Consider the following 64,251-nt stretch of genomic DNA (forward strand, 5'->3'; position numbering starts at 1 on the left):
GCCTCTGGTGTGCCCTACTGGGGGCCTGGCCCGCAACCCAGACATGTGCCCTGACTAGGAATTGAACCCACAGCCCTTTGGGTTGCAGTCTGGCACTCAATCCACAGAGGCACACCAGCCAGGGCAAGACATCCAATTTTTAAATTTTATTTTTAACAGCTTTTTAAAGGTAAACCTGACATACAGTAAAACTGCACGTTTAAAGTGTACAATTTAATAAGTTTTGACATAGGTATACATCCATGAAACAGTCAACGCAATAAATAATAAACATATTTATCAACTCAAAAAACTTTCCTTGTATTCTTTTTTCCCCCTTTTTTCTGGGAGAGGGTGAACATGGTCTCCTACTACCACAAATTATGCAGTCAATTTTCCCACATTTGGAAAAATCACAGGGGTCGGCGCACCTGAAATGCAATGTATAAGCCTCACTCTAGGAAAAACCACCTTGGTGATCACGGTATGTCCCCCGCCAAGTAAGTATCCTTGTATCCTTTTTTGTTCATGTTTTATCAGAATTACTCTGAGCTGCTGTGTTGAGAATAGACTAAAGAGGGGGCAACGGTGGAAGCAAGAAAAGCAGGCAAAAAAAACCACTACTCATTCAGGGGATAGATGATGGCATCTTGGACCAGGGAGGTAAGCAGTGGCTGTAGTAAGTAGTTGATTAAAAAATCACCACTGCCATAACTTCTTGTCGCTTATCCACTTCAATTCATTCTGATGATAAATGAACAAAAATGTTTCTTTCATAGGGTAACGCCCTCTCTTCAATAGTCAGCGAGTTCTCTATGGCTCACGGGCTGAAAGTCCCAACTCTGTAAAGTCCCTGCTTCTCCTACCACTACTCTCAAACGCACAACTTAGCCTCCTTCCTAGCCCTCTCCAGTCACTCCCCTCAGCCTTCCTTTTCTATTTCCACCACATTTCTTCCCCCTCTCCCTCGTCGCCCCCAACTCTAAATTGTCCCCACACGAAGTCCCACTTCCTTCAGACAGCCTTTTGGGGTCTCCATTGGAATTCCTCCCTCCTTCAATCTCCAACTGCATTCGGTGTTAAAACATCACAGTAAACTTATCCTTGTTTTTTAATCCCGCCGTTAAGTACCTAAGGACAGCAGTGTGCCAGCTTTCGGGGCCCCTGCGTCGTATCCAAATACGGGGCTGCGCTTACGCTACTGCAGGGGCTCGCTGCCTCAGCTTGTCCGTGTCCGTGTCCTAGTCGTCCTCCCCTCCTCCTTGGGCATCTGCTCTGCATTAGTCTGTCCCAGGCCTCCGCAGGCGCCTATGATTGAATCATCATCATTAACGAGGGCCTGCCCCCACCCCGTCCCCGGCGGCAGGGGAAGGATGGGGGCGGGGGTGTGTAAGATCACTACCAAGTCCCTAGGGGTCCCTCCGCCCCGCCACCCTTTCCGAGGCTCTGCAAAGCCCCGAGAAACTCCCGCTCGGGAGCCAGGGGAAGGCCCTCCATCGTGATGAAGCTCCGTAATGTCAAGACGTCAGCCGATGAGGGCGACACTACCAAGAGAGGGCTCCAGAGGGGCTTTAACAGGGTGGTTGTCACAGGAGCTGGACGACCCTGCGCGGAGGCGGGTGGAGACCACCGGGCCTTTTGGTGTACGAGGGGGCAGTCTTTTGCAGGCTCCAAAAGTTAGTCCCGAGGTCCGGTAGGGTCTATTATGATGATTACTACAAAAGGTCAATGAAAAAGGACCCCTCCTCACGCCGCCCCCCTTCCTAATTACGGAGGGGAGAGGGGGAGGGGCCACTGGGGCTCAGGTGAGCACACGGGGAAAAAGGACATGGGCGGGGACTTACAGAGAGTCAGCGAATCCAGAAAGACCTAAGCCCTCGTTGCTGGGTGACAAGTCCCGCCCTGCAGGCGGCACCGGAAGTGGCAGGCCGGGATCAGCCTTTAAGATGGCGTCTCCTCAGGGGGGCCAGATTGCGATCGCGATGAGGCTTCGGAACCAGCTCCAGTCAGTGTACAAGATGGACCCGCTACGGAACGAGGTGCAGGGGCTGCAGGGTTACTTCTGTGGTCGGCTAGCGGTGCGAACTGGGGCCGACTAGAGGACAGGCCGTGGCTGGCCTGGCGCCCAGTGCGCCTGCGCAGAGACAGGGGTTTCAATGCGCCTGCGCGATTGCGGTCGCGTTGCCAAACTCCGGGCTACAACGCCTGCGTATTGTGCCGCCCACGTCTTGTACTCTCCCCTAGGAAAGGAAGGTCGGGCGAATCCACGTGAAGGGAGTTCCCGCTGTGCGCGGAGCCCTCTCCTGAGCAGAGGGGTAGTGTCAGCTCCGGGGAGTTAATTCCCTGCTGACCGCGCAAGGTGCGGGGCTTGGCCGCTGGGAAGGCGCAAGGGTTGGGGCTGGGAAGGGTGATCGGTGACGGAGGTTGTGCCTGCAGGAGGAGGTCCGAGTAAAGATCAAAGATTTGAATGAGCACATCGTCTGCTGCCTCTGCGCGGGCTACTTTGTGGATGCCACCACCATCACAGAGTGTCTTCATACTTGTGAGTTTTCTGGACCTCGACTGGTTTTTCCAGGCCCTAATTCCCACCAAGCTGGCTGTCAGCCTCTGTATTATCTGCCCCAACCACCCAGGCACCCTATCCAGTCCATGAACATGATTCCCAGAGGACCTGAGAGTCTGCTTTTCTTTTCCTGCAGTCTGCAAGAGTTGTATTGTGAAGTACCTCCAAACCAGCAAGTACTGCCCCATGTGCAACATTAAGATCCACGAGACACAGCCACTGCTCAACCTCAAACTGGACCGGGTCATGCAGGACATCGTGTACAAGCTAGTGCCTGGCTTGCAAGACAGTGAGTGACCAACCTGACTCTGAGGGGCTTCTAGAGGACTGATGCTGGGTAGCAGCTAAAGGTGATAATGGCTTTGGTAGGAACCATGTAGGTAAAGAGGTTTCTCTGTCCGGTGTAGCTCAATAGGTTGGGCATCAGCAGGGCAAAGGAAAATATTGCCACTTCGACCCTCAGGTCAGGGCACATGCTGGGGTTGCGGGCAGTCCCGGTAGTGGCACCTACAAGAAGCAACCAATTGATGTTTCTCTCCCTCTCTTTCTCCCTCCCCCCATCTCTAAAAATCAATAAATAAAATCTTTTAAAATAAAGAGGTTGACAGCCAGATGGATAGACTGAGGGAGAGTTAATACTTTACTCCCCATACTCCACTGCCTTCTAGGTGAAGAGAAACGAATTCGAGAATTCTACCAGTCTCGAGGCTTGGACCGAGTCACCCAGCCCAGTGGGGAAGGTATGTCTCTTGACTGCAGGAGGGTAAGGTAAAGCCCCCTGAGCATTCCTCCTGCCCAGTTTTGCTCTCTGGGGAAAAAGGAGTATGGAACCTGTGCTGCTACTCTGTATTTCTCAGAGCCAGCCCTGAGCAACCTCGGCCTCCCCTTCAGTAGCTTCGACCACTCTAAAGCCCACTACTATCGCTATGATGAGCAGCTGAGCCTATGCCTGGAGCGGCTGAGGTGAGGAGCAGGTCCTGGGCTGTCTGAAGTGATAGTATCAATGACCCAGAGCCAGGAAAGGGCTCAGGGAGAGGGCTCGCAGCAAGGGAGTGCCTATTCCCTTGAAGAGAGTATATCACAGCTCTGGATGGGCATAGAGGGAAGTTAGAGCTCCCTAACCTGTGTCTGTTTCCCCCCAGTTCTGGCAAAGACAAGAATAAAAGCATCCTGCAGGTGAGAGGGGCTGAGGGAGGGCGTCTCTAAGGAAACTCACCTCCCCAGGCCCCTTCCCTCACACACCTTGTGTTCTTCCTTACCTTCCCCACCCTCAGAACAAATATGTCCGATGTTCTGTTAGAGCTGAAGTTCGCCATCTCCGGAGGGTCCTATGCCATCAGTTGATGCTAAATCCCCAGCATGTGAGTATTCCCACAGTAGGTTCTTTTGGGAGGGAAAGGGGCTACAAAGGGAGGGAGGGAGTTTAAAGTGGACCAGGTTAATTCTTGACAGTGTGAGAGGACATTTTTAGAACTGTGCTCCCATCTCCCTGCTAGGTGCAGCTTCTTTTTGACAATGAAGTGCTCCCCGATCACATGACCATGAAGCAGATATGGCTCTCCCGCTGGTTCGGCAAGGTGAGCCAGGTCCAAGGCAGCACCAGGAGAGGGGTGGGCTGAGGGCGCCTTTTAGGTAAGGACTGTCCCACTGACTACTTCTTCCTCTTGCTCTCCCCTTAGCCGTCCCCCTTGCTTTTACAGTACAGTGTGAAAGAGAAGAGGAGGTAGGGGCCAAGCCCCTACCCCATCCCTCTCCCCTTCCCTCCCCAGATATTTATGTGAAATTAATTGTGGCTTTATTTTTTTGAAATAAAAACTTTATAAAAGCACCTCTCTTCCTTCTTTTCCTACTGTACACTCATGCTTTGTCCTATATCCTGCTTCCCTCAGAAATCCTCTGAGTGTCATCAAGAAGGATGTCCCTCAGTGAATGACCAGAGAAGGAGGGTAGAGGACCCTATACATGTAAAACTCAGAAAATGAGCTAAGTGAAGCCAGGCCACCCACACCGGCTATTTTTGGCGAAGGGAAGTTTTTCTGGAGGAGAGCTTTCATTGTCCTTAGGTGTTGCAACATTTGATGCAGGCCTGAGTAGAGGTACCCTAATTCAAGGGTGGTGAGAGTAGGGCTTGGATTGGACAGTGGCCACTGCAGAACTGAAGAAGAGTGATATTTTAAAGAAAAATCCAAAGATTTGGACTATGTGAGGAGTCTAAAAAATCCCAGGGGGCTCGGGGCACATACAAGGATAGAGTTGGAGACCTGGCTGTGTATACAAGATGCAGTGGGCCTTCGGGTACCTGGGCTGGGCGAAGCCAGGTTGTAGAGAGGGAGCTGGTGCCCAGGAGAGCAGAGGGAACGCCAAGGCACTCTACTGATAATTCAGCAAACATTCCTCGTCTGTATGAACCTGGCCATAAGCACTGAGCTCTGGAAATAAACCCAGCTAGCTTCCTGTTCTCCAGGCCTCTTACAGGAATAGCCAGAAACTTGCCTGTCTGGGATAGTAACAGAGGGAGGCTCAAGGCCTAATTAAGAAAAAAGATAAGCTGGGACAAGCGGGATGGAGCAGGCAGCATAAATGTTACCAGAACCCAAGTTTAAAACTTAAGTCACCTGGCTGAGATCTGATCTCCAAGATTCTGACAACTTCCCATATGTCAGGCCTCATGCCCTGGCATGCCTTCCCACGCTACCTGCCATACTCAGCTGTCCTTGAAGACCTGTGTCACCTCCTCCAGGAAACCCTCAGCCAGAATCAGGGCTGCTTCCACAGCCTTCGGGCCTGTCTCTACACCAGCATATGAGGTCTGTCCGGTAAAAGTCCAACCATTGTTAATACTATGAGAATGATTTGCATGACATCAATGTAACTGAGCAGCCAAGGAGAATTGCCTGAAAGGCACATGTGTGAACAAGGACAATGTCACTCTACTAGTCTGTGGGGGCGGTAGATGCCATTGAGTGAGCATTGCGTGGCTGGTACACTCAAAACAACTGAGTGAGCAGGGGTATCCAACCTGCGGCCCACGGGCAGCATGCTGCTCAGGTTGGCTATGGATTGTAACCCAAAATTGTAAATTAAAACATGGGATGTTTTTGTGATTTCGAGTCACAATGTATTTAACATGTGGCCCAAGACAACTCCTTCTTCCAGTGTGGCCCAGAGATGTCAAAAAGTTAAGACACCCCTGGAGGAGAGGAACAAATCTGCATCAAATTTTGTGTTACGCTTGAACATTCCTCCATGGAAACTATTCAGATGATTCAGAAGACCACAGCTATGGACAGCTGGTGATTGGCAGCTTCATCATGGCATTGCGCCCACTCATGCATCAGGTCTCTTGGAGAGTTTCTGGCAAAACATCAAATCACCCAGGTGATTCAGCCCCCCTTATACCCCAGATTTGACACCACGTGACGTCTGACTTTTCCCAAAACTAAAATCACTTGAAAAGGAAGAGATTTCAGACTGTTGATGAGATTTAGACTGTTAAATAAAACAGGGCAGTTGGAGATTTGGAGAACTGTGTGAGGCCTCAGAGTGCCTACTTTGAAGGGGACTGAGGCATCATTGTCCTGTGTACAATGTTTCTTGTATCTTTTTCAATAAATGTCTCTTTCATGGTATGTGGCTGGATACTTTTTGGACAGGCCTTGTATATCAATATTTTGGGTTAATTCTGTCTATTCCAGGGTTCCCCACTCTCTTCTGGAATTTAAGCTCCAGGAGAGCACTCTGCATTCAGGCTCTTCCCAAGGCAGTTCATGTGTGAAAGGGTATTTTTGAGGAGTGACTCTGGAGGGAGACGTGTGGGCTGAGGGAAAGAGAATAGAGACACCCCTGGGGACTTTCCTTGGCCCAAGCAGCTGCAGAAATTGGGGAGTAGTCTGGTTGGAGTTTGGCTTGGGTCAAGAATGCTGAGCTAGAAGATAAAGCCTGCCCAGGCCCCCATGCCTGAAGACCAAGCCTGGGGATGAGGCCTTTGACGACAGACACATGGCTTCTGGCCAAGGAGCAGCCAAAGGCACTCAGGCCTGGGTCTGAGGTGGGGTGAGGTGGAGCAGCTGTCCCACCTCACCCCACCTTAACGCAGCCTTATTTTTGTCTGTCAGCGACTGTGGTGGCAGCAGCTGCGGTGCATTTCCCCAGGCTGCTGATCCAGGCCATCTGCGGGCTGTGCGTCTCTCCCTCACCTATGCGCATTAACGCCCTTTCTGGTCGGTCTGCTCCACGCAGACCGTATCTCCTGGGGTCACTCGGTTCTCGGCCGGCGCCAGGGCGGGCGAATCAAGCCCACAGGTTCTCTTGGGCTCCGTGACACAGCACGCGGGCACTGACCCTCTCCCCGGGGCCCTTGGCCGCGCAGTACTTCCGGCTGTAGGCTTTAGTCCTCACCTGCAGGGCCCCTGCTCCTCTTCCACCCCCGCCGGGGCCTCTGCTCCCCTTTCCGCCTGGGGGAGAGGGCGCCGAGGTTTGCCCCGCCTTTGGCACCGAAGGGAACCCGTCCCCCTCAGCCTAGCCAGCCTCTCCCAGGACTCGAAGCAGGGGTGAGGACAATGGACTTCCCTGGGACAATATGTCTCAGGGTGTATGTAAGTTTGTGTAGGGGCGGGATGTGTCTTGAGTATCCCCCCCATTCCAGCCCGCACACCCTTGCACACCTTCGCGCACCCTCCGCCGGCAGCGGTTACGCAGAGCTTTTTGTGAATTGGTTTAAAAGGCCAGAAAGAACTCACAAACCCGAGTCCCTAGAAGTGTCCAAACTAAAATGTCGGTGTCTAAATCAGTTCGCTCTGCAGTAACATTTTCTAAACGAAAAAACCATCCCAGAAGTGTGTGAGACGGATGGATGCCCCACCCAAGCTCCTCCGCTTTGAGTTTCTTCCCTAAACTCCCACTTAGCTCACGTGCTAAGGATTGGGGGCTGGGGAAGTGGCAAGCACATCTCTGAGACTGTCCTCTGCACCGCCCCGGGGCCGAGGGTCGGGGGGGGGGGGGCGGTGGTTATTCTGAGGATCCCCGTATCCACCGCCCCCCCCCAACGCCCCGCCCTCCCCCACCCCCGCCACACACACACCCTGGTTTGAAAAATCCACAGACTAGAGGTGGTTTATTGAACAGATCTCTGTACCAATAAGAAGGGGCAATCTGGAGCAGGCCGGGTAGAGGAACTCGCTAGATGAGAGGCTGAGAAGGGCAGGGCCGGTGAGAGGTGTGGTGTCGGGATGAGAGATAAAATGGGGATGATGAAGAAAGGGAAATCTGAAAGGGGTGATGAGGGGGTGTGAGAAAGCTTCATTAAAAGGGAACTGAGCCCAGACTGGTGTGGCTCAGTTGGTTGGGCGTTTTACCAAAAAGCAGAAGGTCTCCTCCAGTCTGGGCACATGCCTAGGGTGTGGGTTCAATCCACAATCCTTGGACTGGGCGCATCCGAACAGGGGGTGTAGGAGGGGCAACCAATCAATGTTTCTCTCCCTCTCTTTGTCCCTTCCCCTGTCACTACAAATAAATAATTTACAAATTTTAAGGGAATTGAGACACCTTCCCAAGGGAGTGAAAATCCTAATGTGGAGACCTCTACAGGGGAGAGGGCCCAAGACCCCTGAAGTGTCTGAAAAGAACAATGAGGGGAAGCTGAGAGAGACTTGAGGAATTGCTTGAGAACACTGGGAGAGGAAAATCACTGGAGGGCAGTGGGGAATGATTATGTCTGTGGATCGCCCTGGGAAGGACCCAAGGCAGGGAGGGTTGGACCATGGTTGGGGGAGGAAGAGGCACACATCGGGGAACACTAGAGCCCTTCGGGCTGGGCTCCCAAACTGGGGTGGGGGAAGCCTATTAGACAACTGAGCTCCCCCCAAAACCAGAACCCAGGTTTAATCTCTTAATCTTCCTCATTAATCACTCACCCTCCTCCTACCCACTCCAAGGATCCGGTTTCTCCCCAGCTCAGATTCCAGATGCTTCGCTGGGAAAAGTCCCCTCCTGTGGCCCCACAATCGTCTGGACACATCACTAGCCGCTGGGAAGACTTTTAGTTGGGCTCTGCTGTCAGCAGCCTCCTCTCATTACTAGTCTCTCTTTCACTCTCCTCCCCCAAACTCACATCTGGGGATTGCCTAACCCCGTTGTCCAACCCTGTTACCTGAGCCCAGTTGCAGGGCAAAGAAGGTAGGCAGGAGAGATGGCAAAGGCCCTTCTGGAGAGCTCCACACTCCCCACAGACACACACTAGTAATTGAGAGCAGAAGGGATGACAAAGGCTACATAGAGGATGCATGAGTGGAAGTTGTAGTGTCTAGTGACAGGTCTGGGACATGAGCTAGCCAGTTCCTGCAACCTCGTGGGACCCTCTTTAATTTCAGATTAAGTGAAACCACCAGGACAGTTCAAAGGGTTAAGGCCTTCAGCTAGGAGGATCTCTCCTGGCCCTTCTCTGCTCCCCACCATTAATAACCTATTAACAAGGTCCTAAGGCATCTCAGCTTTCTGCTGTGGCCTAACTGTGCTCTCTGACCCATTGGGCTGAGCTGCTCAGGCTGCCACAAGGGCATTTTGTGAGTGTCTGTGTGTGTATGGGGGATGGGGTGGTCATTGGAAGGAGCTTTACTAATACCCTGTGTTTCTCCACCTTTGTTGGGTGGGCTAGGTCAGTGCCTCAATGTGAAGTTCCCTAACCACCGTGTCTTCCTGCCTCTGTCAAGGAATCTTTGGCCTGAGTGTCTCAGATCTCCCAAGCTCTGTTCGGGACATCCCAACTATAGCCTCTACTTGCTCCAGGGAATAAACAGATGGACTCAGAAGATCACTGCACAAATGGTGGGAGGTGCCGAGGTTTACGGAGACCAGGTGACAGGATGGACACTCCAGGACCAGCCTGCCTTCTTATGGCACTGTTTGAAAAAACCTAGAAGAAACCCATAGCAGAGAGTTCCTTCAGTGTGAGTTCTTCAGGAGTGGTGCAGCTTCTTTGTCTCTGGGCTGTGACTCCACTAGCTGTTTGAGGTGTGATTTACAAACAAAAGCCTTGCCTTGTTGGGCCTCCGCTGGTAGAGCAGCAATGTCCCAGAACTGTCTTATTCCTATAAAGGAAGGCTGTGGAGGTGCTTGCCCTGATGTGAGCCCCGCACTACATTAGCTGTGGGACAGAAGAGAGAATGACACACAGGACACTGGTAAAATAGAAATGACTCTCCCAGGCCTTAAGAGTTTGGCTTGGCAGGGGTTCCTGTCTCAGAATCTGGTTGGGTATATGAAGTCTGCTTCAAGTCACTCTTCTTTAGGGCAGCGGCCTCTCCCACCACTGCTCCTGCTTGGCTGTTTCTGGGTCTCCCCAGGCTAGGGAACCCTTACTGGGACAACAGGAGCTTAATTAAGGAGAAAAAGATATCCACCGATAGACTGATGTGTAACCAGAAGGCCCTCTGTGGAGACCCGTCTTCACTGGCCAAGACCCCTCCTGGCAGTAGCGCTAGCTCTGGGTTTGCTGTGTCTTCTCTCCTGAGGGCCAGGTCTCCGGCCCTTCTCCAGATGCTTTGACTTTCTCAAGGTATCTGATCTGTGCTGGTACAGGCTTGGGTCCAGTCGCAGAGCCGGCTGAAGTCCACTCACCTGCGGGTGCTTGCGCGTCGCATCGCTGTTATTTCCCATTGCAGTCGCCCTGCCTGGCTAAGTCCTTCCAAGTCTTGAGTCCCCCCAGCCACCCCCCAGCCACCCCCCCTTCCGCGCTAATAACTTCCAGCCGCTAGGACCTCTTTAAGAGTTTTCAGCAGAGGTGGGGCACGGACTGAGGGGGCCAGGTCAGAAGACTGAGGTCCTTCCTAGGTGAGATCGGGGATATTAGCACAGTCTCGGCTAGAGAAAGCAATTTTATTGCCGACGAGTTTATGAGCCGGAGCGGTGGCTAGGCAGGGGAACTGTGGCATGCAGCATCTGGGGGCAGCCCAGGAAAGGGTCCAGCCCGAGTGAGTACGGGGCCGCGCCCGGCAACGTGGAGCAGGAGCAGCTGTGGGCGGGTGGAGGGGGGGAGCGGATCTGGCGGGTTGTTCAACCGGCTTCTTCCACCGGCTTCTCTGCTGCGCCTCCATAGCCTGTAGAAATACCGCTGTCGGGACGTTTACCAGCTCCAGACCCACCGCAGCCCGGGGCTGGGGAGTGGGGGCGCAGGAGGAGGGGCACACGGGGCTCGGGCCCAGCGTGGGGGGCGGGTCCGAGGCGGGGGGCCCAGATTGGGAGCCGCCCGCTGGGGCCCAGGCAGCTGCAGAGCCAAGCGCAGCGGGAGGCAGGACCGCCACAGCCCGGCCAGCCATGAGCTCGGGACCCGAGCCCCAGACAGCGCGGACACCCTTCAGCATCGCAGACATCCTAGGCCCGCGCAGGGTTCCCCGAGGACCGTCTGCGTCGCAGCTTCCAGACTTGAGCCCAGGTCCTACGTCGCCGCTGTGCGCGCTGGAGGAGCTGACTAGTAAAGCTTTTCGTGGACTTGACGGGCACGCCCTGCAGCCCTCTGAAGGTACAGCGCCGGTCAGGTCGCGCCCTGCGACTTGGCCTTCTCCCCATCTCTCTCTTCCAAGTTCCCTGTCTCCACTTTCGTTTGCCCCGGCCACCACCCTCATCTGCCCCCTGCCCTCCGCCCACGTGCCGGGACTTGCATCTCCTGCTCCTCGCCTCCCCTCCGTTCGTTCCCAGGCTCGGCGGCTGCTCCCGGAGGCCGCCAGCGCTGAGAGGAAGGGCCGGGCTGTTGGGAACTCAGCGACCCGTGGGTCCTTTCGCTGTAGGCGGGGCAATCGCGACAGAGATAGGCCAGAGAGAAGGAGACAAAAGGCCTGAGCCGGAGGCTGTAAACAAGTGAGCCAGAGCAAGGGCGGCCCAGAAAGTGACGGGAGGCGAAGCTCGGGCCTCTTCGGGTAAACCCGCTCCGCTTCAAACCCCCTCTCTTCTCGAGAGGGCGCAAAGAGCAGAAGAACCTTGGAGCGGCAAGGGCCCCAGGACGCCGGACTCTGCCTTTCCTTGCCCTTTGTACCGCTACTACCTACCTTTTGCGCTTGGGGAGGGTGGGAGCGACACACTAAAAGAGAGTAAGCCGAGAGGGCCCGACACGACCCACAAATCTAAAGAAGGTCCGGGTTCCGATCCTATTACACTCACCGTGCCGGGTCAGCTGTCGCTACTCTGACCGTGGTTGGCCCTCTCCTCGGTGGCCGGCTCCGACCTGGGAGCTGGCTCTGTCAGGGGCTGCGGAAGGCCTCAAAGGCCCCGCCCCAGGAGGCCAGAACCTGCGCCAGGCCTCCTTTGGCCTGTCCCGCCCTCCTCCCCCGCCCCTCGTAAGATGCCCTCAGCCCGCTGCCTCCCGTTCCCCAGGGGCTGGTTCCACTTTGTGTCCCCACGCCCTTCTTTTGGCCTGACCTTCCCGCAGTTCGCAAAGGGACCACGATCTAGCTCCCGTCCCCTCACCCCCACCCCTGGCCTGACCTGATCCCCAGCTTTTTCTCCGCGCCGAAGCCCGATTCCCGCAGGCTGGAGACTGACCTCCGCCCTATCCCCGCAGGCCGAGCGGCCCCGGGTGCTCTGGGCCCGGGTCCGGCCAGCCGCAGACGGCGAAAGTCACGCACGGCGTTCACGGCACAGCAGGTGCTAGAGCTGGAGCGGCGCTTCGTATTCCAGAAGTACCTGGCGCCGTCCGAGCGCGACGGGCTGGCGGCGAGGCTCGGCCTGGCCAACGCGCAGGTAGTCACGTGGTTCCAGAACCGGCGCGCCAAACTCAAGCGCGACGTGGAGGAGATGCGCGCCGACGTGGCCTCGCTGCGCGCGCTGTCCCCCGAAGGCCAGGGTCGCTTCGCGCTGCGGGACGGCGCCCCCGACCTTGGCCTCCGTCCGAGCTCGGGGCGGCCTGACTCCGGGCTCCACCTGTCAGACGAAGAGATACAGGTGGACGATTGAAGGCAAAGCCACCTCCCTGGCTTTGGGGCCCTGGACCTTTTGGCTCTTCGCCTCCGCGTTCGGCGCCCTGTCTGGGTTCTGGGTGGAGGGCGGGTGCCGATCCCGGCCTCTTCCAGCGCACAGTCCAGACGCCCACCTTTCCTAGCTGTTGAGAATAAAGTCGAGACTCTACCGAACCACGACTCAATCCCGCTACCGGAGCAGTAAGAGCAAAATCTGCTGGTTATTTCGGATATCCCGTGCTTGACACTGTGCGGAGCGGTTTCCTTTAACCTCATAGCAACCCTACAAGGTAGGTGATATAATCATGGCCATTTCATAAAGGAAGAGTCCCTAAGTCAGGATTTGGGCCCAGGCATCCAGTCAGCATTCAGAGCTCCGGAGACTCGGGGCTGAGGGGAAGAGGGATGGAACTCTGGTAGCTGCGGCGGACCTCCCCTACGAGCTGCCTGGGTCGCAAGATTCTCCGCACCTTTGATCCGCCGCAGCCTCGGAGACCTTGTTCCTAACCTCTAGACCGGCCCCAAATTGACGACGGCCTGCCTGACTCTTTCCTCGTTCCCCAACCAGAGGTCATTGGTTAATAGAGTCGCGACACTTCTCCCCGCCCCCGCCGAAAGAACCCTAAACTGAGTTACAAAGTGACGGGAGCCTGGAGAGGGGGAAACACTCCTACTTGCGGGACCTCCACCCCACAACTGAGCCGAAAACGTTCCCTCTAGGACTGTGGCAGAGGCAGTGTCGGGAGGGCGGGGATGGCCCGGCCCGGGCCTGTGGAGGCGGAGCTTAGAGTAGCTGTCTTGCGGGGTGGAGAACCCAGTCTACCTGAGCTGCCCGATATTTCTGAGGTTAATTTATTCCACTGGAGATTAACCACCCACCTGCAGAGTGATGGGGAAGGGAGAAGAGCACTAGGTAGCTACAGACCTTCCCCTATGCCTGGCCTTCCCAACTGATCAGCAGGAGACTATGCATAGGCGTCTTTCCTGCTTCCTGTCTCTCCCTATCAGTCCCTCCACCCTCCTCAGATCTTCCCAAGCATCTGCCCACTTCCCAAGCAGATGCCACAGTCTCACTCTCAAGGGTTCACGGGTGCTCAGCTAGGGCTTCAGCTACAGGTGGAGGTCCTAGGAGAGGATATTTCAGGGAGGTTGAACAAGGCTGGAAGGCAGAAGGAACCAGGTATTTTCAGACAATAGCTACCACTTATTGAGAAGTTCCAGGTGTCTTGCATTGATTAATCTTCACAATAACCCCATAAGGCAATAAGGCTTTAACTGCATTTTAAGGATAAGAAGACAATCACAGGAGCCCAAGGAATCTTGGTTATGTCATGAAGCTTCTAAGTGGTGGGGCCAGGACTCATCTGCTTATCTGACTCGGGAGCTCATGCTTTTGGCCACTCCAGGTTCTGTCCCTATAACTGTGACTAGGACTAACCAAAAGAAAAGAAATTATGGAGAGAGGAGAGAAGGAGGACCAAGGGTAGAAATTCAGGCATTGTACTGTAGACAGAGCGCAGTCCTTGGAGGTTTTAGAGGAGAGGCATGAGAGCAATGTTTGGGGCAGGCTGATGTGCAGGGTTGGCCAGGGATTGAGGAAGTCATGTATTTCTGGCCACTGCAAGAGGTAAGAGCAGAGATGTTCAGGGCCAGACTTGGAGGGGGAAAAAGAGAGATTGTCAAAAAAGAGGAATCAGTGCCATTCCCCCAGTGACCAAAAATTGCATGAGTCAGTGACAACCTTGCAAACCTGAGCAACTGGAAGAAAAATGGCATCATGGACAGAAACAGACAATGACTGCTAGAGTAGAGCTAACGATCTGTCCATCATTATACACAAAAAGCATTCTTTGTATCTGTGCTGCCCCTTCAATACACATACAGAACACACACATACTTCCCCTGGTTCATGCCCAGGGCCCCTTGCCCATTCCCTTTTATCTGCCTCTAAAGGGCTCTCTGGAACCTTTAGGTTAGGGTGACCAACTTGCTCCTGCTTACCCAGGACTTTCCTTCCCAGTTTTAGCACTGAAAGTCCCACATCCCAGGAAATCCCAGTCGCAGGAAAATCAGGATGTTCACCCTGCCTTCCAGGCTTGGGGGCTCAGAACTCAGGCTACTGGGTGAACTCCGCCAGTTAGCAGTATGAGTGTGGAGACAAAGTATTGGGAGTCCTGTGGCTTTTGGAGAAGATTCAAGTCTAGGATAGGAAGGGGACATTTCTTTAAAGGGCTGGGAAGAGCAAGGAGCCAGCCTACCCCGAAAGCAAAGACACTACAGAGTTATGGTAGACAGCTATTGTTTGAGAGGCCAAGAGTCCTAGTGAAGTCCTTAAAGAAGGGAATTTCCCCAGAACAAAGTCAGATAGGCAGGCCTCTGGTGGAGTCACTAATATAATCACCCCTTAAACAAAAAGCCACTTCTCCCCAGCCTCCCTCCCCAACCAGGGGTAAGCAAAGAACTTCCAGGGCAAATACTTCTACTTGGGAAGGTAGGGGCCAGTCAAGATAACTGGTTCTGAGCCACAAACCCCCTTCATTTGAAGCTTCCTAAATTCTAGCCCAGTGCTGCCACCTCTTGTAATCTAATGTTGAACAAATAAAGACTCAAACCCATTCTATCAAAATGGCCTCAGGATGGGTTATCAGGACCACCTAGAGGACTAAGACACATTGCTGCCCCAGCCCCCACCTTGCAGATTCTTATTTAGAAGGTCAGGGTGGGGCCTGAGAATTTGCATTCTTAACAAGTTCCCAGGTGACATTGATGCTGCTGGTACAGGGACATTTTGAGAACTGTCATTCCAGAAATTCTTTCATGAAGTAAGCAGCAATTCACTCATACTCCACCACTCTCACTATGGGAATCATGGATATGGAGGCCAGTTGCAGATAAAATTTGGTTTATTTAACAGTCACTATCTATCAGGCACTTGGTATTTTCTCTTTAAGTCCTCACAACAGGCTTGTGAGGTAGGAATTGCACTCATTTTACAGATGAGGGAACTGAGGCACGGGTATTGACAGACCTGCCCAAGGTGACTCAACTAGTAATGGGAGACTTCATCCTAATATAGTTTCAATGCCTCCTATTTCCAGGTATGAATGGTGTTGAGCAAGATCCATAAGGCAGCAGAAATCATTTATCCTGATGAATGGTTCCCCTTGGAAGGGCATTTTGGGAGGCCTGAAAGTGCCCTACAGATCCACTTTTAAATAAGCTGAGTGTCCCAAGAGGGTCTAAGGAGGAACCAGCCAGAGGCAGCTGCCAGAATCCCAGAGAAACCAAAAGGAACTCATGATTCTTACACAGAAAATAGAGAATAACAGTCGTCTCTGGGGGCAGTGACCCTTGGTGGAAAAACTGAGTAAATGCAGAGGGAAAGACTGGTTACAGTGCCCAACGCTGACGTGGAGAAAGAGCATGGCCCAGGCGGCAGCAGCCTGGGTGCCTGCTGGAGCCCCCTCGGCAGGAGAGCCCGCAGCGGGAAGCGAAAAACGTACAGGCTCCGCCAACTCCAGGCAGGAGCTGGTGAAGGAATTCCCAAATGCAAACCCTGGTCCAATCTTCTAGCAGTCAGAGGAGGTAAGCATCAGGCCACTGGGAGGAGATCAGAATGTGCACAAAAATATGGAAAGAAGGCATGCGGGGCTGGGCTAGCGAAAACAGGGCAAGAACTGGGATTAGGAAGTGATGAGCAACCAACAAGGTGAAGGGTGGGACTCAGCCTTGCTCATCACCATGACCCAATTCCTGAGCACAGAGCTCTGGCTACTGAATGAGTCCCTCAGGACCAAGAGCAGAGCAAGCCCCATATGCCCCACCCCGCCACCCCGGGTCTATTATGGCCTCAAAATCTGAACTTTTGTACAGTTTCCTTTTTAAAAAAATCTCACCCAAGGATGTTTTATTGATTTTTAGACAGAGAGGGAGGGAGGGGGAGAGAGACATCGATCGGCTGCCTCTTGTATGTACCCCGACCAAGGATCGAACCTGCCCCCTAAGTATGTGCCCTGACCAAGGATTGAACCCGAAACCTTTCGGTGTATGGGATGATGCTCCAACTGAGCCACCCAGCCAGGGCTAGTTCCATTTTCGAGTCTTGGTGGATTTTATTTTTCCTTATTGTCCTCAGAGGAAGCCAAGGAAGCCATTTGATTGAGAACCAAAGAAAGGCTCTTTCAGCCCTGGCTGGTGTGGCTCAGTGAATTGAGTGCCTGCCTGTGAACCAAAGGGTCAGATTCCCAGTCAGGGCACATACCTGGGTTGGGGGCCAGGCTTCCAATAGGGGGCACATGAGAAGCAACCACACATTGATGTTTCTCTTCCTCTCTTCCCCTCCCTAAAAATAAATAAATAAAATCTAAAAAAAAACAAAACACAGTTTCAGTGGACATGGGGCTCCTTTCTCCCATCATGTCTCTGTGGCAAGAGGAATGACTACCAGGGGTGGTGTCTCTAACTATGGTTCTAGAGTACAAGGTCCCAAAATATGCAGGAAACAGCCACCACACAGTGTCCCTTATCTCTGTGGGATACAGACATGGCCTTGTCCTATGAGGGACAGGTCCTCCCTCATCTAGCCTGAGGTAGATGCTGGGCCCCAAGTCCGTGGATGCCCCAGCCCTTTGAGGGGTTCTGGAAATGGGGAGGAGGACTTCTACGCTGAGTCTGGGGTAGGAGCCCATTGGAGAGGTTCAGGTGACATGGCAGGTAATGCAAAGGTGGAGACAGAAGGCCAGGGGCTCTTGGAGCGGTGCTTCGAGGGTGACCGAGGGAGAGGAGGCCCGAGGCCCCTGGCTCAGTGTGGCGAACTGGCTTGGGGAATCCAGGTGGCAGAGGTGGTACCCGATATCCTCCTTGCTGATCCTGCTGAGAACGTAAAGGGAGAGGCACATGATATACTTCTTTCTCGCAGCATAGCCCCTGCCCCTCATCCTACCCACTCCTGCCCCCCGCCACCAGGCAGAAGGTAACACTGCTCGGTGTTGCAATCCAGTTCTCCCTGCTGCCCCCTTACCACAGCAAGCCGCAGAAGACAAGAGTGGAGCTCCCGAGCTGCATCAGGCTGGGACCCGCCTCTCAGAGTCTCCTGGAACACAGCAGCTGCCTCCTCAAAGCGCTTTGGTCCCAGAGTGATTAGGAAGAGGAAAGTTTAGGTACCAAGGAAGGGGAGGGGGGTCAAGGAACTTAAAAGCGCCCTCTTTCTTAAACTGGCCCCAGCGACTAATACCGCTGATGTTGTGACATTGTGGTACATTGAGCATACCTAGAAAATGCCAGTGTAGACCCAATCCCCACCCCATCCCACTCAAATTCCTCCTCTGCTTCCAGTGTCAGACCCATTACCTGCAGTCCCATCAAGGCCTTGCCCAGGCGGAAGAGGCCCCGGGGCCAGCCGGGCTGCAGGGTAAGGGCTACCTGGGCATCAACCAGGGCCCACACCGGCTGACCCAGCCGCTCATGGCAGAAAGAACGATTTCCAAATAACCTGATGAAGACAAAGTGACCAAAAGTCAAGTCCTCAACACCTTGCCTTGCCCTGACCTCCCAGCACAGTGGCCAAGCCCCAACCTACCGGTGGTCCCGGGGGTTGAGCTTCAAGGCCTGAGTGAAGAGGACCACGGCCTCATGGTAAAAACCATTTTGGGCAAAGTTGGTACCCAATTCTGGCGAGGAGAGAGGGTGGGAAGGGTCAGATGGGCTGCGCCAGGGAGGGTGGGGTGAGGACGGAGAGAGAGGCTCTTACTTGCCAGCTCCTGGCTCTGCTGTAAGGCAGCCGCCAGCAGTCCTGGAGATGCCTAGGGACCGGGAGAAAAGTCAGGCAGGGCCTGGGCCTCAGCCTCCCCAAATTCTTTTCTTTTGTTCAAACAAGTAACATTACAATTAGCATCAACCAACTCATACAATTCTCATGACAGCTCTGCAAGATGCTATCAGCCCTACCTTCCTGCAGAGGACAACTACCCAGGGTTAGAGAGTTGGTCTCTTGATCTTGGGGCCAAAGGACTCTTTCTATTGGTCACTGCCCTCAACCCTTAGATAATGTGACTTCCAGAGAACTCAGGCACCCCTTCCACTGGTTCCAACTGTGGTTCTGCCCATCTCACCTCTGCCTTAGGACTCTGTCTGGGGCTCTCTTCTTTTGGAGACCTCTCTTCCTCCTGGTTTATCTTCTCCAAAGGGCCTAGGCTCTTGCCTCGGGGCTCCTGGCTCAGTTCCTTCTCTCTGAGGGCACTGGGGGGCCAATCTCCAACCTTGCGCAAAGCCAGAGACACGAAAGTGCTAGATAGATCCAGTGCATCCTGTGAGTAGAAAGGAAAGGGTGGGGGGGATGATGAAGTATGTCCTGGAATGGGAGAGACCCCACTCTCCCACTCCAGGGATGGGCAGAGACCCAGAGAGGAAGAAAGGGGGCTCTCACTTCTTCCTCACCACACTGTCCCTGAGCTGGGTTCCCAGGGCTGGATGGGGGGCTCCCATTCCCATCTGGGATGGCCTCGACCTGCAAGGAAGGTAGACAGGTAGAGTTGGGATTTCCGGGAACCACATGCTTTCTGAGTCCCCACCTTCCTGGCACTTGGCGCGCTTAGTACCTGCCTGTAGACACTTACCTTGGGCTCCCCACTGTCCTGCTCCATGCGCTCCTGTCGTTTTCGGTCCTTTTGACGCTGTAATAATAATAATGAGGAGGATGTATTTTGAGCACTATATTTAAACACACATACACAATTTGTATCTTGAGACCAATTCTTCCTGTGTAAAATACATACTATACATCATGTACGTGCTGGGCTGAGTTTTGTATATACTCTCTCATTTAATCCTTGGAACTCTTGAAAGTAGGTGTTGTCCTCATTTTACAGGTGAAAAAGCAGACAAGAGAGTTACCAAGCAGACGTCTCCCAATAAACAGGAGGCAGATTTCGACCCAGGCAGCACAGTGTGACCGCAGGACTGCGGCACCACGCGGCCCCTGGGGGCCCTCCAGGCCCTGCGCCCCTCGGCCCCCGGCACAGGATCCAGGGCAGGCCGCCTTACGTTCTCTCCTGTTCTTCCGAAACTTCCCTCTTCCCCTCCCCCAAATCCCTGAGCTCCCCACTCCTTTCATCTTCCCGCTACCTTCTTCTTGAGTCGCTTCTTTTCTGCTTTCTGTTTCATGCGCTCCTCCTCAGCCACCAGCTCTTCAGCCAGGCGGTTGGCTTCCTGGAGGAGGAAGGGCAGGTGACAGGAGAAAAGAGAGAGGAGGAGAGAGAAAGCAAAAGGGAGGGATCTTGAAAGGTCCAGATTAGGGGAGGATACAGATATGGGACTGTGGGGCTGGAAGAACCCTGGGGGAAGGTGAGCCCCCTTCCAGACAGTCTCACCTCCTCAGTTGGCAGGAGCTTCTGGGGCATGGCCACCTGAAGCAGACTGTCCGAGCCGCTGGGGCAGGATGCCGAGGCAGAGGGTCTTTGAGGGTCGGGCTTAGACCCTTGGGGAGGGCACAGGAAGGACTTTTGGAGACCACAGTAGGTGCCCAGTCCCTCAGCACCCTTGCCCCGGTCACTCTGTTCTGTCATTTTCCCTTCATCATGGAAATGTTCCAGGAGATAATCTGTCAGGAGGGAGAAAGAGAAGGGAAAGAAAGAACATGAGAGAGGAGCATCTGAGGGCCAGGCCCCCCCAGGGTACCAGCCTTGATCCCTGGGCCCAACCCCTTCACTCCCCACCATGGTGCCACAGCTGCAGCCGCCCGCTGCTCCCATCCACACGGATCCGGTGCAGGCCCTGGGGGTCACTCTCCACCAGTCGTCGAAGAAAATCCACTACGTCCTGGGAGGGGGAGGGGAGGGGAGGGGAGGCTGGTGTTGGGGGAGAGCTCCGGGAGAGAGCAAGGGGCTTGGCTGGCTTGACCCCTCCACCATGGCAACCACAAAGCAGCCACCCAGCCTGGAGAACCTTACTGGCCAACCTGTCCCTGCTCAGCACCTCCAACACACTGCTCTCAGCTTTCACGGTACATCACCTTCCTCTTCTACCATTCCGCCTTCCCAAGGACTGAGTGTGCCTTTCAGCCCAGCCTTCTCTACCATCCAGTCAGTATCTCCTCCCCTGGACTTGCCACTAGGTCAGCCACTAAAATGAAGTCCTAAAATGGAGTCCTCTTAACCTCCTCTTCCAGTTATGCCCCCTGTCATATCCTTAAATAGAACAGCCCCCATAAAACCCACCTGGCGCTATCTCACATTTAACTGAGTACAATTCCTGGCTGGCCTCTTCCCCTGCATTTCATGTTTCTTCCCAAAACTAAGCTCTGAACAATTACTCTCTTACTCAGAAACTTCCAGTAATCCCCCACCGCCAGGGCCACATGCTGGCATCTAGCTCCTCCATCTGGGATTTGGAACCTTCCCAAAAGCTCCCTGGCCAACCTTTCTAACCTTCCGTTGCCATCCTCCTTCTGCCATCAGGCTCCTTCCAGCCTTGGGCTTTCCCCGCAGTGGTCCTCGAATCCCTCCTGGCTCTGAGCTGCTTTCTTACCACACCTTGTCTCACCTTCGAGGTCCAGTTCAAATTCTATCTCTCCTCAGAGACTTGCCAGACCCTATCTTCTCCAATTATCTCTACCAAGCTGTGCTCACACAGACTGTGCTATATAATTTAGAGCCTTACTATTCACTGCTTTTTATTGATCTCTTGATTGGCACCATGGAACTGGAAAGAGCACTGTGCTGGGGCAGAGCTGCTTGAATCCTAGTTCTTTCTGGCTTAGCCACTGCCTGGCTATTTGATTTTGGACAAGTTGTTTAATCTCTCTGGACCTCAACTTCCTCATTCACAAAATCAGGCAAGATCCTTCAAGGCCTGGCCCATACATTTTGTGGTTCTGATGAGAATCGTTTTCTCAGTATAAGCTAACAAGAACAGAAATCATCATGTCCCTGTGTGGCTAATCAGGCCTAACCAGAGCAGACCCTGACTAGGTGGTGGCCCACTGGCTGAGAAACTTAGAAGCCACATGAAACTCCAGAGTACTAAAGTAATGCATAGGCAGAACTCAGATCACTGAGGTATCGTCAACTCTAAGCAATATCAGATCCAAGGCTCCCCTCAGGAGACAGCACTGACTCAACAGCATCTTCATGTACATTGCTGGACACTTTCATCAAGTCTTAGTCTCAAACTCAGTTTCCTGGTGGGTTTATTTCAACTTCTAAAACTGGAACTTGGACATAAATAATGCATACTCTGGACCCATTTTAGCAGCCTCCCCAGGATGTGCCTGCCATTCAAATACATATCTTTCCCTAATCTTCAATCTCCCTCTTCCTCCTCATCCCAGCCCAGCAATCTTACAAAACAAAAACAAAAACAAAAAACCCTGACCTTTCATCTCTCCCCCAACCTCATTCAATGTTACCGTCTTAATTTACTACATGTCCACACAAGGTTGGGCACCGCCCCCAAAACGTTCATAAATCATCCCCTACCTCCTCGTCACTCCTCCTCCAGCTACAGCGATCTCCTTTTAAGTTCCTACAACACATCATGTACACTAAGAAGCTTCACTTCTAACATCTCAGGACTTTTGTACTTATTTCCTCTTCCTGGAATGCTCTTTCCATGGTAAAAGGCTCAATTTTTGTCCCCTTCAGATCTCTGCTTAAACCTTTGTCAAGAGGCCTTCTCTGACCACTCCTTTTAAAACAAGAAATCTCTCAACTCCACTCAGTGCTCCCTATCCTCTTTCTCCCTTTATTTTTCTTTGCACTTCTTATCTGTGACATGCTATATTGTTTGTTTATTGATTGGCTGTTCCTGCTAGATACTTCTAATTCATTTAATAGAGGGATTTTATCTGTTTGATCTACTGTTTTCCCAGCCTAAAACAGTGCCTGTTTTAGGTATATAGCTGGTGCTTAATGAGTGTGTGCTGAATGAGCAAAGGCAGAGAGGTTGATGAGATTATTCTCATTGAGAAGCAGTCAGGAGCTACATTTGAAGAACTCTGTGTGACCCAGGGAGTTTGAACTTTGTCCTATCAGTGATAGGAGTGGACCTGATACAGGAAGTGAAACACTCAAATAAAATAGTTTACGGGTGGAATGTTTAGTTAGAAAGGCATTACAACTATTCAGGCAAGAGAGGATGAGTTCTTGAACTAAGGCAGTGGAAGAAAGAGCAGGAGCAGGAGCAGGAGTGGATATGATGGGTTTGATTCAAGAGACATTTCAGAGGTAGATTTTAGTGACAAGACGAGTGAGGTAAAGGAAAGGGAGGAGTATATAGAATGATTTTCACATTTCTGGATTAAACAACTGGATGGAAGTTTGTGTTATCAACCAAAACTAAGATTAGAGGAGAAGCAACAAATTCACAAAGATAACGAATAAACTTCTGGACTTGTGAGTCTGAGGTTTTAGAGATAGCCAGGAAGCAGCTGGAAGTACCGCTTCTCAGTGTTCCGGAATCTGATCCTGTTCCCCGCTCAATAATCCTATCAACCTACGTGAAAACATCCAAATCCTATATTGGGCTAAGCCTTTCAAGTCACTTGCTGCCTTCTTTCCCACCTTATCTCCTTCAGTTCCAACCAAACTCTCTGCTCAGGTTTCATTTCAATAAAGTTCTTTTAATTTTTCCTTGCCTTAATGTCTTTGCTCACACTGTTTCCTCTTGTCATATCTTCCCCAAGGAACTCCTACCCACTCCCCAGTGCTCAACCCAGAGACCTTACTCGGCCCCACCCTGCCCACTTGAAGCATATATCCAGGCAGCATCCTCTCGGGGTTTCTACTGCTTCCTCCTCCGCACACTCGCCGCGAGCTCGAGAGCGGGGCCCGAGGCAACGCCTCTCCAGAGCCCCAGGAGCCCAGCGCCGCTCCCAGCCGGGCGGGGCTCAGCAAAGCAGGTTGAAAAGGGGCGTGGCAGACATAAACAGGGCGAGCCGCAGCTAGGAGTCCCCTTTACCTCTTCTCCGTAGTCTTCAGGACCGAATTCCCTGCAGAGTTTGGGGACAGCAGCGACCCCCAGCGGGCAGCCGGGCGACAGGGGACAGTCTACAGGAAAGGAAAGCCGCGGCGCGTCAAGGGGATGGTTTGGCTGGAGCCCTCCACCACCGCGTGAAGCTCAAAATCCTACTGAAAACAGACGGACCCAAGTGGGGCTGCCCCAGCCCTCCTGGATCCCCTCCCTTTCTGTCACACCTGCTTACCTAGCTTGATCGGCCCCACCGTCTTCGGAATCGGCGCCATCTCTCATCCACAGTGACCCGAAAGTGAAAGACAGTCACGTATTTGGTGGGCTGAAGGGAGGGGTAAGGCAAAGTGGATAGCCATTTTTGTTATGGGCAGAAGCCTCCGATTACGGAGCGCGAGAGAGTTCAGGGCGTCCCGGAAGCTTCTGGGCTAATAATGACGGCTCTTAGGATGGGGCGGAGTCCCGGCTGCCGCGAGCTTTGCTACCGCGAGCGTTGGGTGGTGCCGGCCGGTGGGAATCCTTAGGTAAGTTCTGGACACGGCGCTCCATGGACCAGGCGTCCCGCTCAAGTGGCCTCCTGCCTCCGCTCGCTCCCGTGCAGCAACTGTGGGCGCTAGCCGGGGACGCTGGGGAGGAGCAGTGGGAGAGAAGGCCGGCGGGCGCTCTCGGCGGGGACGTTCGTGGCTGGCCCCGGCCGTCGGTTGCCAGGCGCATCCCTTGCTTGGATCCACGGCCCGGCGGAGCTCCGGGAGGGCAGCGGTGGTGGGAGGCGTCTCCGGACACGGGAGAGCACCATGGGCTTGGCGCTGCGGATCTGAGGCAGAAGCCCGACGCCGGCGGACCGATCCCTCCCGCGCTGCAGCGTCTCCGTGCCGTGTTGCTGCGGCTGTACCGCGAGCGGGAGCAGCTCCTCCAAGCCCAGGACTGCGCCCGCCACTTACGCGCTGCCGTTCGCCTACTGAGGATGCTGAGTCCCGGTGCGCCCTCCCCCGGCCCCTTGCCTCATCTGTGCCGCGACCTGCTGCCGCAGCTTTCCCGAAAGGTAGTCCTGCGAACTGGCCTTCGGGAGACTCCCGAGCCGCTACTCCTGGCGCGCCCCGTCGGACTAGCTGCCCAGAGCCTGGATGCTGTCATCGAGATGCAGCTTCGTGCTCTGGGCCGAGCGCCCTCCAGCCCCAGCCTGTCATCCCAACTGGCCGACCTGCTGCTGGCGCTTCCCACCTACCATCAGCTGCAGGGAAAAGCCTTAGGCCACGTCCCAGGGGCAGCACGCCCTTTGTCCCCGGCCCGTGTGCTTTGCCTCCTGGCGGGGGAGCGGGGTTGCCAGGTGGCAGGTTGGCTGAATGAGGCGCTCAGAGGACTGGACTTGTGGGACCAGCTCCGCAGATGGTGGTGTGAGGAGCGGGAGCTGCTGCCAGGGCTCCTGAGCCTGATGGGGGACGTGGCAGATTCAGCCAGCAGTGGACTGGAAATTGAAGGAGCTGGAACCCTGTGGAGCCAGTACTGGACCCTGCTATGGGCAACCTGTGCTCAGAGTCTGGACCTAAACCTAGGACCCTGGAGGGACCCCAGGGCAGCGGCACAGCAGCTGAGTCAGGCAGTGGGTCAGGGTGAGTGGTGTGCTCGGGTGGACGTTTGGGAAGGCTGGAGTCCCTTCCTTCTCCCCAGTCACCTCACTCACCTGCCAGCCAGACTGCAAAAGCAGGCCCTTTAGAATGAACACCCTTGCCCCATACCCACCCCAGGGTTCAGGCTATAGCTTCTGAGCTTTCAAGACAAAGCCTTGCTTACCACCCGTCTTGAGTCTTGGGGGATGCCCCTCTCCTCTCCCATCACCGAGTGGGCAGTGGTTGTAGAAAACTGAGGCCTTGTCTGCAGGCTCCAGAGTCATTTCTTCCACTAGCATCCCTGCCTCAGGAGTGTGAGAAGGAGCTGGCTTCTTTGTGTCACAGCCTATTTCATCAGTCTCTTATCCGGAGCTGGGACCAAGGTGAGAAGGAACGGACACTGGAAGGGCCACTGGGAGTGACAAACCCCAGATGGCCCTTCCCCATCAAACCATTTTGTTTCATAACCTCCCATCCTCAGTCTTCTGCCAAGCCTTGGGATCTGCTGGTGATCAGAGCAGCCTTTCTTCATCCTGTCATACCACTGAACTTCTACAACAGCTCTTCCCTCCTCTCCTGGATGCCCTTCAAGAGCCCAGGTCAGGACTGATCCTCTGTCAGCCTCCAGGTGAGACAAGTGGTTGGAGTTGGGGAAACAGAATAGTTGAGGGTATCTCCTTTCTCCTTTGGTATGTTCTGAAACCTGCTTCTTCCCAAAGGTGCTCCATGAGCCCTCAGATACTTGTCCCTCCCCTCCCCAGGTCCTGTACCACTTGCCCTGGGGCTCTGCACCTTGCAGACAACCTTGCTCTGGTTTGGGGGCAGAGCTCAGCAGCATCTGGCAGCATGGGCCCCAGATTCCTTCCTGCTCCTGATCCAGAAGGACTTACCTGTAAGTAGTTAGGGACGGGGAGGGGAGCAGCCTAGGTTGGGCTCAGATCTCACTCCCTGTTTCTGCCAAAGCCTCTATTGCATGAGGCAGAAGCTCTGTCTAGCCTGGCCTCAAGGGAAAGCTTGGCCCTGGAGGTGGAGCAGCAGCTGGGCCTGGAAATCCAGAAGCTGACAATACAGATGCAGGTGAGCGGCACAGGGACTTTGACAGTGGCCAGTTTTGGATTTGGGGGGTAGGCACGGAACATTTCAGTGACTTGGAATCTTGGAATTTCTGCTAATTTTTTTTTTTTTTTACTTTGTTCATGTTTTGTTCTATTTAACTTTTTATTATGGAAAATTTCAAACATATACAAAAGTAGAGAGAAGAGTATAATGGATCCCCATATACCACAGAAGCTTTAACAATGATCAACTCCTGGTCAATTTTGTTTCATCTATGTATTCCACCCCTCCCCCATTTTAGGCTCTCATTTTGTCATATTAATAGCCAACGATGATCATTCTCTAGATCCATGATTTCATTAGGGGGTACAAAGTGGTGCTATTCCAATTTTATCATTCTTTTTTTTATTTATTATTTGAATTACTCCTATAAAGTGAAACGTGCTCTCATTAATTATTTGGTTACTCTGAGGTCTATTTTGCAGAGAAAAAGCAAAATAAATAATGGAATCCTTTTATTTACCAGTTTTTAATACAATGTTTTTCCTCTTTTTTAAACATGTAATTTGTATTTTTATTAAAGTAATACATGTCCATAGTTTAAAAGTAAAATAGAATATAGCCCTGGCTGGTGTGACCCAGTTGATTGGAGTGGTGTGTCCCATAGGTTACGGGTTCCATTCCGGGTTAGGGCACATAACCTAGATTGCAGGTTTGGTCCCCAGTTGGGGCACATATGAAAGGCAACCAAACGATGTGTCTCTCTCACATCAATGTTTCTCTCCTTCCCTTCCTTTCTCTTTAAAAGCCACAAAAAAATGTCTTCAGCAGAGGATTAAAAAAAATTTTTTTAATAATGTATTTCTAATAGTTTATTAACAAATTTCATTTTTTGTAAAAGGGGAAAAATTTATACGATCTGTAGAGAAACCAGAGTATATTTATTAACAAATTTTATTTTTTGTATAGTCAAATATATCAATATTTTGAGGTTTTTGGATTTTGTACATTTTTTCTTTCTTTAAAGATTTTATTTATTTATTTTTAGAGAGGGGAAGAGAGGGAGAAAGAGAGGGAGAGAAACATCAATGTGTGGTTGTATTTCACACGCCCACTGCTGGGGACCTGGCCTGCAACCCAGGCATGTGTCCTACACTGGGAATCAAACTGCTTCGCAGGCTGGTGCTCAATCCACTGAGCCACACCAGCTAGGGCTAAAAATTATTTTAAAAAGAAATATATTACAATTTTAGAAGACTTCTAATGAAAAAAAAATAGCACTTTAATTGTCCCCCACTCCCACCTCTGATTCCTGTTCCACAGTGGCAACTTTCATCCACTCTTGGCTGTTTCTTCTAACATTTCTTATTTTCTTGTAAATTTATGAATAAAACTATTATACTTCCATTTTAACTTTTCCCCATTTTGCACATTATCTATTCCTATTGTGGAAGATGCTTTTGTTCTCTCTTTCTACCCAAGTTTCTCCTCTTTGCCTTGAATAAGGCCACAGCTGTAGAGTCCAGTCCTTGCCCCTCCACTCCTTTTCTCTGCATCCCTACTACCTGCAGTGCCTTCGTGCTGTGGACCCCCTGACCCCTACCCCAGTTTAGCCCTAATCCACCCTCTGCATTTGTCTGTTGGGCATTTCTACCTCAATTTATTGTTGCCTTCAACTCAACATGCCCCACAGCAGGCTCCTCATGACTAGTGATGGTCATGGGAGCTCTAAGGAGGGAAGATCATAGTGGGCATGTGGTGACAGAAGCTCCATACAAGGGCCTATGGCTCAAGCTGGGGGCTTGGCAGCCTCAGAGGAATGGCAGAAGTTACTGGAGGTGGGAAGTTCATAATTTCTTGGAGGAGTCATGGGGAGATAGCCTGACCAAAGCAGAAGCTCCCTTTGTGTGTAGTGTGTGCATGTGTGTACACATGCACATGCGCACACATGTGTCTGCAATGGGGGTGGGGGACTATGGAGAAGTTAGCAGGTGGAGAGCACTGAACACTAGTCCACAGATTTGAGGCTTTATCTGATGAGTGATTAGGGGGGCCACTGTAAGAACAGGAGGGGAACAATGAAGGTGGTGATAGAGTTTGATTCAGCTATAGTGGTCAGGGTGGAAGGGAGGTGAGGAGATATAACATCAGAAGGATCTAGCTCTTGGTAGTTGTGGTGAGAACAGAGCAAAAGGAACAGGGACAGGGTGCCCACCATGTGAACCAAACACTGTGCAGAGCACTCTGATGCCTTGCTCCTCTGTCTGATGATTGCATCGTTAGGCGTCTGCCCTGGACATTCTACCACATACAGAATTGGGATTAAAAAGAGTCCAATGTTGTGAGCTTTTCCCCCAGCTGGACTGTAATATCCCAGAGAGAAAGACTGTCTCTTTGTATGGCCTTGCATTTCCTGAGTGTTGAGTGCAGAGGTTCCTTACCAGTATCAGTTGACAGCAGAAAGAAGAGGTTCTGATTTTCAGAAAAGAGAGAATGAGTTTGGATTTAGAGAGGCTACTGTCAGGATGTGTACCAGGAACCACATGGGCTCTACCCTCACTCCCATGTCTGGCCCCCCAGGCTCCTTCCTCTCTTTGGGTTTGCTGGCACCTAGGCACTTTTTCTTTACAGACCTGCCACTACATACCCCATTTCTTAGGGCTCTTCTCCTCCAAGATGGGCTATAGGGACATCCCCTGCCCCCCGCTTTTTTTTGGCTGTCTTCTCCAAAACCAAAACGTATGAAACCAAGGAAACTAAACTAGCACATGGGCCTTTTCTTGCTTTACGGGTTACACTGTTCTGGAGAAATGTAAATGGGCTGTCAGAATACTCAGTGTAAGGTGTAAGGACATCTCAAAGGTTCCTGAATCTCAAAGTTATAGTCCTTGCTCCTGATCAACACGCAGATCCTGCCTTCCTTTCATAGACAATAGCCAAAAGATTGTACAGTTCCCCTTTCTTCAACCTCTCCCTAGCATTTGCTTTTGAACATTGCTCATGGTGAGAGTGTCTCTTTCTTTCTATTAAGTTTCCTATAGAAGAAAATTAACTTGGAGAACTTTCACCCTCTGAATCGAGTTAGAGAGAGCAGGATAATCCTAGGGCAATTGTCCATAATCTTTCCTGGGTCCAGAAAAACCCAATAAAAGTGATGGCATCTCTCCTAGAAAATGCCTGAGCCTAAACAACTTTGCATACAATTCTCTTCCTGGGCTTTTTGGATGCCAGATTAAACACCTCAGATTTAGAAGAGCAACAGAACTTGACAAGTCCCTAACAGATAAGCCCCTTTTACTTTCTCCCTACCCCCACAGCTCCTACCTGAAGAGTCACTAAGTCTCTTTTTTCAAGAATGTCATAAACAAGCTACACAGGGCTTCGAACTTCACATGCCACGGGGTCGGTACTGGCGACATCATCTTCGTCTTGGTAACTCCTCATTCCGGCATCCTTAGGGTTCCCAGGCGGTAAGAGTATCCGGAGCCCTCCAATTCCTGGTTTCACTCTTCTCCATCCTTGTCCTTACTCCCAGTGCCTCCCCAACCCCACATACACATTGGAGATCCTATTCTCTCACCCCAATCACTCCATTAGGTGCTTAATGGATCTCAGTAGCCTTACAGCCTGATCTTTCTCTTCTGTCATTCCAGAACTCCCCAGCATTCCTAGTGAGTATGCTCATTTGGTGGTCCACACTGTACTGGAGCCGGTATTGCAAGGATTGCAGGGGTTGCCACCCCCAGCCCAGACCCCTGTCCTTGGCCAGGCATTGACAGCCATCCTGGGTGCCTGGCTTGACTACATCCTCACCCACAGGATTCGATTCAGGTGGGGAGAAAAGAAGGTAGTGGCAGGGGGAATGAAAGGAACTGGAAAAGGGGAGGGGATAGATGGGGCAGAGCAGTTTAGGGAGACCAGAGGGTGAGGTGGCCGCATTGTACCTGGGCCTTCAGCCTGCAGGGGGCACTGCAGCTCAGACAAGATTTTGGAGTGGTCCGGGAGTTGCTGGAGGAAGAGCGGTGGGGCCTGTCTCCTGAAATTCGCCAGACTCTGCTCATGCTCAACATCTTCCAACGGCTGGATGGGGCTCTGCTGTGTCTATTGCAGCAGCCCCTGCCCAAGACTCAAGTCCACAGAAGGCCTCTCTGTTGCTGTGAGTCACTCCCCCTTCTCAATTCCAGGCTCTTTCGGCCCTAGCTCACTACTTTAGGTAGCCCATCCCCCACGCTAATCATTGATCTGGCCTCAGCCATCCCCCAGCAGCCGCCTACTTGCCACTCCTGCCTTTCCAGGTGCATGTAATGACGTCCAGACCTCAGAATTGCCCAGCAGCAACCTCAACAGTCTGGAGAGCTTGGAGCCCCCGCTTCGGCCTGGAGCACCTCCAGCTGAGATAGCTCAGCTGCTAAGCACGCTGTGGGGTGGGGGACCTAGCCCCCAGGCTTACCTGGTGGGAAATCAACAGGCCTGGCTTGCCCTGAGGCAGCACCAGCGCCACCCTCGTTGGCACTTGCCTTTTCTTTCCTGCCTGGGGACCAGTTCTGAATCCTAAAGAGCCTAAGGAGCCTAATCAGCAGCCAGAAAGTCAGCGTTCTACATTTCTGGCTGGGAAAGCCCAGACATTTGTAACTGCATGTTAAAGAAACGTACAGTTGGAAGCTTGGAAGAATGCATACCTAAGAACCACAAACTACACAGAGCCTGGATTTACAAGCTAAGAATCCAAGATTACTCCAATACCTGGAATCCAGCATAAAGGCAAAACCATAGCCTGGAACCTGGAGGTCAGCCTCTCTGGAGGCTCAGGTCTAATTCCCCATTGATAAAGATCTCTCAGGGCTAGACGCTGGAAGGAGGGCTCTAGGGTTGCCTCCCAGAGGGAAAGAAAAAGGAAAAAGCACTAGAAAGCAAAGAGCCTAGATGCCACTTCCCCTAAGTCCCCAGAGCCAGGATAAACACAAAGTTAACTCATCAGAAACCAGAGGCGAAGTAGGCATTTCTGCAGCTGGGTCAGTTCCAAAGGTTGTATTACCCTGTACTTTCCTCCCCATTACTACTTTCAGCCATTGAAGCATAATGGGCTTTAGGACCTTGACGTTTAAGCTTTGGTCACTCAGAGTTCAGCATGTTTAATCTTAAATTACCTGAGTGGGGTTTATCCCCTCCCCTAGTAGGGGCATAATCCCTGTGCTGGTAATGGTATCTTTCTTGGAGGGGACCAGCATTGAAGATGGCATGTTAACCTAGATCGGGCATAGCAGGGAACGCGAGGGGATTTCGGCAGAAGACGGACCTGTTAGCGGAGCCAGGTGCAAGCAGCTTTTACACTTCATTTATTGCCTTTACTGTGATACAACAGGGCTACGAATGATAGGCATTATTTGCTGATCGCTTACTTTGGGCCACTCTCCACCCTGTGCCGAAAACACCTCTCCATTCTGACGGGCCTCCTTGTCTCGCGCTGGGTGCTAAGAGGTCCGCGGCCAGCAGTCCGTACTCAGCGGAAGCTGGGGGGCGAGGCCCGAGCGTCGCGGCCATTCACAGCCCCTTCCACTCACTACGCTCCTGTTGGGCGAGTGCTTCCGGAGCGGATGTTACCATGGCGGCGGCCTTAGCTCGGCTCGGGCTCCGGGCTGTCAAAGAGGTTAGGGTTCAATTCTGCCCTTTCGAGAAGAACGTGGAGTCGACGAGGTACTAGGGGAAGGGAGTGGGAATAGAAAGGGGCGGGCTTCTCTCCCGCCGTGGGGCCAACCATCCTCGGCCCGGCGCTCACGCCGCTTTCCCACCATAGGACCTTCCTCCAGGCTGTGAGCAGCGAGAAGGTCCGCTCCACCAACTTTAACTGCTTAGTGATTGCGGATGTGAGGCATGACGGCTCCGAGCCCTGCGTGGACGTGACTTTCGGTGGGCACGCCTGGGGAGTCAGGCGGGAGGGGCGGCAGACAGCCCGCACCCCCTCGGCACCGCTGTCTTCCTACCTGATTCGTTCTTTTCTTCCCCAGGAGACGGGCATCGCTTGGTTATGCGCGGCGCCCACCTCACCGCGCAAGAAATGCTCACTGCGTTCGCCTCCCACATCCAGGCCAGGGCCGCGGCGGAGAGCGGGGACAAGCCTGGAGCTGGTGCTGGGCGCTGACTGCGTGAAAGAGACCAACAGGCAGATTTTAGCCTAGGACTTACAAGGACGCTTATCCAAGAAAAGCTTGACTTAATCACTCAAATCACTGTCTTGAGGGCTACAGGGAGCCCTCCCCGCCCCTGTCACCAAAAAAAAAAAAAAAAAAAAGAGAGAGAGAGAGAGAGAGAAAGCCCTGTGACTACAAATCTAATCAATGCCTCTAGAGAGAGACAGGATGTGGGAGGAGTCTGGACAAACTTGAATTTATTTCAGTTTCTAACCATCACTCACTGCTTAACCGTTTTGAATTTGACTTTTCGCCCACTCACTCAAGGTACCTCTTACTCTTATTAGCTAAATCTAATTTCTGTTCTAGTTCTAATCTAGAACTAATCTAGTTCTGTTTTCTCAGTCCTTATCTTTCCATCTCATTAACACTTGCTACTTTTAATTCACTCCCTGTAGAACTTTTCTTCCTTTTTCAAAAAGAAGTCTTGACCATAAAGGTAGACTTCTTTTTTCCTCTCTGTTTTTGGGGCATCTCATCTTCTGACATAACTTGAACTACCCTCTGAGGTTAAATCCTGCATTTCTGTTTGTATCTAACCTCAACTTCTGTGCTATAGTCAGGTTACCTACTCCAGATTTTCTCCAAATCCCACCAACACTCTTTGACCAAAATAGAATTGATAATCTACATACACATATATTTGCCTCTCCTTCTGACTTCTCAGTTCCTTTAAAGGCACTTCATCTACTCAGCCACCTGGGTGGAAACCACAGCATTATCTCTGGTTCTGCCATCTCCTTTTCCCTCATACCCAGTCAGTAAGTTCAGAATATTCTGTCTTAAACTAAAGTTCCTAAAGTGTTCTCTTCATTCCCATTCACTCTTCTGTACTATTGCATTTTCCTACCCTGTCTCCTTTTTTCTCATCATTTTTGCTGCTGTTTAATTTTACCTTTCCAAACATATCACTGGTGAGGCCTCACTACTACTTGTTTCAGAAAACAGCACCTAAAGTACTTTTAATACTGAGTTACCACCCATTAGTGTAGATCATAAAATCAATTTAAGGGGTTAAGTCAGTCTTTCATAAACAAAGTAAAATAGAATAAAAAGTATCAATGCATGGCACATGGAATGGGAAGTATTATTTTAAGAAACTTGTTTTAAGTGTATATACACCCATATATAATCTATATACATGTATATGTAGATATATAAAGTACATGTACATGTGTTGTGTCTGCACGTACTTGGTTGCAATATAGATTTTTTTCATTTTTTTTAATGTGGGTTCTAGGAAAGGATGGTTGCTAGCTACTGGTTTAGAGAACTTCAGAATGCTCCGCTAGGCAATCAAGGATCTCTAGACACTACCAGCTGGGTACTTTGCCAAATACATTTTCCATGACTTTCCTACAGCATTACTACGCTGCTTCTATGCCTAAAAGGGTTCCATTTTAAAAGGTCTGTTTTTTTCCCTCTGTTTCCCTCTGTTTTTTAACTTCATGGTAGTTAAAAAAAGAAAACTACCATGAGGCAGTATAGTGTAGTAAAAATTAGAATGCCTGAGGTCATGTGATTTTGGAAAAATTATTTAGTCTCTCAGTGCCTCTTTTCTCCTTTGTAAAATGGGGATAATAGTATCTACCTTGTAAGACTGTTGAGAAGATTTAAGTGAATTGACATCTGTTAAATACCTAAAGCATCACTGGGAGTGAACTAAGTGTTATGTAAGAGGCCTTATTGTTTTACTTTGTGTACACCATGAGAAGGCAGGGTTCTTAGGAAAAGACATTAATGTTGGGAAAAATAGAAAGCAGCAGGAAAAGAGACCAAATACAAGGTGGATTGACTATAAAAAAAAGCGATAGGCATGCGTTTACAAGAGTTGAGCAGGGCTGTTGAGGATAGGACATAGGGGACAAAACTCACTCATGGCTCCCCAAGAGTCTAAGCCAACTCAATGGCATGTAATACACAAGAAGCTTTATGCTACAGTCAAAGTTACAACCTAGAATCTGAATTCTCCAGCACTGGTTAATTGGCCATTACCTGTGGCCAGACTTAACCACTCTTCATTTGTAAAATGGGGATAGTGCAAACATTGCTTCAGGTTGGGGCTATTTTCTCTGTCCCCAGCATCTCACATAGTGCCTGATACAGTGTGTGCAATAAACATTTGTTGAACTTTCAAATATTTAGCATCTATCTTGTGCCTATAACTTTTATTAGTACCAAGATACAAAGATGAATACTAAAACTCACGTATGTAATAAGTGCTACAATAGAGATGTGGACCAGATGCAATGGTAGCAAGAAAGACAGGAGTGACCATTGGGTTTGGTTAGAAGGTGATTGCTGAATGAGCAAAAAGTGTACCAGTGCAGGGTGGGGCCAGAAATCAGATTATAGAGAAATAGGAAGAGGACATGCAGCATAAAGTATTTTATATATAATTATTTGGATAGGAGGTGTGGTAATAGAATAGCATAAGGGTATGTGATGGGGTGCCCCATGTTGGGTGCCAGATGAGGGGTGTGCCACATCCTGAGCTGAGTCCCCTGGGTTGCCACAGAGGGAGGAAAATAAGTCACTCCAGACACTTATTGGTCAGGAAAAGGGGGTGGTAATCCCCTCTAGTGGAGAATGCCCCGAGCCCTTCTCTTGAAGTGGCTTTTATTGAGAAGATATGCACAGGGGTATACAACATGGATGCAAAGGTCATCAATCAGTGTCAAAAGGCTATTTACAGAAAATAGATAGAGATCATAGAGAACAATGGTAGGAACAGAGATTTGCCTCAGGTCAGGGTCTGTGAGACATGGCCCTGAAACCTGGAACACTGATCTCATCCTGTGCTCCAACCCCAAACATCAGTACTCATTAACTCAAGGGCATTGTTAGCAAAGTAAATTGCGTAGGATTTAATGCAAACAAAGGCCTAATTGTCCCTGAAAACTGCCTGTTCCAGTTCAGGGCTGTACCTGCCTTTTGTATTATTTCACTGACCCAGTCAGGTGGGTAGAACAGAGCAGCCAAGAGATAAGGAGACTTCTTTCAGATAGAATGAGGACTCTCGCCATGGCAGAGCCGAGAGGTGAGGGTCTTTTGCCCCCTCTTCATGTCCCCTAAGTCCTTCCCTGATGGCCCCTAAGCGACTGTGCCTGTCTTAGGTTGCCCCTGCCATCGAGGGGTCTTACCCATCATTGACTAACCAGGGCCAAGCAAGGTGATGCAAGGGAAGGCCTCTGCCAGGGGTACAGGTTTTGTCTCCTCAGTGGCCTATCTTCCCAAGGCCTCCTTGCCTAGCTCCGGCCTTGGGGCCCTCTCGCCTGTTGGTGAAACTACAATCCCTGAAACCAGGCAGGACGGTTTCCAACAGGTGTGGAATAGGGTTTTAAAAAGATGATAAGGATTTGCACTTTATAAAAATACCTTTTGTGGAGATGAGACTGTTCCACGAGTGACTACTGCCCCCTAGGACAGCTAGATCCTGGTCAAACCAGATTACTTCCCCAAAATCCCCCAGAGACTGATGGACCTGTTCACTATGCCCCACGCATGCCAGTTCCAGAAATGGAAAGCACTATTGCCCTGCTCCAGACAAGGCATTTTCCCCTTATCTGGGGTGGGTCACACCCCTTAGGGCCTGCCAAGTGGCATGGAGAATATTTCATGTCTTGCTGCAACCCAAGATGCAGCTTATATGTAAATTCCCTTAATAAACTCAATGTAACAATGGAGTTGTCAGCCTCTTTTTCCAGTCTCTCAGCCCCAGGAGATTTTAACACCTTTTATGCTGAGCTGTTTGTTACAAATAACTGAATCTAAGTTGCATTCTGAACTACCATCAAAAGTAATGTCAACTCTTCTAGGTCAAACTGAGGTGTTTCTTCTTAAAGACTTCCCTAATCTGGACATAAGTGACCCTTTCCTTAAATTCCTTTGTTTCCTGGGTTGTAGAAAAGAAAAAAACATTCTCTAAGTTCATGCACCGCTATTATGACAGGCTTCTTCTAGATAAGGAATCCTAGTCTGAGTGAAGAGATGTCTGAAGTCAAGGTTGCTAAAAGATATTGCTGCAACAGATCTCAGGCTTCCCATTGGGTCCACTCCAGCACCCTCCATTTCACTAGGAAAGTGGGCAAAATGGCCAGTTTGATTCAGATACACCTGGATTCCAAGCAGTCCCTTTCTGTCTTTGACCAGGGCCATATTACTTGAACATTCTAAGCCACAGTTTTCAGCCACCAGATTGGGCCATGGTGAAGCCAAGGGTCCTTATGAGTTTGATTAAACTGAGTTTTAAATCATGGCCCTAGAAATCAGTCTGTCTCCACATAGATACCCCTCAGAAACCTAACCGTTCCCCTATTATCAGCGACCACCACTTCCCCAGGCAATAAAAGACAGTAGCCCAAATGACTAATGGTCACATGGTCTTGACCTCTGGCAGGCTAGATAACATCTTGACCTAAGTTGTTTCAGTTCCTGGCCCAAAGGTGGAGGTCCCCCCACTACTGTCCCATGAAGCCAGACACTTGGAGACGAAAATACACATCAGAGCTATCCTCAAGACCTGAAGAAATGATTCATTCCCCTTAGCTCACTAACCAATAAGCTCCCAGCAGGATCGGGAACCCCTAACCCACGATGTCTTGTGATTTTGCTCTATATAATCTATAATCTACCCGGTATGCCGTTGGGGTGTTCCGACTTTTGAGTAATAACTTCCCAGTTCTCCTGGATGTCACCGTTAATCAATAAAATAGCCAATATTTCTCCACTGCAATTCTCAGTGTTTAGCGGTTAGCTCTGCTAGCGTCAGGTGAACGAACTCTCTGTTGCGCTACAATGGGGGCAGCGTTAATTGTAAATCACTCAGGATGGCATCTCTGGTATACATAATATATACTTTAAAACAGCCTAATGTGACATTATCTTTTCTCGACTAGCCCGTGGACTCCGCGAGGACACCAAATAAATAAACGCTAAACGCAGACCCACTGGATGCGCCCCAGGGAGCCTTACGCGGATCCTGCGCCATGCACCACGCCTCGAACCCGATTCCGGCCTATCTGACGTGGCCGGGCGGGACTTCCGGCAAGATGCGGAAGCGTAGCAGGAAGCGCACGCGGGCTGGTGCGACTGACAGGTCGGTGGCCGCCCCGGAGCTGCGCTGGAGCTGGGGAGCCAGGGCAGAATCCGGGCTCATTTGCCGCCTCTCGGAGCTCCCACGACGCCGACCTCCGTGCCAGGATGGCTCGGGGCGAGCGGCGGCGCCGCGGAGCGCCGACAGATGGAGGGAGAACGGTTGAGGGAGCGGCTCGGGGCTGCCCTACGCGACGGGAGAGGCGGATCGGCGTGGCCCGGGGCACGGTCGGGGGAGCAGTTCTGGCCATCGTGGTCTTGCCTCTGGCCCTGACCTTGTCGGGAAGCTGGCTGCTGGCCTGGCATCGTGCACGGCGGGCAGTCACGCTGCACTCCGCGCCCCCGGCACTGCCTCCCGACTCTTCTAGTCCAACCGTGGCTCCGGACCTCTTCTGGGGCACCTATCGCCCACACGTCTATTTCGGCATGAAGACCCGCAGCCCGCAGCCCCTCCTCACCGGTAATCGGGCCCCAGCGGGCAGGCAGGCGAAGTCTTAATCTGGGCGCCCCAGCTTCCCTCCAAAGTAGGGGTGGGGAGGAGTGGATCAGGAGAGTAATGAAGAGGGATGACCCTGAAGTTGCGAAGACCCAAAGGGACAGGATCCCTGCTCTGTCTTCGACTTACGTGGCCATTCTACCCCCCAGGACTAATGTGGGCACAGCAAGGCGCCGCCTCAGGGACCCCTAAGCTCAGGCACACGTGCGAACAGGGGGACGGCGTGGGTCCCTATGGCTGGGAGTTTCACGACGGTCTCTCCTTCGGGCGGCAACACATCCAGGATGGGGACTTAAGGCTCACCACTGAATTCGTCAAGAGACCTGGGGGTCTGCACGGAGGGGACTGGACCTGGAGAGTGACTGTAGAGCCTCAGGTCAGGGCTTCAGGATACCCTTCCCCCAGCCCAGACACACTCCACCTTTCCTTTGCTGCATACAAATGCAGTATACAGTAACAGCAGGAGCTCTGAGTTTGGCTGCCTGGTTTGAACCGGACTGCCTGACTTAAACACTTGCCTATATGACCACTTCTATTTACTATCTCTAAGCCTTGTATTCCTTTTCTGTAAAATGGAGATAAAAATAGCACCTAACTCTCAGGATATTAAGAATTAAAGAAAATATGTAGAGTTCTTAGCATAATATGTGGCACAGAAATACTATTATTTCCCAGAGAACCCTGTGCAAGGATCTTTCTCCCATACCACTAGGTGCTTACCCTCAGTGACCCACAACACTGGCAGATATATGTTGTTTCTCATGTTGTTCCTACCTGGTGCCCTCACTAAGTCTGATTCTCAAGAGAGAATGTCAATCTAATGCTATGTTTTTCTGTCCTTCTTCATCATCCAGGCCTTAGGTACCTCTTCCCTCCCTTTGGTGTCCCTGTTCTTCTATGTGGTGACAGATGGCAAGGAAGTCCTAGTGCCAGAGGTTGGGGCTAAGGGGCAGTTGAAGTTCATCAGTGGACACTCCAGTGAACTTGGTGACTTCCGTTTCACACTTCTGGCACCAACCAGTCCAGGGGATACTGCTCCCAAGTATGGCAGGTAATTGGGGAGAATGTGGGGTGTTGGTATGGGTGGTATGGATGCTGGCTTAGCCTGGTTTCTAGCTCCTCCACTCTACCCTCGTTCCACCAGGCTCCATGTCCTCTGCATTGCTGGGACCTTCTCATCCTGACTCTTGGTTACCTCATATTTCTCTTTATAATTCCTTCCACTTCCACCTGAATAATATTTCTTGTTTATCTTCTTCCCTTCAAGCTACAATGTCTTCTGGTCCTCCAACCCAGGACTTCCCTTGCTGACAGAGATGGTGAAGAGTCGCCTGAATAGCTGGTTTCAGCATCGGCCCCCAGGGGCCTCCTCTGATCGCTACCTTGGCCTGCCAGGATCTCTGAAGTGGGAGGACAGAGGCCCAAGTGGGCAAGAACATGGGCAAGGGCAATTCTTGATACAACAGGTGACACTGAGAGTCCCGTTTTCTGTGGAGCTGGTGTTTGAATCAGGCAGTGCCCAAGCAGGAGGAAACCAAGCCCTGGGGCAGCTGTCAGGCAGCCTGCTGACCCAGGCCCTGGAGACCCATGCTAAAGTCTTTAGAGAGCGCTTTGAGAAGACCTTCCAGTTGCAGGAGAAGGGCCTGAGCCCTGAGGAGCAATCTTTGGGTCAGGCTGCCCTCAGTGGCCTCCTCGGTGGGATCGGCTACTTCTATGGACAGGGTCTTGTGTTGCCAGACATAAGGGATGAGGGGTCTGAGCAGAAGGTGGACCCAGCCCTCTTTCCACCTGTCCCTCTTTTCACAGCAGTGCCCTCCCGGTCATTCTTCCCACGAGGCTTCCTTTGGGATGAGGGCTTTCACCAGCTAGTGATCCAGCGGTGGGATCCCCGCCTTACCCGGGAGGCCCTGGGCCACTGGCTGGGGCTACTCAATGCTGATGGCTGGATTGGGCGAGAGCAGGTGCTGGGGGATGAGGCCCGAGCCCGGGTACCCCCAGAATTCCTGGTGCAACGGGCAGCCCACGCCAACCCCCCAACCCTGCTTTTGCCTGTAGCCCACATGCTAGAGCATGGTGATCCTGCTGACTTAGCCTTCCTCCGCAGGGCTTTCCCCCGCCTGCATGCCTGGTTCTCCTGGCTCCATCAGAGCCAGGCAGGGCCAGAGCCACTATCTTACCGCTGGCGGGGTCGGGACCCAATCTTGCCAACCTTACTGAACCCCAAGACACTGCCTTCAGGGCTGGATGACTATCCCCGTTCTTCACACCCTTCAGCCGCTGAACGGCACCTGGACCTGCGATGCTGGGTGGCACTGGGTGCCCGTGTGCTTATGCAGCTAGCAGAGCAGCTGGGAGAAGCTGAGGCAGCTGAGGAGCTGCGTCCGCTGGCTGCCTCACTGGGGGCAGAGGAGATCCTGGATGAACTACACTGGGCCCCAGAGCTAGGAGTCTTTGCAGACTTTGGGAACCACACAAAAGCAGTGCAGCTGAAGCCTCAGCCCCCTCATGGGCTCGTGCGCGTGGTGGGCCGACCCCACCCTCGATTGCAATACGTGGATGCCTTGGGCTATGTCAGTCTGTTCCCCTTGTTGCTGCGGCTGCTTGACCCCCACTCATCGCGCCTTGGGCCGCTGCTGGATGTTCTAGCTGACAGCCGTCATCTCTGGAGTCCCTTTGGTTTGCGCTCCCTTGCAGCCTCCAGCCCCTTTTATGGCCAGCGCAATTCAGAGCACGATCCTCCCTACTGGCGGGGTGCTGTGTGGCTCAACATCAACTACCTGGCACTCGGGGCTCTCCACCACTATGGGCATCTGGAGGGTCCCCACCAAGCCCAGGCTGCCAAGCTCCACAGTGAGCTCCGTGCCAATGTGGTGGGTAATGTGTTGCGGCAGTACCGGGCCACAGGTTTCCTGTGGGAGCAGTACAGTGACCGGGATGGGCGGGGCATGGGCTGCCGCCCCTTCCAGGGTTGGACCAGCCTTGTCCTACTGGCCATGGCTGAAGACTACTAAAAGGAGGGCGTGGGAGGGGAGCCAGACCCCTTGTGCCACTCTAGACTAGAGGGACCAGGTCTCTAGCTTCTGCCCCCAGCCCTCAGATACCAGTGCTTCAAACCCTCATCTCAGGTGTCTCCTTACTATCATCCCACACAGCCCTGGGGTGAATGTGAATTCAGAGTCTATTTTTCTAAATAAATTGGAAAACCATGACAAACTTGTTTTTGCCAACTTTGCCTCACCAAGAGGTCTCAAACTCAATCCAGGCATTAGGGCTGCTGTCTTCAGAGAAGGTGGGAAAAATGGCCAGTCAGGTCAAGTGCAATGAAGTGAGTTGAGCACTAGTCCACCCAAATCCACAAGCAGCTGGTTCACATCTCTTTAATGAGATCAAAGGCTCCTGTGTATGTCATTGGGGGTAGAGCTAGCACAGTCCCCCACACATGGTCCCTTTCCTCAGGACTCAAGCCCTTTCAGGCACATTTCCAGGAGGGCAGGGAAGAGGCCAAGGAGAACTCAAGGAGCTGGGACCAGGGGTCTTTCTAGTGGGCAAGTAATCCACCCACCCTCTTAAAACTGCTTATGGGATGTCCCCTTCACTGGAAGCCAGCCCCGTGGAAGAAACTTGGGGTATGGGATCTAGGGGCAGTGCACAAGCGGAGTGGTCCCCCAGATCTGACCGGGTGGCACTAGCCCTAGCATCCTTGACTGGCTCGCCCTGAGTGGAGTCAGGACAAGGGCAGAGCTCGATGCCCGAGTCACCAGTCAGGCGGCGATAGCGGCAGGAGGGGGGTGTGGGGGCAGGGCTCACCCCTGCCCCAGGCTCACCCTCCTGATGAGGGGGGGCACGCTGGTGGGAGGAAACACCTTCCACGTTTGTTCCCTCACAGTGGGCAGGGCAGCTAGAAGTGGAGGAGCAGCAGGTACATTCCCTGGAAGCAGTCAGGGGGCAGCCTGGGACCGCAGTGTAAGGAGGTGGTGGTGTGCCTGGGCGGTGAACCACATCCTCATAGGCTGGGGGTTTGAAGGCGCTGAAGAGGCCTGCAGGAAAGAATGACATGGTTGGTTGAATGCAACCAGGGATGAGGTGGTAGTCTCTTTACTATCAGGGAAAAGTGCGCTTTGAAATGTCTGAAAACAGAATGTGGGGATGATTCAGGGTCCTCATTTGGGAGGGGTGACTGGCAGTGAGCCCAGAGCCTCGAGTCACTCACGAAGGTCAAGCAGTGAACTGGTAGGAACGGGGCCAGCCCCATGGCACGCCCCGTGGTAGGCCAACAAGTTGATCTCACGCTGCCGCTGCTGCTGCTGCAGCCGGAGTTTAGCTCGTCGATGACGGAAGGCGCAACAGCAGCTAAAGAGGATGAGGACAGTCCAGAGCAGCCAGAACCCTGCAGGGGGCAAAGAAGTAAAGTCTTAGATACCTCCCATGCAGAGAAGGTCCCTGAAGGCTAAAATTCTGTGGTCCAAGGGAGGCTAGACAGAAGGACCCGAGAACAGCCCCCTTGGAGACTCACACCACAGCTCATAGTAGTAGGTGCAGCAGCCAGTTTCTCCACAGCAGTGGCCACTCTCACAGAGGTAGGGCTGGTTGTTGACTCCTGGGCAAAGCTCTCGAAGCTGGGAGCAAGGAGGCACTTAGAACCCAGAGACATTATAGCCCAAGGCACTGTCCACTCCCACCCCTAGCCCCTGCATGCACATCCACAAACCCACCCTGTGAATCAAATTTAGCACAGATCTATGGGGAGGGGGAAGAGTGACACTAAGAGGAGTGTTCAAATGTCTGAAGGGCCGTCAACAAGGAAGAGGATTTGGAATAGCAAAAATCAGTCGGGAGAACAAGATAAGGATGTGGACAGAGAGGCAGATTTCATCTCTGCATATAGGCTGGCCCCCAGGGTATATTCTGTTAACAAGTGTTTTGGCAGAAAGCCAGAAGACAGATTGTGCTATCTCCAAGTCTCAGACAAAGGGTTAAGGGTTTAAAGTAATCTCTGAAGCTAAAATGCTTTCATCATCCCCATGATCTGCCACTCCCCATCCCCAAGGTGGATCTTTCCAACCCTGGGCTCAGACTTCCTAGGGTAGAGCAGGGGCAGTGTGAGACCCAGAACAATGCTCCCAACCAGATGGGATTGCTGTGGATGATAAAGGATGGCATCCAGGGCGCGAGTCTGGGTTCCAGCTCTTCTCCAAATTGCTCCCTCAAGAGAAGACGCTGCTGGACTCTGTTGTGACAATAGGCACACAGGAAAACATCACAAATAACTGTTGCAAGGCAGAGAGAGTCTCCCTGGGGCCTCACTAAGCCTCTGTTTATTGGAGAGCCACTGCAAGCTCCCACTGCAACCATGGGATAGGTCTGTGAGGCTGCAGGCAAAATCAGCTGCATCTACGTTATAAAGTTTAAACAAAGAGTGGAAGGGACGTATTTAGGTACTTCACAACACCTCTGGCACCATGAGTTCCTCCCCCACCCCCCAAAAGGAAGAGACAGGAAGGGGGAATGGTAAATAGATGGCTGTCGTGATACGCTTTTGGAGCTGTTGGGATACCTGCTGTTGCGGCACCCGAAGTGCCCCCCAGGCCTCCTCGCTGCCGTTCCCGCTGCTGTCCCGTGCCATGCCTCCACCTACAGCCCCCTGAAGACTACAGCCTCCTCTACCGCCAGCCGCCCCGCCCCTGCCACCTCTGCTGCCACCTCCATGGTCCCTGCCTGGCCCATCTTCGCTGCCGCCACCATCACTCGGTGGCCGGAGCTCCCATCCGGGGAGAGCTCTGCCAACTAGGACCCAGGTTGCTCCATCCTACCAATCAGCATCGCCCTCGGAGGACGGGCCAATAGGAAAGGATCGGGGGTTTCTCCAGGTGACCAATCCACAGCAACGCCTCTGTCACTCTCCCAGACAACAAGAACTCTCACAGACAAAAGAGTGGGGTAAGGTTCGACCCACGGCCCTGACTGGCAGCGACGATAGCCAACATGGACAACAGAACAGGCTTTGAGATGTCAACCAATGAACGGCCGCCCAGGAGAGTAAAATTCCCGTTGATTGGCTTGAGCCCTACTTCCGGGGATTACGCCAAATTCCCGACCACACCAGGTAATCCTGCTGGAAGAGGCGGGACCCCAAAAGTCTGCCAGAGTCCGGGCGCGAGTGGCCAGCCTTCCTACGGTCTGGTGGACATTTTCTAGGCATCAACGCAAGCTCCAATTGGGGCAAGATGTGTGTCCCGGAAATTGTCTTTCCAAACCCCGATCTCCCAATTTTGTATATTCTGTACAAGTCAAGGAACTGGATGAAATTTAATAGGATGAGGAAGACAATCCGGGCAGGGGAGAGGGCGCAGAGTCCGGGTTAAGGGCCTTAAGTAGCCAAAAGGGGGGACCCGGGTCCCTCAGGTCCCCCCAGCCGCATCTGCAGGTTAATGCGATAGCACTGAAGGCTGCAGAGCGCTTGGCCCGTGCGGGAACAGGCGTAGCGGCGCGGGTGTGGGCAGCCAGGTACTGAGCATCGAGGAGGGGGGCCAGATGGGGGTGGCTTCTGAGATACTGTTACAGGAGTGGGGACGCCAGGTGGGAAGGAAAGGGTGGAACCCTGTGCCCCACTGCAGTAGCGCACCATGGGGGTAGGGGCCGCAGCCCGCCCTCCCCGCCGCTCCCCCCTCGCAGCCCCTCGTCCTCCGCGCCCACTGGGCGCAGCAGTCTTGGTAAGGCGCTCGATAGTCTGGTTCTTGTGCTCCTCCGCCCGCCGCGCTGCCTGCAACCTTCTCTTACGCGCCCGCTCCTCGCGCTTCAGCAGCATCTCCTCAGTTAGGGCAGGGGCTGGGCAGCCCCCAGCCACAGGCAGTGGCAACATCGGAGAAGGCTGACTCTGCGCCTTCTGAAGCAGAGCTCGCTGGGGACAGAGAGAGAGGGCTGGTGTCAGACAATGGAGAGGTGAGGTCCGCGGGGAGGCAAAAGAGGGCACAAGGAAATCCAGGGTCTTAGGAGCAAAGGCCTTGGGAGAAGGGGTGGAATGAGCACCCTCTCCAGGAATCCTTAATATTGCCTCCTCCCAGGTCTTCAGACTTTCAGCTTTAGATCACTGACTGTCAAGGGGAAAAGTTACAGTAACGTTACCTGCCTGCCCTGTGTATCAAACTCTTTGCATCACATTTCAGGGGATTTTTATTTTTAAAAGCTCCTCTAGTATTGGAAATGTTTTCTCTCCAGAGAGGTCTTCCCTATATAATGTCTCTTTATCACCACCTTCTGTTTTATCACCCTATTTTTGTTATAAACATAAGAGCTTTTCAAAATTATTTACTTATTTACCGCTCCCCCCCGCCCCCACTCCACAAACAAATACCAGCTCCATGAGAACAGAAATATTGTCTTTTCTCCATCACGAATTGCCCACTGCCCAGCAAAGTTTTGGGAACATGGAGGTTCTTTAAATATTTGGTAACAATAAAAAATGAACCAACCTACCTGTCGAGCAGTGAGCAGCCGTTCATTGATCTCCTTCTTGAGATCTCCATTGTCATCCAGCTCCCCTTTCTCCAGTGCATCCAGCCATCTCTGTTCCTCTTCTTCCTCCTGACCCCCTAAGTCCCCCGACAGGTCACGAAGTGGGGAGGGGGACAAATTACTGTCTTCATCTGGAGAGGTGAAAGTAAAATTGTTCAGATGGGGCACCCAAATTTGGCCAAATACGGGGGCACTCAAAATTCCCTCCCTCCTCAGAAGCAACCTTCTCCCCTTAATCAGGTAAAATGAGAAGCCCAGTTTCCCCACTTCCAGATCCTTCTCACCCAGCCAGGCTCGGTACTGCTCAAGAGGGACACCTTCCATAGGTTCCTCTTCATTGTCCACAACCATAAGAGGAGAGGGTGACCGAGGTCCCTCAGGGATCACAGTGAAAGTGGGAACACTGCAGAGAAGCAACAGCACTCTGTAAGCTGAGCAGGTGTCTTCCTTCTGCTCAGTAGCCTACATCTAGCCTTTCCCACACCTTCCAGGGTTCTTGCTGCCTTAACCTGGACCCTTTAGGTCACAGTGCCCATTCTCTGTCTTCTGGAAAGCCAGTTATCTTTTCCTCTCTTTGCCTACTCCTAAAGTTCCCCAAGTAAAACCTTGGCTCTATTGCCCTCACCTCTTGGTGCCCAAGACCTGGCCGCCCAGCTTGATTTTGAGTTTGAGCTGGGGTTTGGCAGGAGACGGCTGCGTGGGCCCAGCCTCCTCTTCCTGATGGTGTTTTTTCTTGTGTTTCTTCTTGTGCTTCTTGTGCTTCTTCTTGTGCACTCCGTGGCCGTGGGCACCCGCCAGATTCAACTCCAGTGCTTCCCCTGCGGAGGGGAAAGGCTGTCAACAGTGTACGGCAGGAGTCCGGCAGCGGAGAGCCCTGAAGAACGGAATACCCCTAAGGGGTCCCACTCTTCCCCGGTACTCGTCGTTACCATAGCAACAGCCCCGCCTTTTTCTTCCCACCTGTGGCGAAATACCTTGGGAGCTCCGAAGACCAAGAAAGGAGCCTCTTTTCCGCAAACGCCGAAGTTGCCTTATCGACCTGAGCTTACCTGGCTCAGGGGCCTCCATAGCCCCAGAGGTGCTCCCGCGCCGCCACAGCTTACTCATGGGTTCCTACTAGGTAAGGTGGCTGGAAATGGTCCGGGAAAAGGCAGACATGCCTCTTCCGCCCCGCGGAAAAAGTAATTGCAGCAAAATAACCGGTTACTTCCGGTGCGTAGCAACCATGTCTGTGCGGGGCACACACTGAGGCTAAAACCCTCCCTGAGAAACAACTCTACTCCAACAAGAGTTCCGGACTGTCAACCTGGTTCAACTCAAAAGGGCAAGGCTTTCCACACTATAATCCAGAGCCCAGCGTGGGCAATTTAACTATTACACTCAAGCTTCGGGAGCGTATACTCCGGGCCAGATTTGGGGCTAGGCAATGAGGATACAAGGTTGAGTGTGAATGCTTTCCTCTGCCTGCGAGGAGCTCACAGTTCTGTGGAGGATTACATAAATTATATAGCCAGCAAAAGGCAGAAGTGCTTAACGGTACAAGTGCACTAGAAGCAGGGCAAATAGCAGTGTTTAAGCTTATATTCTTATTAGTAGAGAAATGGATAAATAAATGATGCTGCATCTGTCCAATATGGAACATCATGTTGCTAACAAAAGTTAAGAGTGATAAGTAATTTAAGAGTGAGACTGACTTGGAATGTAGATCCTAGTAGGTAATACGTAGCATTGGAAACAATCTAAGTGTTCTCTAATGAAACACAAAACTAATTTGGTATATGGATTTGGAACATCCATACAACAGGAAGCTGTGTTACTATTAAAAGAAATGAGGCCCCAGAAGGCCACCTAAAAAACTGGTGACATCAATTCTGATGGGTAGCTGGTGAACAAGGGTGAAGGGAGACTTGTTTTTCATAAAATACCCTCTTGTGCCTATTGATCTTTGTATAAAATGTGTATGTTTAATCTAATTTTAAGAAAAACAAAACAAAACAAAAAAACAGCCCTGGCTGGTGTGCCTCAGTGGGTTGGGCATCCAACCACAAACACAGAGGTGGAGAGGCCCCTGGTCGGATTCCAGCCAGGTCCCTGGTTGGGGCATGGGAGAGGCAACTGGTGGATCTTTCTCTCACACATTGATGTTTCTCTCCTTTCCCCTTACTCTAAAAACAAATAAATAAAATCTTAAAAACAAAAAATAAAAACAGTTCTGACTGGTGTGGCTCTGTGGATTGAGCTCCGGCCTGCGACCAAAAATGTCACAGGTTCAGTTCCCAGTTGGGGCACATGCCTGGGTTGAAGGCCAGGTTCCTGGTTGGGGTGGAGGGGAGGCGTGCGGGACAACCAATGGATGTATCTTTAGCACAGCGATGTCTCTCTCCCTTTTTCTCCCTCCTTTCCTATCTCTCTAAGTAAAATCTTAAAAAAAAAAAAAGAAAAACAGAACAACACAGCTCTGTATGAACTGATAGATGAAATAAGCAAGTTTCAAGATAATGTGATCCCATTTTAAAAGGCATAATATGCTACTATATGCATAGAAAAAAATTATGTGTCTGCTATACCACTAATGGTGGTTATCTTTAGAAGTTGAGTTTGGAGAACTTTCACTATCCAGATCTGTAATGAATTTTCTTACACCGGTATAAATTACATTTATAATTAGAAAAAAAAGCACCATCCGTATACAAATATTTAAATATGTATGAGATGTGTATCTGAACAAGGTAGCAGCAGTGAACAAAGAAAAAACTGATTCAAAAGATATTTCATTGATAAAATTAAAAGGAATCCGTGAGCAATTATATATGGGAATTCAGTCAGGAAGAAGTCAATGTAATATAGTGATTAATATTAAAAGAATGGACTTTGAGGTAAAACAAGCCTATCATCAAATCCCAGTTCTATCATTTATTAGCAATGTAATCTTGGGCTCAAAGTTATTTAATCTCTCTTGACCTCAGATTCCAGGTTTGTAAGATGGAATGAAGTAGGATCTTCCTTATAGGATCCTTTCAAGGGGTAAAGCAAATCGAGAATGCAAAGTACCTAGGGTAGTATCTGGCACATAGCAGGTGTTCAGTAAGCAAACAATAACAATAAAAGCAAATGACTTCTACATTTCTAGCCTAAATATTTAGAGGAAACAAGGTGGTTTATTAATTCATTTATTTACAAATCCATTTTATTTACTTTTCAATAAGTTTAAGTCCTTGAGGGATACAGCGTTACATGGATTCTTTGTCCAATGGCAAGAGATGTGCTTCTGTGTACAAAGCAAAGAACAACACAGTGACCCCTGGTGGAAAACCAAACAAAACCAGAGTGATCTGAGGAAGGGTAACTTGTGCTCATGGAAATACTGGCATGGTTCATGCTAAATTCTGAAATGAGTTGTTTTAAACCAAGAGAACATAAGGGGAGAAGCAAGTAAGAAGAGAATCATTGTGTTGCCTAAGGTGAATTTGAAATGCCTGTGAGAATGCCCAAATAAGAGAGAAGTCAGTGCAGAAAGTATGAGTGGTAAGTGTCCTCAGCATAATAATGGGGGTTCCTAAAGGGAAGAAAACATATGGCACATTCCAGAATGAGCAAGTAGATGAAGATGAAAGCACTGGGAACAGAGCTGAGTAGGTACCTGTCCTGGTCAGATAGGCAGAAAGGCAAGTTGAGAAGAAGAGGTCAAGAGAGACAAGAAAGGAATCTAAGGGCAGAGAGTATCAGCAAATGAAGGCTATGATCAGTTGTACACAGTTCTGCAAAGGACAGGCTCAGGGCCAAGAACAAGATGCCTTCTAGGAGGGTGTGAAGGCAATAGTCCTGTATTACCAGGAGTTAAAGTGATGGATCACCTGCAGTTAGAATTAGAGTTGATAACCTGCATTTATATCCTGTCTCTCTCTTGACCTCAATGGCAGCTCCCTAAGGGAGATGCTATTGTTCTCTCACGAGGAAACTGAGGCTCAGAGAAGTTAAATGATTTGGCCAGAGTCACATAGTTAAGGAGGGACAGAACCAACCTCAAACAGAGGCTTCCTGACACTGGGCCCAGTGGTATTTCCACAACATCCTGATACCCAGCAGGGAGGAAGTGGCAACAGCAAGTAGCCACTGGCTTCATTATTTTGTTTTTAATTTTGCTTTGTTTAAAGTGAGAGAGATTTTTGCATGTTTGTATGCTGAAAAGAAGAACTCCTTCTGAAAGAGTTCTTAGCCTTATTTTTTAAATATACTTTATTTTGGCCCTGGCTGGTGTGGTTCACTGGATTGAGTGCTGGCCTGTGAACCAAAGGGTCGCTGATTCGATTCCCAGTCAGGGCACATGCCTGGGTTGCAGACCAGGTCCCCATTTTGGGGCATACAAGAGGCAACCACACATTGATGTATATCTCCTTCTCTTTCTCCCTCCCTCCCCTGCTCTGTATAAATAAATAAATAAATAGATAGATAGATAAAATCTTTAAAAAAATGAAATATAGTTTATTTTGAAATAATTTCAAACTTACAAAAAAGTTTCAGAAGAATACAAAGAACTTTATCTCCTTAAGTAAATTCTTCAGTTAACATTTACCATTTTCTCCTCTACCCCATCATAATTCCTTTTCTGATTAATTTGAGAGCAAACTGCAGACATGATACCATTTCACCCTTAAATACTTAACTGTGTTTTCCCCCAAAACATGTACACTGTTCTATAACCTTTGGGCCATCTTCCCAATCAGGAAGGTTAACACTGATACAACAGTGCTGTCCAATCCACAGACCCCATTCCAATTTCACCAACTTCCCAATGTTGACTTTTCTTTTCTAGCCCAGGATCCAAATCCAGGATCATGCATCACTTTTACTTACCACATCTCTTTGGTCTGCTTTAGTCCAGAACATTTCATCACTCTTTTCCTATCTTTTGTGATCTTGAGAGTCTTTAAAGAGTACAGGCCTGTAATTCTGTAGAATGTCCCTCAACTTGGATCCATGTATAGACTCATAAATTCTTGATAGAAGGGCTAAACACAAAAAAGATTATGGTGTGTTCTTCTCAGAATATGACATCAGGAGGCACAGGATGTCAGCCTACCCCACCATAGATGATACTAAACTTGGTCGCTTGGTGTCTGCCAGTTTTCTTCTCTGTGAAGTCACCATTTTCACCTTTGTAATTAAGGAGTATTTTCTGGGAAGATACTTTGAAACTAATGTTCTGTTCCTCCCCACACCTCCACCTACCAGGCTTAGTATTCATTGATGAATAGAGTGTAAATCAACACTACTTTAACAATTGCCTAATGGTATAATCTTTTTACTTCCATTATTTTATCTGCAAGTACAGGGTCCAGCAGAAGTAACTCTTGCTTGAGTGTGGTTGATAAGGTAATAATATGAGTGTAATAATTTATAGCTTTAATTTGAACATTTCATCTAAAATGTCATGTGGTGTGCTTGAATGAGATATTGTTACACAATTACATGCTTATGATTTTGTAATAAAAGGTTTTGCAATAAAAAGGGGTGTTATTTGTGCTAGACCCTGTATTGGTTGACATTCTATTGTAAAGAAGAGCTTTCTCTTCTTTCTATGTTCATTTACATATGTATTTATTGATATCAGTATGAATTCCTGTTTCTGTCATTGGGTTGTAATCCATTACTACCATTATTTATTTTAATGCTCAAATTTGTCCCAGATTTTGTCAGTGGGCATTTCTTTAAGATGGCTTCTATGTCCTTTTAATATGTCTCCATCATTTTTGAGCACTTTTTTACTTCCTTACACTAGAAAATGATTCAGGCTTATCTTGTACTTCCCTAGATTAGGGGTGGGAACCGAGGGAGGTCAGGCAGTTGGAATACGTAGCTGAGGTTACACAAAGTCCACACCAAATTCACACCATACGAACCTGCTGATGAGGATTTCCCTGCTGGGATAGCCACCCACTCCTTATGGGGTCCAGGTACAGCGATTATAGCTGAACTATCCCTGGGTCTTGTTTTTACTCATTCAAGAATCAAAGTCCAGTTGGATGGCTTAGGCCAAGTGCCTATCCCAGACGGTGAAGAGTGGGAGAGGGGCATAGATGCCAGAAAGAGGGAGAGCTTCAACTTACTAATATTGTCCACAGCAGGGGACTGTGCAGAAAGAGGAAGGTTATTTGAACATGGGGTGACCAATAACCCCTTCCCCCAATATCTGCTTCACAGTTGGAGAGACAGAGATACAGACATAAGTAAAAGAAAAAATTGGAAAGATTATGCACCAAACCAGTGGCATACTAGTAAATATTTAACAAAAGCTCTGGCGCAGGTTCCAGGGGTGAGCCCTTATTTATAGCATTCACCTATTTCTATTGTATAAATACTTCCACCATGGCCAATTTGATATATGACATCAAGACAGAGTTGGGAAGAGATGTGTAGTAGGTCACCATTACATAGTATTTCCACCATACAGTTACTATAGATATAAACAACTTCAAGAGGTATGGGAAAATGCAGTAAAATATTTAGAAGGTGATGAGTTTTGACTATTTGTAACTTTGCTTTAATAAAATTTATTTGTGAGTTTGTATAATTTAATTTTTAACTAAAGTTGTCTTTAACAACTGGAATGCACAATTCTGGAAAATTCAGCAGCTGTCTCTTATGAGCTAATGTGAAGCCCCAAATTGTTTTAGTGTTTTTTTCCGATGGTGGGAAAAGCATATTTTTATTGATTTATTTTTTAAGTTTTTATTTTTAAAAGGCAGGATTAGGCATGTTTAAAAATTCTATGTGTGTTTTTAAATATGAATTTCATTTTATTGTGTGTTCACCACCCAAAGTCAAGTCTCCTTCCATGGATCACCATGTATCCTCCCTTACACTGAGAAGATATAAACCCAGGATTTTTTGTCAACAATCTTGTTATGTTGTGGAGAGTGAAGCCAACACAGAGGAAAGAAGAGCCAGGTGGTGGGAAGAGACAGGATCCTTTTGACACTGAATGAGTGCCTGGGTCAAGCCACATCCAAAGCCTGACTGATCTGTTACGCCATTTTAGTTCCTTAAGCCAATGAGTTTTCCCTGTTGCTCAAGGAATTTTAAGTCAGATTCTCTAAAAGAGTATTGATTAATTTGCTACAGTAGAGCAAGGCTAACCTGCGCTCTCTAAAGCTAAAGACTGGTATTTCTCTGAGAAGGAGCCCCTCTCTCTCAAGCTCTCCCCAGTAAGTTCTCAAGTCCCCAGGAGACTCCTCACGTCTGGTCAGCAAGCTAATTCTCTGCCACTTCCTTCTAACTAGGCTCTCTGGGGATGAAGAGTGGCCCCCTCATTCTGCAGAATCAAAGAGCGGTAACACTGTCTCAGCCATCCAGTAAAACAGTTGGGAGATAGCCATGGTGGGCGCCACCATATCCTCACCTTCTTAAGGCACTTGAGGTCTGGGTCCAGAAAGCTGAGGTCGCTGGTGCCCCATCCAAGCTGCACCTGCTTTTTCTTCTTAGTGCCACTTATGGGAGCACTCGTGCCAGGCGCTATGCTACGCATTTTACGTTCATTCTTATATGTAATTCTCATAGCAACCTGAAGAGTAGAGATAATTACTGTATCTCCATTGAACAGATAAGAAAACAGAAGCTCAGAAAGTTCAATGACTGAGTCAGGGCGTCACAATTAGTAAGTGACAGAACAGGTTTCCAAGACTTGCCCTTGAATTGTGGCCGCTAGGGATGGAACTATAGACAGCGGGGCGGGGGGGGGGGGGGCGGGGGAGGGGACCGGACGAGAGAAAGGGTCACAGAAGACATATTTGGGACTGTAGGAAGTTGAAAGGGTCGCTTCAGAAGCTGCTTAGGGGTGAGATAGGGCGGGGTCCCAGGGTCCGGCTAGAGATGCTGTGTGCCCCGCAGCGACCCAGGCGGCAGTGGGATTTTCCGCCCGCCAGCAGTCTGGCGTGCCAGGTGCAGGCGGCTGGTGGGGCGGGGCTTCTCTGGGCCCGCCCCTTGCCCAGGTGTGGAGCCCGCGACCCCGGCCGGAAGGGAAAGAGCTCCCCAGCTGTGCTGGCCCGGGTTAGGGTTCCCTGAGAGGCAGGCTGTTGAGCCAGGCGTGCTCGGGAGGGTCTGAGAGGGCGCCTCGAGACTAGCCCCACCGAACGGGCCTTTGGCGGGGGTGGACGAGGGGGGGCGCCGCGCCCAGCCTGGCCCAGGTGCCGTCTCCGGGGGCGGAGTTTGGGAACCCGGCCTCGGGAGCTTCCCGGCCGGACCGGCGGGCGGGCGTCGAGGCACAGAAGCCGAGGAAATAAGGCAGAGCTGGGTGGCGCGGGGAGAGCACAGGGCGGGCAAACGCGCCAAACCGCCAGCATGTTCTCTCGAAACCACCGGAGTCGGGTCACCGTGGCCAGGGGCTCCGCCCTGGAGATGGAGTTCAAACGCGGCCGCTTCCGACTCAGCCTCTTCAGCGACCCACCCGAGGTGAGAGCCCCGCGTTCCTTCCCTTCGTCTACCCGGCTCCCTCAGGCCCCGCCGCTGCGCCCCCACCCGCGCGCACGCCGCGGGGCGGAGACGCCGCGGGCCGCGTCTGAACCGGTGGTGGTTGACTTTAAAAGTCAGGCGCGGACCCACAGTCTGCGCGTTGGTCGGACCCCAGACACTCCCCGGCCAGATGGGACGATTTGCCTCTGCCTGGACAAACTTCGGTTGGTCTCAATTTAAGGGGCCCCGGGCTCGATTCCCAAAATGGGTCTGGCGCCTCGCGGGCATCCCTGGGCGCAGGGCGGCGGGCGGCAAGGTGGGCCCCAGCAGCTCGGACCCTTGGCTTGGACGCCCGCTCCTCCCTCCGGCCGCCAGCCCCGGGTCGCAACCTGTCTCGACCGTCTGGGACAGCCTCCACCGTCTGTCTCGACTTTCAGGCCAGGTCGGTTCATTTTGCACAAGCCCTCCGCAATCACTCCTCTGAGCCGCTGAAAGGCTGGGAGGGTGTGTCTGGGCGGGGGTGGGGGAGTCCCTTTTAGTGATCTGAGGTTCTCACACCCAGACTTTCAGCCTCCTTTCCTGGGTCCTGAGAGGAATTCGGCCCTTAGTCTGACAGTTTTCTCCCGGGCCCAGCGCTCCCCACGGTGCCAAGGTCTGAATCCCACCTGTAACTCACTAGCGAGGTTTGGGAGGGGCTAAGCGGACGCGTAGCGACAGCTAGGAAGCTGTCCGAGGTCAGATCTCCTTCCCTGCTGGGCCTGGAAGGGTTAAGTGAGGGGGCCTTCCTCCAGTCACCCTCTTCCTCCGGGCCGGGATTCCAGGCCTGGCTTCTGCCCTCCACCACCACCCCCGCCCCCCGTCCCCTAGCCTGCCCAGAACAAAGGCCCATTCACACGCGTCCCGGTGTGGTGTCCCGGACCTTCTCTGACTCAGAAGCTAGTGAACTTGGTGGAGAGGGCCCTTGTCGGGTCCCCCAAAAGCAACCCCGCCCCAGGCCGGCGTGGGAGAGTGAGGGGCGAGGCCAGGAGGAGGGGCCTGGGAGCTGGGGCCGCCCCGGGACGAACCCGGCCTGCTGGGGCCAGCGCTGAGGAGCCGGGGCGGAGCCGCAGGGCCCAGCCGGCCGCCCTGGGGTGTGTGACTCCGTAAGCTTGGGGGTGGGGGGGGGCGGGGGGAGGCAAAGCTGCAGCTGGCTGGGAATCGGTGCTGGTTTCCTGTCTGGAAGGGAAGGGGCCTGCAGAGGGGAGCGGGGGCAGCAGCAGACAGGCACACCCCTGACTTCTCCCTCCCTCTTCTCCCTTCTGGAAAAGCGAGGTAACTGTGAGCCCAGGGTGGGGCGGGCTGGACAGGGCCCCCACGCTGGAAAAGGTGGCCCTGGGGGTTAGGCTGCATTTACACCTTTGTCACACTCCCTGGGCTCACTCTCCCAAGTCCTGGCCTCCATTCCTCTTCTTCCTCAAACTAAGCCAGAAACCCTCTCAGAAAGCTCCAGCCTGTTGACAAACTCCAGGACTCTGTAGAACCTACGTGAGGCGTCCCTTCCCTGCCCCCTTCCAGCTGTGCCTGCCCCTCAGGCCCTACAGGCACACAGAATCTCTGTCCACCCTGCCAGGGATGTGGGCGGAGGCTGGGGAGGGGCCAGAGTCGGAATGAAAGGGCCTTTTTCTTCCACAGCTGGGAGAACAGCTGCCACCAAAGCAAGACTGGACACTCTGTGCCCAGAGCCCCCTCTGCAGCTAACGTCCCCTCCTGGAACCCCTTATCCTCACCTCACTTTCTTTTCCTCTCATGCCTGGCTCCACCTACCAGGGCCCTGGAACATCGGTAGGCAAGGAAAGTTTGTCACAGCTGCCAGAGGGGTCTAACAGAAGTGCAGAGGGACAGGGGCAGCCTCTGCCCTCTGTCCAAGAGCTGCCCACCTCTTTCAAGACCAGGGGAGCAGTGGGAGGAGGAATTGTGGAGCAGTGTGGTGCCTGCCCACCCCTTCCCCCTGGAGGGGTTGACAAGGGAAGGGGCACTAGGGGGCACAGAGATGCAGGACAGATTGCACATCCTGGAGGACCTGAATATGCTCTACATTCGGCAGATGGCGCTCAGCCTGGAGGTAATGACCCCTGTCCCCCCACCCCCACCCCCAGTGCACCTCTTTGGCATGTATCCCAGCCCCAGTCTCTGCCCAGCCCAGCCCTGCTGGGGCTGAGGGGGGAGGGCAGGCCTGCTCAAAGTGGGGAGAGGAACAGGTGGTTCTGTATCCCCTCCGTTGGGTGCTGCGTGTGGATCAGTCAGAGTATATGTTGACAACAGGGTCTTCACACCTGCATCTGGAAGCCCTATGGGTGGGCGTGGATGTGTGTTCTGTGGCTGAAGGTCCATTTAGATATGGGAAGAAAAGAGGAGTTCAATATGAGAGAAGCTTGCAGGAAGGATGTGGCTCTTCCTAGAGAAGGGGAAGGGGCTCTGGGGCAGGATGTAAAGATTTTGCTGGTCCTGGAGATGACAAGGAATTGTTTACTCATTTATTTACTCTTAAACACATTTATTGAGTAGCTACTATATGCCAAGCTCCTTTTTAGATCATGGGATACCTTAGTGAACCAGACAGGAAAGGTCCATTCTACCAGAGAACAGACAATAAACATGCAAACACATAAATAATCTCACATAGTGAAATTATGATGTAAACGAGGGGATAACCATCATGAGTAGTAGGGAGGGCAGCATTAGATGTGGAGGTCAGGGAAGGCTTCTATGAGGAGATCTTTGGGCTGAGACCAGAAGGATATGAAGATATGTGAAGACTGGAGGAAGAGCTTTCCAGATAGAGGGCATAGCAAGCACAAAAGCCCTTAAAGGGGGATGAGTTTCAGTTCACTGTGGCTGGAAATAGTTGGGGTCAAGCTCATGGGCAGGGACCAAATTATGCAGGGTCTTGAAGGCCATGACAAGATGCTTAGATTTTACTCTTGCTGTATGTTGGCCCATGGCAGGGTTTTACACAGGAGAATGACTCATCTAATGTTTTAAAATGATGGCTGCTGAGAATAGGCTAGGTCAGGGTGGGGGTGGGAGAGAGGAAGGTTGGAAGCCGGGTAGCAGGAGCCAACCAGAAAGAAGGTTGTTACAGCCCTGGGGGAGTGAACCTGGTGGTGTGGATGAAAGTGTTCACGGTGGAGATAAGAGGGGGTGGATTTCAAATGTTGGGGGTAGATCTGACAGGGCTTGCTGATGGATTGGATGTGAGGGGTGAGGCAAAGGGAGGACTCCGGGATGATTCCCAGGTGTGTGGCTAAGCAACTGGGCAGTGTGGCAATTGATTGAGATGGGGAAGATGGAGGAAGCTGTGGAAATGAGCGCCTGGACTTGGCAAGGGTTTTCTGCTGAGGGAAGTCAGAGGCAGGACTACAAAGAGTCTAGATCAAGAATAGCAATTTATTTCATTTGTCGCCTCTTGGCCCCCACCCCAACTCCCTGGATCAGAGAGACATTACTAGTCAATCATCACTTATTATCAGCAAGCTTAGACATGGCCTCCAAATCTTTCTCAGCACAACCATGGCATAAATTGCGCAGGTTGTTTCCTTCACAAGGGCGCCAGGCGGAGTCAGGAGTCAGGAGTCCTGACCTGCTTTTGGGCTGCATCAGGAGGGGGCACCTTTATCTAATTTGTTTGCCTAGAGAGGCTCACCTTTTTCTAGTGTGCAGAAAGGTGCCCAGTGAGCCTTTTGGGATTCTGACACTACTTAATGTCCTGTGTTGGCACGTAACAACCTATTTCCATCCCTTGTCCTCTGCACTATCCATGTTACCAGTTACATGTGGCTATTTAAATTTATGATTTAATTAAAATGAAATTAAATAAAAAATTTAGTTCCTTAATTGTTCTAGCCACATTTCAAGTACCAGATGACTATTGAATATTTCCATCATTGCAGGAAATTTTATTTCTCAGAGCTGGTCTAGGTATTAAAATGTTTAAATTCTGCATCCCCTCTCCCCCAACCATGTAATTTTTCTTCATGGCAGATCTGCCCATGTTCTGGACCGAGGAGGGGGCTTAGATCTCTCTTCTGTCACGTCTTCTTCAGTCATGGGCTGAGGGTGCTGTGTTGTTTCTCCATGAAGCTCAGCAGTCCCCTCTTCTGCCCATTGATATTTAGGAGTTGGCAAGGGAGGTAGTCATGGGAGAGTAAATCTAAGATTTTCTGGAGGAGGCAATTTAAGCTGCAAGTAAAAGGGAGGTGGGAGTAAGAAAAAGCTTGTCTTTAAATATGTCCTGGGTCCAGGTAGAGGTTAGACTTTTCCACTTAATCCCCAAACAATACTATGAAGGATGTGGAATACTCCCCCACTTTACAAACTGAGGGCATAGAGAGAGGTTAAGTTCTCATAGCTAGTCAAGTGCCTAAGTGAAGATTTGAGAACTTAGCCCTGGTGGATATTTTGAAGGGAAGAGAAAGTGAAGCAGAGCAGGAAGTCAGGGACAGAAGAGAGGGGGAGGGACAGGAAAGGATGTCCCTGGAGGGCCACATTTGTGTGTTTGGGTTTCTGCCCATTACTCATCCTTCTTCAGCCTGTTGGGTCCTGACCCAGGTCCAGCTGACATCCAACTCTGGGCTCTTTCTCTAGAGAGTCTGGTGAAAATGCTGCCTCTTTGGGGAGAGGGGGTGTGTGGGTGGGGAGGGGGTGACAAGACCCTGTCTCTGCAGTAGGTGGGGAGATGGGCAAAAAGCACAGGGATCTAGAAACTACACCAGGATTCCTGAGATGCTCTGCCTGAAGGACTGGGAGACAGGATTTCTAGGCCGTGGGAGAGAACGGTTTTAGAATCAGAGGGCGGCAGGAAGGGTGCCTGGTCCTTAAATCAGGCTCATCTAGGCTGGGCCCAGCGACTTCTGCAGGCTATTGCTCCAGTTTGTACACTATCCTCCTCCCCAATGCTCTGGGGAAAGGGGGTCACCTTGGAGGGCAACCGCACAGGGCAGGGACCTCCCTCCCAGCCTCCTGCAGCTCCAGCTCCTGCTATGTCCCTGAAGTCCTTTCCAGGACAACAGGGTGCTCCCAAAGGTGGTACCATAGCACTGGGACTGGTCTCCTCTGTGATCCCGCCAACGAGAGCCCAGGAGCTCAGAGCCTAGTGTGATCAGGCTCACAGTTGGACCGCCTGCGTCCTGGAACCCTTCGGCAGCTCTCGCGGCAGTTGGGAGCTGATGTCACCGGTGCCCTGAGCGCCGCGGGCTGGGCGAGGCAGCTGAGCGGGCACCCAGACAGTACATCTACCCGGACCAGCGCACTGGGGGCGCTGCGGCGAGGCACGCGCGCAATGGCCAGGGCTAGGGAAGGATCCGTGAGTGCTGGGGCCGGGATGGAGAGGCCAGTCAGGAGGGGCCTTGAGGATGCCTGTTTTCCCCCTTCCCCGCCCCAGCTTTGTGGAAGAAGCTGGATGCAGAATGGGATGGAGGTTGGCAAGCAGGGAAGATTAGTAGAGGTGGGACCCTGGTGCAGACAGACCCAGAGCAGCTGGGAGGAATCTGTGTAGTCTGGGAGGGCTTCCTGGTGGAGGAGACTTTGGGACCAGATTGTTTTTTGTCTGAACGGTCAGGGAGGGAAATAGATGGATAGTACTGAAGTAAGGAGTGATGAGACTCTCACCTTGCTCAGTGGACTAGGAAATAGTGAAGGGAGAATCTGCAGGGAGGCTCAACAAGCCTTTTGGAAGCAGGAATTTAGAAAATTCAGGTCTTACAGACTTGAAGACTGGAGCCACCAGGGACAGAAGCAAGGGCACAGGGTGTTGAAGAGACCTGGTATGGGAGAAGGCAGGTTTTGGGTGGTCATTTTCACACCCATCTCCAACCTGATGCCTCCTGAACTGATCTATACATTGTACTGGGGTTAGTCTTCTACCTTCTCTCTGAAGCCTTCCCCATCACTCAGCCAGAAGCAAACAGGGTATATTTTCTGAGAGCATGTTTATGCCATGACATAGCACTTATGGAGCAGCCATTAATGTCTGCATCTCTCACCTCCTAGCTGCATTTTAAATGGAGCCTTGGACCGTGCAGGGATGTTCCAGTGCTGGTTGGGCAAATGCTACTGCTGCCGAAGTAGCATGATTAAAATGGGCATCTTCACCGTTCATGGATACCATGTGCTGAGCACTATGCTAGTGCTTTACTTTCTGTCTCACTGAATTCTTACAACCCTATAATGTGGGGACTATTTCCATCCTTATTTTATAGATGGGGAAACTAAGTCTCAGAGAGGTTGAGTAAACTGCCCGGTGCTTTTCCCGTAAGTTTCTTCCCAGCTTCTCAAGATTGGCAGAACTGTGATTCAAACCCACATTTGTCTTATTGTCAAATTAGTGTTCTCCTCCTCTGTCCTGTGCCAAGACCTCCAGGGCTCCTTTCTGAGCATAGAAGGTTCCTGAGAATCCTGGTACTTCTCCCAGTACCCCCACTGTGGCCCTGTGCGGGGCCTGCTCAGATCCTCACTCCTGACCTCCTGCTTCACCTGCCTTCCCATCTCTATTCCTTGCCTCTGTCCTTGCAAGTGTGACATAGGGCCCAGTACCTTTTTTCTTTAACTGAGAGTATTAATTTTTTTAAAATTATTTTTAGAGAGAGGGGGAGAAACATCAATGCGTGGTTGCTTCTCATGCATCCCCCACCCCACTCCTGCCGGGACCTGGCCTGCAACCCAGGCATGTGCCCTGACTGGGAATCAAACCAGTGACCCTTTGGTTCGCAGGCCAGTGCTTAATCCAGTGAGCCACACCAGCCATGGCTGAGAGTATTAACTTTTAAAAAAGGCAACACAATTTCCAATAGTACCATAGTAAAAGCGGTACATATAAATAAGGTATCATATCTGTTTTCCATTCCTGGCTCACAGCCCTGCAACCACTACTATTTTAGGCATATCTATATCTATGGATGTGCATGTATATATGTGGTGCACAGATGGTAGCATGCTATAATACTGTTCTACTTTTCTCACTTCATATATTTTGAAGATGGTTTCATAGCTGCACACTCTTAATGTCCCATTTTTTGTCAATTACAGTTGACATTCAATGTTATTGTATTAGTTTCAGGTGTACAGCATAGAGACAAGACATTTATATAATTTATGAAGTTATTGCCCCCTGCCCCAATAAGTCCATTATGCTGTTACTTATTTAACAAGTACCCTGTTGAAGGACTTTTAATCTGGGTGTTTTAAAACAACGCTGCAATGAATATAGCTTTGCCTACATGTGTAACTATATCTGTAGGATAAACTCCTATATATTGGATAGCTGGATCAAAGGGTATGTGAATTTGTAGTTTTCATAGATTTTTTTTTCCAAATTGCTCTCAAAAGATGCTGAAGGAATGTATACTACCCCCATCAAATGCATGAGGGCATCTGTATTTTTACAAAGCTACTCTGATTATTCTCGGGCAGCTGAGGTTGAAACTCTACCCCTGCCCTTGAGGTACCTCAAACACAAGTTTCTTGTCAGTTTTTCTTGGGCCACACCCCACTCGGGAACTGGAGGGTGATTCTGCCTGTTCCCTGACTGACATGTCCTTCTCATCCTTCTCCCTACTCTGGCTAGGACACAGAGTTGCAGAGAAAACTAGACCATGAGATCCGGATGAGGGAAGGTGCCTGCAAGCTGCTGGCAGCCTGTTCCCAGCGGGAGCAGGCTCTGGAGGCCACCAAGAGCCTGCTGGTGTGCAACAGCCGCATCCTCAGCTACATGGGCGAGCTGCAGCGGCGCAAGGAGGCGCAGGTGTTGGGGAAGACAGGCCGGCGGTGAGCAAGGGGAGGCAAGGCCTTCTGGGGGTTAGTGGTACAGTGTGTGTGTATGCAGTGTGTGGATTATTACCCTAAAGCTGACCTTCTCACATTGGGCCTGGAAGACACCTTCATGTTTTGCCACCATAGTGTGCTACGCAGAGGTGCTCTAGTGAGGAGCTAGGGCTAGATTCAGGAAAGCCAGGATTTTGGGTGAAAGGCTGGCAGTTCGCGCGATAGTAACGCAGAAACACTAATTTGCTAATCCCTGACTGTGATCTGACAAAGTTGTCGGGCTGGCTTCTAGAAACCCAATTTTCTCAAAGTCAGTTCATCAAATGACCAATTTGCTGAATGGCCAATTTGCCAGAAACTGACAATACTTTATTGTACCTGGGGTTCACCATCAGAGGCAGATATTGGGAAAAGAAATAATAATAAATCATTTAAGGGAAAGCCTATCCCTTCATACAAATTAGATTATGCAATCCAAAAGGTTAAGCTTCTTTCTGAATATGAAACACAAGCTATACTAACATTAGACTCTGCTGATCTGACAAATCTGCAGTGAAATGGTTGAGGTGATGCTCTGGTAAAACTGAAATATGGAGAACATTCCTGGCAAATTGATCATTCTAAGAACTGGACATTTTTGGTAAATTGGTTATTTGTAGGATTGACTTGTGGCAAAGTAATTTACTTGACCCCACAGGCTGAGTGGGAGAAGGCCCCAGCTCAGCCATGAAGGCTGAGACAAGAAGAGGTTGCCAGGAGCCCTCCAGAGCTCACGCATGAAGCCACAGGGAAGGCAGAAAACCCATTCCATGCCTGTCCCATAGAGCTAAGGGAAGGGCAGGCAGGCAGGGGAACAGCTTCTACTGGGAGTTTGATGTCTCCTGAGAGGCAGCCATCAGCAGTCTCTGCCCTGTCCACAGGGCCTAGACAGCATGACCTGAGGTGCACGCCAAGTCTTTGACAGCTAACCACACTGACAGCGTCACATCATTTAGCTTAAGGCCCGACTAAGTTGCTGATTACATCACTGGCATTATGAATTAGTACAGGCAAACTGTCTGTTGTCACCTTAGGAAGTGACACACTAAATGAATCCTGATGGTGGGCGGGAAGGTGAGGCTGGGTGGGGAAGTGAGGAAGGCCAGCTGTCTGGGGCCTTGCAGTGGGGCCCTGGGGAACTTGCAGCACTGGGAAGGTACAGCCTATCTAACCAGGGCGGGTAAAGGAGAAATCAAAGCTGAGGAGGAGGAGAATGGTTTGTGAAAAATGAAACACAAATGTTCCCTACTTGGGTTTTTTCCTTTCACTAAAAACTGATCCACTTGATTTTCTGGCTGACCCAGTACCCTCCTATATCTAAGAAGTGGTAATATGGTGGAGATGACCAGCATCCCTTATTGTAAAGTAAAAAGAAAAGAAAAGAAAAGAAAAGAAAAGAAAAGAAAAGAAAAAACCTGTAAACTCCTTCGGGCCTGCGGTTTAGTGGAGGAGAGCCCTTGAAAGAGAATCTCTCTCTGCGGGCCCCTGTCCACTCAAGACCCACTGGTTCCTGGCAGGGGTCTGGGGTGGTGGTGAGGGAGGGTGCTTGGAGGGGGGGGGTGGAGTCCAGAGCTTGTATTGAGTGTGAGCTGCCATGCCTCTAGTGTCTCTAGCAACCCCCTGGGTTTAGTTGATGACTCAAACAGTCCCTCAACCCTGCAATGTCAGCCTGGCGGGGGTTGCCTGGGCTAGGGGTGGGGTGGGTGGTCCTAGAGCCCTTGGAAACCAGAACCAGGGGGAATAGTGTTTGGTGGCCATGCCACGACATTGTGATTTACCCACAGGCCTTCTGACAGTGGGCTGTCTGCTGAGCGCTCCCCCTGCCGAGGCCGGGTCTGCATCTCTGGTAAGAAGCACAGCCACCCCAGCCCCTGGGCTCCTTGCTCAACCACAGGATCTCCTGCCCCATCTCAACATTTATTCCTAACCCTCTGCCCCTTAGACCTCCGGATTCCACTCATGTGGAAGGACACAGAATATTTCAAGAACAAAGGCGGTGAGTCCCACACACACTGGAATATATTCAGGGGAGTGACCCTGATGTTGAAAGCTCCGGCGGGTAACTTTTTTCCTTAGCTGTTTTGCCCTCTTTGCCCCCAGACCTGCACCGCTGGGCTGTGTTCCTGCTGCTGCAGCTAGGGGAAGACATTCAGGACACAGAAATGATCCTGGTGGACAGGACCCTCACGGACATCTCCTTTCAGAGCAGCGTGCTCTTGTGAGTACCCCATCCGTGTGGCTCTCTCCTCTTTCTACTCTGCCCCAGTGTTCTGATGAGGTAGCTACAGGGAAGGGGAGGAGAGGGAGGAAGGCAGATGGGCCTTCCCTGGGGAGCTGTCCTGAACTTGTACCACCCCATCCTTCCCCCACCCCCATCCCTCATGCCTCCCTGGACTTCCCCTGGACCATCCTCCTCTCTTCTTCCCACACTCCTATAGCACTGAGGCAGGGCCAGACTTTGAACTTCGACTGGAGCTGTATGGGGCCTGCGTGGAAGAGGAGGGGGCCCTGGCTGGTGCCCCAAAGAGGCTTGCCACCAAACTCAGCAGCTCCCTGGGCCGGTCCT

The 64,251-nt window shown here is 51.3% G+C and overlaps 9 protein-coding genes, 1 long non-coding RNA gene and 1 other non-coding gene across 20 annotated transcripts in view; 6 read left to right on the forward strand and 5 right to left on the reverse strand.

Annotated features, from left to right (window-relative positions):
- Positions 1-324: 324 nt before the first annotated feature.
- Positions 325-487, reverse strand: LOC129086870 (U1 spliceosomal RNA). The gene has a single exon (XR_008530863.1). It is a non-coding gene; the product is annotated as a U1 spliceosomal RNA (small nuclear RNA).
- A 1,381-nt stretch (positions 488-1,868) lies between these two features.
- PCGF1 (polycomb group ring finger 1) lies at positions 1,869-4,332 on the forward strand. Its single transcript, XM_054593548.1, has 9 exons — positions 1,869-2,018; positions 2,416-2,521; positions 2,679-2,831; positions 3,211-3,282; positions 3,400-3,505; positions 3,685-3,718; positions 3,817-3,903; positions 4,039-4,119; positions 4,222-4,332. Exons 1-9 carry the CDS (start codon positions 1,926-1,928, stop codon positions 4,267-4,269), a joined length of 780 nt encoding a protein of 259 aa, XP_054449523.1. The 5' UTR covers positions 1,869-1,925; the 3' UTR covers positions 4,270-4,332.
- A 6,255-nt stretch (positions 4,333-10,587) lies between these two features.
- LBX2 (ladybird homeobox 2) lies at positions 10,588-12,484 on the forward strand. Its single transcript, XM_054593505.1, has 2 exons — positions 10,588-11,057; positions 12,093-12,484. The coding sequence occupies exons 1-2, from the start codon at positions 10,853-10,855 to the stop codon at positions 12,482-12,484; spliced, it is 597 nt and encodes a 198-aa protein (XP_054449480.1). The 5' UTR covers positions 10,588-10,852.
- A 2,921-nt stretch (positions 12,485-15,405) lies between these two features.
- On the reverse strand, positions 15,406-23,849 carry TTC31 (tetratricopeptide repeat domain 31). 3 transcript variants are annotated; one of them, XM_054593535.1, is made up of 13 exons: positions 23,684-23,849; positions 23,440-23,528; positions 20,199-20,301; positions 19,854-20,083; positions 19,609-19,692; positions 19,101-19,157; positions 18,911-18,991; positions 18,597-18,791; positions 18,236-18,287; positions 18,065-18,155; positions 17,836-17,977; positions 17,507-17,608; positions 15,406-17,355 (listed from the first exon to the last, which is right to left on the reverse strand). In XM_054593535.1, the coding sequence occupies exons 1-13, from the start codon at positions 23,721-23,723 to the stop codon at positions 17,062-17,064; spliced, it is 1,560 nt and encodes a 519-aa protein (XP_054449510.1). In that variant the 5' UTR covers positions 23,724-23,849; the 3' UTR covers positions 15,406-17,061. The 3 variants fall into 3 exon arrangements, with proteins under 3 accessions (XP_054449510.1, XP_054449509.1, XP_054449511.1); XM_054593534.1 differs by having other exon boundaries at positions 15,406-17,358; XM_054593536.1 differs by lacking the exon at positions 20,199-20,301 and having other exon boundaries at positions 15,406-17,358; positions 23,684-23,703.
- A 135-nt stretch (positions 23,850-23,984) lies between these two features.
- CCDC142 (coiled-coil domain containing 142) lies at positions 23,985-31,339 on the forward strand. Its single transcript, XM_054593533.1, has 9 exons — positions 23,985-25,058; positions 25,352-25,438; positions 25,537-25,683; positions 25,817-25,947; positions 26,019-26,132; positions 29,429-29,543; positions 29,765-29,942; positions 30,068-30,267; positions 30,407-31,339. The coding sequence occupies exons 1-9, from the start codon at positions 23,996-23,998 to the stop codon at positions 30,664-30,666; spliced, it is 2,295 nt and encodes a 764-aa protein (XP_054449508.1). The 5' UTR covers positions 23,985-23,995; the 3' UTR covers positions 30,667-31,339.
- A 249-nt stretch (positions 31,340-31,588) lies between these two features.
- MRPL53 (mitochondrial ribosomal protein L53) lies at positions 31,589-35,884 on the forward strand. The gene is made up of 3 exons (XM_054593537.1): positions 31,589-31,805; positions 31,906-32,018; positions 32,117-35,884. Exons 1-3 carry the CDS (start codon positions 31,714-31,716, stop codon positions 32,248-32,250), a joined length of 339 nt encoding a protein of 112 aa, XP_054449512.1. The 5' UTR covers positions 31,589-31,713; the 3' UTR covers positions 32,251-35,884.
- LOC129086812 (uncharacterized) lies at positions 31,638-37,328 on the reverse strand. Its single transcript, XR_008530850.1, has 3 exons — positions 37,274-37,328; positions 32,093-32,250; positions 31,638-31,747 (listed from the first exon to the last, which is right to left on the reverse strand). It is a non-coding gene; the product is annotated as an uncharacterized LOC129086812 (long non-coding RNA).
- Positions 37,329-37,389: 61 nt separating this feature from the next.
- On the forward strand, positions 37,390-41,102 carry MOGS (mannosyl-oligosaccharide glucosidase). Its single transcript, XM_054593531.1, has 4 exons — positions 37,390-37,853; positions 38,039-38,265; positions 38,744-38,940; positions 39,157-41,102. Exons 1-4 carry the CDS (start codon positions 37,502-37,504, stop codon positions 40,898-40,900), a joined length of 2,520 nt encoding a protein of 839 aa, XP_054449506.1. The 5' UTR covers positions 37,390-37,501; the 3' UTR covers positions 40,901-41,102.
- Positions 41,103-41,252: 150 nt separating this feature from the next.
- WBP1 (WW domain binding protein 1) lies at positions 41,253-43,654 on the reverse strand. Of its 3 annotated transcripts, none has more exons than XM_054593559.1 (5): positions 43,444-43,654; positions 43,015-43,116; positions 42,403-42,505; positions 42,100-42,276; positions 41,253-41,926 (listed from the first exon to the last, which is right to left on the reverse strand). In XM_054593559.1, exons 1-5 carry the CDS (start codon positions 43,510-43,512, stop codon positions 41,466-41,468), a joined length of 912 nt encoding a protein of 303 aa, XP_054449534.1. In that variant the 5' UTR covers positions 43,513-43,654; the 3' UTR covers positions 41,253-41,465. The 3 variants fall into 3 exon arrangements, with proteins under 3 accessions (XP_054449534.1, XP_054449533.1, XP_054449535.1); XM_054593558.1 differs by having other exon boundaries at positions 43,578-43,642; XM_054593560.1 differs by lacking the exon at positions 43,015-43,116.
- Positions 43,655-44,075: 421 nt separating this feature from the next.
- Positions 44,076-46,585, reverse strand: INO80B (INO80 complex subunit B). The gene is made up of 5 exons (XM_054593562.1): positions 46,451-46,585; positions 46,027-46,219; positions 45,686-45,804; positions 45,363-45,532; positions 44,076-44,787 (listed from the first exon to the last, which is right to left on the reverse strand). Exons 1-5 carry the CDS (start codon positions 46,506-46,508, stop codon positions 44,257-44,259), a joined length of 1,071 nt encoding a protein of 356 aa, XP_054449537.1. The 5' UTR covers positions 46,509-46,585; the 3' UTR covers positions 44,076-44,256.
- A 7,008-nt stretch (positions 46,586-53,593) lies between these two features.
- The window catches only part of RTKN (rhotekin), a 14,584-nt gene continuing 3,926 nt past the window's right edge, over positions 53,594-64,251 (forward strand). The window contains exons 1-7 of one of the 6 annotated variants that reach the window (XM_054593572.1): positions 53,733-53,849; positions 55,521-55,950; positions 61,450-61,649; positions 63,470-63,531; positions 63,628-63,681; positions 63,786-63,903; positions 64,124-64,251. The exon at positions 64,124-64,251 is cut by the window's right edge and continues 82 nt beyond it. In XM_054593572.1, coding sequence (XP_054449547.1) covers positions 55,879-55,950; positions 61,450-61,649; positions 63,470-63,531; positions 63,628-63,681; positions 63,786-63,903; positions 64,124-64,251 — 634 coding nt within the window. In that variant the 5' untranslated portion in view covers positions 53,733-53,849; positions 55,521-55,878. Of the gene's footprint in view, positions 53,850-54,946; positions 54,980-55,026; positions 55,161-55,520; positions 55,951-61,449; positions 61,650-63,469; positions 63,532-63,627; positions 63,682-63,785; positions 63,904-64,123 lie in introns of those variants that run through there. The other 5 variants (XM_054593573.1, XM_054593571.1, XM_054593570.1 and 2 more) reach the window with 5 other exon arrangements.

The sequence above is a fragment of the Pteronotus mesoamericanus genome, unplaced genomic scaffold, assembly GCF_021234165.1.
Source record: "Pteronotus mesoamericanus isolate MK-2021 breed Mesoamerican mustached bat unplaced genomic scaffold, CSHL_Meso_final scaffold_45, whole genome shotgun sequence".
NCBI lineage: Eukaryota > Metazoa > Chordata > Mammalia > Chiroptera > Mormoopidae > Pteronotus > Pteronotus mesoamericanus.

Bases quoted from the DNA above. Each gene is read 5' to 3' on its own strand.
- PCGF1 (XM_054593548.1), top strand. From the start codon at position 1,926: ATGGCGTCTCCTCAGGGGGGCCAGATTGCGATCGCGATGAGGCTTCGG. The intron at 3,719-3,816 runs GTGAGAGGGGCT...CCCCACCCTCAG, and splicing joins AGAATAAAAGCATCCTGCAG to AACAAATATGTCCGATGTTC. The intron at 4,120-4,221 runs GTGAGCCAGGTC...CTCTCCCCTTAG, and splicing joins TCTCCCGCTGGTTCGGCAAG to CCGTCCCCCTTGCTTTTACA.
- LBX2 (XM_054593505.1), top strand. From the start codon at position 10,853: ATGAGCTCGGGACCCGAGCCCCAGACAGCGCGGACACCCTTCAGCATC. The intron at 11,058-12,092 runs GTACAGCGCCGG...CTATCCCCGCAG, and splicing joins CGCCCTGCAGCCCTCTGAAG to GCCGAGCGGCCCCGGGTGCT.
- TTC31 (XM_054593534.1), bottom strand. From the start codon at position 23,723: ATGGCGCCGATTCCGAAGACGGTGGGGCCGATCAAGCTAG. The intron at 23,529-23,683 runs GTAAGCAGGTGT...CCTTTCCTGTAG, and splicing joins GGTGGGGCCGATCAAGCTAG to ACTGTCCCCTGTCGCCCGGC. The intron at 18,288-18,596 runs GTGAGATGGGCA...CCCGGTCCCTAG, and splicing joins GACAGAGTCCTAAGGCAGAG to GCATCTCCAGGACTGCTGGC.
- CCDC142 (XM_054593533.1), top strand. From the start codon at position 23,996: ATGGACCAGGCGTCCCGCTCAAGTGGCCTCCTGCCTCCGCTCGCTCCC. The intron at 25,439-25,536 runs GTGAGAAGGAAC...TCCCATCCTCAG, and splicing joins TATCCGGAGCTGGGACCAAG to TCTTCTGCCAAGCCTTGGGA. The intron at 25,948-26,018 runs GTAAGTAGTTAG...TTTCTGCCAAAG, and splicing joins TGATCCAGAAGGACTTACCT to CCTCTATTGCATGAGGCAGA.
- MRPL53 (XM_054593537.1), top strand. From the start codon at position 31,714: ATGGCGGCGGCCTTAGCTCGGCTCGGGCTCCGGGCTGTCAAAGAGGTT. The intron at 31,806-31,905 runs GTACTAGGGGAA...TTCCCACCATAG, and splicing joins AAGAACGTGGAGTCGACGAG to GACCTTCCTCCAGGCTGTGA. The intron at 32,019-32,116 runs GTGGGCACGCCT...TTTCTTCCCCAG, and splicing joins CTGCGTGGACGTGACTTTCG to GAGACGGGCATCGCTTGGTT.
- MOGS (XM_054593531.1), top strand. From the start codon at position 37,502: ATGGCTCGGGGCGAGCGGCGGCGCCGCGGAGCGCCGACAGATGGAGGG. The intron at 37,854-38,038 runs GTAATCGGGCCC...TCTACCCCCCAG, and splicing joins CCCGCAGCCCCTCCTCACCG to GACTAATGTGGGCACAGCAA. The intron at 38,941-39,156 runs GTAATTGGGGAG...CTTCCCTTCAAG, and splicing joins ACTGCTCCCAAGTATGGCAG to CTACAATGTCTTCTGGTCCT.
- WBP1 (XM_054593559.1), bottom strand. From the start codon at position 43,512: ATGGCACGGGACAGCAGCGGGAACGGCAGCGAGGAGGCCTGGGGGGCA. The intron at 43,117-43,443 runs GTATCCCAACAG...TTGTCACAACAG, and splicing joins TTCGGGTGCCGCAACAGCAG to AGTCCAGCAGCGTCTTCTCT. The intron at 42,506-43,014 runs GTTGGGAGCATT...CCTTGCTCCCAG, and splicing joins ATCCACAGCAATCCCATCTG to CTTCGAGAGCTTTGCCCAGG.
- INO80B (XM_054593562.1), bottom strand. From the start codon at position 46,508: ATGAGTAAGCTGTGGCGGCGCGGGAGCACCTCTGGGGCTATGGAGGCC. The intron at 45,805-46,026 runs GTGAGGGCAATA...GCTTCTCTGCAG, and splicing joins CAGGTCTTGGGCACCAAGAG to TGTTCCCACTTTCACTGTGA. The intron at 44,788-45,362 runs GTAGGTTGGTTC...CTCTGTCCCCAG, and splicing joins GGCTGCTCACTGCTCGACAG to CGAGCTCTGCTTCAGAAGGC.